Source organism: Zingiber officinale, chromosome 9A (genome assembly GCF_018446385.1).
Source record: "Zingiber officinale cultivar Zhangliang chromosome 9A, Zo_v1.1, whole genome shotgun sequence".
NCBI classification, from domain to species: Eukaryota; Viridiplantae; Streptophyta; class Magnoliopsida; order Zingiberales; family Zingiberaceae; genus Zingiber; species Zingiber officinale.
This window is the reverse complement of record NC_056002.1, coordinates 77,582,318-77,643,265: the sequence shown is the minus strand read 5'-3', so window position 1 is coordinate 77,643,265 and position 60,948 is coordinate 77,582,318. Positions and strand designations below refer to the sequence as shown.

Sequence of the window (60,948 nt, the reverse complement as noted above, 5' to 3'; positions counted from 1 at the left end):
AATATATAATTTTGAATTATATATTAATTTTGTGATAGTCATGGCCCAAAGACCCAATTTGATTGGACAATATGTGTTGTAATTCATAATACGGCCTGCGTGCCGTTATGTGATGTGCGTGCTTGTATTTTTATTTTTTTTTATTTTATTTTCGTGACCTGCGCGTCGTGCCTTTCTCATATATTCTGGTTGTAAATTAGATTTAGACTCGAATGTAACTCGATTTTCAAAATTGTAATGTACAAAATTGGAGTTGTGGAAGGTCCACTCGAGACGGAGTTACGAGGAGGGCGCGAGCAACACGAGGTGGTCAAAGGAAGGAGCTTGAGAAGCTGTTGACCTTAGGTTGACCATCCGATCTTCTCATTGGCTTGAGAAGATTGTAGTAGGGCCATGACATAATCACAAAATTATTTGATTAATTATTTAATTAATTGTTTTGTGTGTATGTGATGCATGCTAGTTAATTAAGTAATTAATTAGTGCTTTACGATTAGATTAGATCTAAGTCGTACACATGATGCACCCTTCGATTAGATTAGATCTATCGAGTATATGATACGCATCATCGTTTAGATTAGATCTAAATCACGCCAACTCGTAATGCCTACCATGCCGTGATACCTACCACTACCTCGATCGCATGTAGTTGTTGAATCTGCCAAAGCAGAGCACATACTATCTTGGTAGGGTACGGAGGGACAATCTTGGTCCCGCCTATCAACGCATGGGTGAGTACAACTCAATTAGATTGAGTATTCCTAGTTAACTCGGTTGGATCGAGTATAACTATAGGCATTCTTCCAACGGTTGGAAAGATAGGTCAAAATCACATTTATATTAACTCTCGGGTGTATTAGCCAAAGCTAACTCGAGTTTTAATATCAATGCGGATCTTGATCCTATAAACAAGAGTTGCATAGAGATGTAATTGGTAATCGTTACCTACCAATCATACTAAGTCTTGGGCGTATTAGCCAAAGCTAACTCAAGGGTTAGTATGATGTGGATCTTGTCCCACATGAATTATAGAATTCAGTTGGAGCATCATTTAGTTAAAGGCCTAATTAAATGATTAAGAATATGATACTTATTTCTGCATTTATTTCTGTGTAGAATTTCCATGACGTCGAATACGAACACCTTCTCTCTGCGATCTGTCCTTAAGAAGGACAAGCTCAACGGAGTAAATTTCCTGGACTGGTACAGGAACCTGAGAATAGTTCTCACCCAAGAACGTAAACTGTACGTTCTGGAGCAGCCCATTCCGGAGGCCGCGAGCAGACCGAGATGCTTACAAGAAGCATCAAGATGACGCATTAGATGTGTCCTGTCTTATGCTCGCGACCATGAACTCTGAGCTTCAGAAGCAACATGAGTTGATGAGTGCTTACGATATGGTTGAACATTTTTGTCACCTATATCAAGGACAAGCAAGGCACTGGAAGAGGAACTCCAAAGAATACCTGGAAGATCTTAAGAAGAAGAGAAATAAGATTTCTACTTCAGGTATACATGTTATAGAAGTCAACCTCTCTATTTCTTCATCGTGGGTATTAGATACCGGATGTGCTTCACACATTTGTACCAATGTACAAGCGCTGAGAAATAGCAAGGCATTGACGAAGGGTGAGGTAGACCTACGGGTAGGCAATGGAGCACGGGTTGCTGCTATTACTGTAGGAACTTACTATCTATCGGGCTAGTACTAGAATTAGATGATTGTTGATATGTCCGCCTTGACTAAGAACATAATTTCAGTTTCTTGTTTGGACAAGAAAGGATTTTTACAATAAAGAACAAATGTTGTTATATCTATTTAAACGATATGTTCTATTCAGTAGTGCACGATGAACGGACTCTATATTCTAGACCTTGAGAGCCCTATCTATAATATAAATACCAAGAGGTTCAAGTCAAATGACCAAACCAAACCTATCTTCTGCACTGCCGTTAGGTCATATAAATGACAAGCGCTATCCTCCATATAAGGATGGTTTCGCACTCATTTGATTTTGAATCATGAGATATATGAGTCATGCCTACGAGGCAAGATGACCAAGACTCCTTTTAGTGGGCATAGCGATCGAGTTAGGACTCATACATAGTGATGTATGTGGCCCTTTCAATGTCGCTGAGGTGGTTATAGGTACTTCATCACATTTAACTTTAGTAGATATAGTTATGTGTACTTGATGACACATAAGTCTGAATCCTTTGAAAAGTTCAAAGAATTCAAGAATGAAGTACAGAACCAGCTTGGCAAGAGTATTAAGATACTTTGATCCGATCGAGGTGGAGAATACCTTAGCCATGAGTTCCGTGACTATCTAGCTGAGTGTGGGATTCTATCCCAACTCACTCCTCCTGGAACACCACAGTGGAATGGTGTATCCGAACGGAGGAATCGTACCTTATTAGATATGGTACGATCTATGATGAGTCACACAGATCTTCCGACATATCTATGGGGATATGCTCTAGACACGGCAGTTTTCATTCTTAACCGAGTTCCATCCAAGGCCGTGATAAAGACACCATATAGGATATGGACTGGGAGAGACGCCCAGGTGTCTTTCATGAGGATATGGGGTTGTGAGGCTTACGTTCGACATAAAGTCTCTGACAAGTTAGGACCCAAATTTGACAAGTGCTATTTTTATGGATATCCCAAGGAAACTAAGGGATATTACTTCTACATTCCCAGTCAGCACAAAGTAGTTGTGGCAAACACTGAGATCTTTCTAGAAAGGGACTTTGTTTCTAGAAAGACTAGTGGGAGCGCGTTCGATCTTGAAGAAGTTCAAGATGAGAACAATAGCACTGATGCCTAGATGTAAATTGAACTGGAACCACAAAGTGTTGTAGATGATGTTGTTCCACAAGGAGTTGAGGAACAACAACCAGTTCAAGTAGACATACCTCTTCGCAGGTCTGATAGGGTACGTCGTCAGCCTGAGGGATACTCATTTCTCTTGTCTGACCATGATGACATTGTGCTCATAGAGGATGAGCCTACCACCTATCAGGAAGCTGTGATGAGACCAAATTCCGAGAAATGGCTAGAGGCCATGAGATCCGAAATGGAATCCATGTATACCAACCAAGTATGGACTTTGGTTGATCCACCTGAAGGGGTAAAACCCATTGGGTGCAAGTGGGTCTTTAAGAGAAAGACTGACATGGATGGACTTATCTATAAGGGTCGCTTGGTAGCTAAAGGTTTCAAGCAGATTCATGGTATTGACTATGATGAAACCTTTTCTCCAGTAGCGATGTTTAAGTCCATTCGGATCATGCTTGCTATTGTAGCCTACCATGACTATGAGATATGGCAGATGGATGTCAAAACCGCGTTTCTGAATGGAAACCTACTCGAGGATGTGTACATGACACAACCTGAGGGTTTTGTAGATCCACAACATACTAGCAGAGTATGCAAGCTGCATAGGTCCATTTATGGACTAAAGCAAGCTTCTCGGAGCTGGAATCTTCGATTTGATGATGCAATCAAATAGTTTGGTTTTATCATGAACGAAGATGAACCTTGTGTCTACGAGAAGGTTGTAGGGGACATAGTTGTCTTCCTCATATTGTATGTGGATGACATACTGCTCATTGGGAAGGACATCCCTATGCTTCAGTCTGTCAAGACCTGGCTAGGGAGTTGCTTCTCAATGAAGGAATTAGGTGAGACATCCCGTATTTTAGGGATACATATCTATAGAGATAGATCTAAGAGATTGCATGGCCTAAGTCAGAGTACATACATTGACAAGGTACTCCTTCGGTTTGCCATGCAGAACTCCAAGAAGGGATTTCTGCCGATGTCACATGGCGTGAGTCTTTCGAAGACTCAAGGTCCGTCTTCTAGAGAGGAGAGAGACCGCATGGATCAGATCCCTTATGCTTCAGCCATAGGATCGATCATGTACGCCATGCTATGTACTCGACCTGATGTCTCGTATGCTTTGAGCATGACGAGCAGATACCAGTCAGATCCAGGTGAAAGTCACTGGATAGCGGTCAAGAATATTCTTAAGTACTTAAAAAGGACTAAAGAATATTTCTTGATATATGGAGGCAATGATGAGCTAGCTGTAAAGGGTTACAGTGATGCTAGCTTCCAGACCGATCATGATGATTATAGATCGCAGTCGGGGTTCGTATTTTGCATTAATGGTGGTGCTGTGAGCTGGAAGAGTTCGAAACAGGACACAGTAGCTGATTCTACGACAGAGGCCGAGTATATTGCTGCATCAGAGGCAGCAAAGGAGGCAGTTTGGATTCGCAAGTTCATCACTGAACTTGGGGTGGTTCCTAGCATTGCTGACCCTATTGAGCTCTATTGTGACAACAATGGAGCTATAGCACAGGCGAAGGAACCTCGCTCACACCAGCGGACCAAACACATACTACGGCGCTTCTATCTCATTCGAGAGATCATCGAGAGAGGAGATGTGAAGATTTGCAGAGTACCTACAGAGGCTAACATCGCAGATCCCTTGACCAAGGCTTTGGCACAGAGGAAGCATGATGGTCACACTAGGTCATTTGGGCTTAGAGCCTACACTGATTGGCACTAGTGCTAGTGGGAGATTGTTAGCTAGAGCCCTAGAGCCAATCATTTGATGATTGTATTTTGGACTTATTGTATCATATTCTATATAAATTAAGACATTTGGATTTTGGATATTATACTTACTTGTATTGGTGCCAAATAAACTAAGTATAATAATGTTCTTGAGTAGACGGTTCTCACCTATATCAATCGGTTAGTTGAACCGATAGTGAGATGATATAGGGAACACTACTCTTAATCATTCCTAGTCGAGTATTAACATTCAGGGACAATGTTAATGCAATAAGACTAGCATGTAGGTCAACTCGATGACTTGATCTCCAAGTCATGGATATAGAGATATCAAGTTGACACATGGGTATACATTAGAGAATGTATACTGAATGACCCGCCATGAGAAAGTATCATGGATCGTTATATGAGTGTCATATACTTTCTCATGTGGCTATTAGTATGACTACTAGTCCTTAGACCTGAAGTCACCATAGATCCCTACATAAGGAGTTATGTACTTTAGTTTCGTCAAACGTCACCCGTAACTGGGTGGACTATAAAGGCGATTACTGGGATTATAACAAATTATGCAGAGGGGTGTGAGTGATGTAGATGAGATCTATCCCTCCTATATGACGGGAGAGACATCGGTATTCTTGATAGAGTGAGACCATAAAGTGTAAGGCCATGCCCAAATGAGTCAATATAGGATATTGAGCTCATTTGATTTAGTGAGTCTACTTGGAGTTCTAGATTTAGATTGGTCAGAGGATGACACGGTATATGTCTCACATTGATCAATCTAGATGTCTAGGATAGAAGGACACTTGTCATATTTTGTGAGGAGTCACAATTAGTAGTCACAAGGTGATGTCGGATCTCGACATTCTTGTAACTTGGGTAGTAATGATGTGTTGCTAGATACCACTCATTACTTATGCACCTAAATGGGTTTAGGGCATTGCCAACGTTACAAGAACCTCTAGGGTCACACACTAAGGACAATTAGATGGAGATTAGGTTCATATGATGAACCAAGAGGATTAGATTCATTTGATGAATCTAATTGGATTAAAAGTAATCCTAATTGGGCTAACTTGAGTTGGACTCAAGTTGATTCATGTGTTCAATGAGTCTAATTTAGATTATAACTCATTGAATCAATTTAATTTAATGAATTAGTTTCATTATATATTAAATTGGCTTGAAACAAATGGTTAGATTAGATCAACCATGGAAGAGATTTGGTCAAGTTTGACTTGACTTGAGAGGAAGATTAAAAGTCTAGTTTGACTTGACTTTATGCCACCTCATTGGTGAGTTGGCATTGATGTGGACTAATGATGTTACTCCACATCATCATGGTTGCCACCTCATGGGAGTTACTAGTGAGTGCCACCTCATGGAGGTTACATTCTCTCCTTGATGACAACTTAATGCATTAATGAGGGGAGTTACACATTAGAAAGGTGGCCAGCCACATTTTGAATGGGGTGTGAATTGATTTTCATTATTATTCATTCAAGTGTGGAATTTTGCATCTTCTTCCTCTCAAGCTCTCCCTCTCCTCCATCCTTGGCCGAACCACATAGGTGCTAGCACACCTTGGTTTTTGGTCACCTCCACCTAGTGTGTTCGTGTGGATACGTGTAGAGAGTTGTCTACATTGACAACTTCGAGATCCGGGGTACCGAGGACGAGCGAGATACGCAAAAGGGCACGCAACAAGGGTAAAGATCATCATCATGTAGATCTAGAAGTTTTTGTAACTCGTACTCGTATGTTTTCGAATTTTTCTTCGCACAAGATCCGTTGGCTAGGGTGATTCGGGGTTTCCGCGACGCGAAAAATCTATTTTCGTGGCCCGAAAAACCCAACAGGAGAAGAATAATCTGAGCCCTGATCGTCAAAGGGAGTGAAGCCCATAGCCATATAAGGGAGCATAGTCCGTAGCAATAGAAGCAGAGCACCGCGAGTGAAGGGAGCAGAGCCTGTAGACATAAAAAGCACACAAAATAGGTGGAGAATACAGAGCATATAGTAATAATAGAGTGAAATGCCTATAACAGTAAAAGAATGCAAACCCCATGGTGAAGGGTGCAGAGCCTGTAGCAGTAAGAGGATACAGACCCTTATGGGGAAGGGTGCAGAGCCTGTAACAATAAAAGGATGTAGACCCTCATGGTGAGTGCAGAGCCTGTAGTACACTTAATCGGGGAGCTAGGCCCTTGGTCCCTGATTGGAGAGTAAAGCCCCTAGCCTATAATCAAAGAGTGAGGCCCCTAGATCCTGATCAGGAAGTCGTACTACGAGTCAATGATCGGGGAGCTGTGTCCCTAGTGTAAGAGCGGGGAGCTGTGTCCCTAGTGTATGAGTGGGGAGCTGGGCCTTAGTGTTCGATCAAAAATTGAAGGCCCTAGTCTTTGATCAAGTACTAGGATCTTACTATCTTATTAGGGAGCTATAGTAGCTCCTATAACCGTAAAAAGGGAGCAAAGCTGGTAACGTACCTGATCGGGGAGTCGTGCCAACCGGCTAAGGGTTTTTCTCGGTCCCTTAACTCCCGAATACCCGTGGAGTCAGGGAAAAAACATAATGAAAAAACTAACCTGTCGACCAACTGAAGCTCCACTTGATCCCTCGACTCCCGAATACCGGAGGAGTGAGGGTAGAAAAGGTAATATGTTCGTCGGGATCCTCCAGAACTATGATAATTGCAGAGAACCTCCCGATGTCGTCCATCTTCACGTCCCAGAATAGGTGGATGTGTTCCCACAGAAGGTGCCAAATTGATCTCGTCTGGAAGCTAAGTCAGACGGACCGCCGGGTGAGGTAGATGGAATGTTGACCGAGTCGTGACGTCCCAGGTGAGGTAGATGGCTTCTGTGTTGACCAATTCTTCAAAAGTCTCTTGGTCAACGCTACCTACAAGCAGGGACCGGGTCCCCCCGATCCCTGGTACCTCGAGGCTCGAGGCGGATCCAACAAACATATAAGTAACAGGCTAATAATATAATCATGAAATAAATAAGGGGTGAGTACGGAGAACGTACCCTGGCCCAGGGGGCGCCCTCGGATGGGACGCTGCTCGAGTGGTCGGGACTTGGAAGAGTGGATGACTATGCCAGACGAGGAGCTGGATCTGACGACGCGGAGTTGGACGCGGCATGGAACTGGAAGACGAACTACAGGTCAGGCACGCAGGTCGGGAGGTACTAGTGGCACACAAACTGGGATACAAATATCGGCACGCAGGCCGGGATAAAAATATCATACAAGTAATGGCAGAATATAATGACAACACGGGCTCGAAGACCCGATCCACATCAGAATCATACGACAGTAGCAGATCAGAAACCAGATCAAGATTGGGCGTGCATGATAGTGTATATCGAATGCCTGCTCAATTTCGGATGCACACCATGAGGTGGATTAGGAACTGACCACCACGATGAAGGTTGACTGCAAACAATCGTAGGCAGACGACATTAGAGACAACGATGAACGGAGGAGACGCCCTCCACCTAGGCAGGAGAGGGTGACTCATACTGTGAAGTGTTGTAGGCGACCATGGGAGAGGAGAAGGGTGGCTTGGAGGCAGCTCCGGCGAGGAGAGGAGAAGTAGAAGAGCGGCATTGCAAGGAGGACGAGCAGTGACGAGCACTGATGGCGGCGTCGTGAGGTCTGTCCGGCTGTAGAGTCGCGAGGAGGAGGAAGAGGAAGGGGCCAGTCTCTCCGGCGGTGGCGTTGTGAGGAGAAGGAGGAAGAATATGTGGATGTCGTCGTCGCTGTGGCTGGCGTTGCGAGGAGGAGAAAGAAGAGGGAGGGCGGGCAACCGGCCCAGTGGTGGAGTCATGAGAAGAAGTTGAAGAGGAGAAGAGAGGAGGAAGAAGATGACCACCTTGGCTCCTGTTGGCGGCGGTGAAGCCAAAAACCACAAAGGAGACCAAAAAAACCTCCCCCTTGCTACAGTGTTCTTTCCCCCTTAAAGCCCTACCTCGTCACTTTCCCAAATTGCCCCTCCCTTTTTCCTTAATTCCTCCCCTACCCTAAACCATCTCCACATCAATGACTAAACTCATTGAAAACTACAAGCTCTTTATTTTGATCACGATCTATCTATAGCACCCTTATAAATATAGTTCATACTCAAGATGACCTAAAATCCCTAGGTGATCCTTACAGTCTTAAAGTCTAGGGAGGTTGTGGAGATTAGGATTTAGGGTGCGTTTAGTTCAAGTTATTATATATAACTTTGGTTATGTGATTAACAGGTAATCACATAATCAAAATTATGGTGAATGAAATATAACCAAATGTTGTTTGGTTCAACCTAGTTAATGTAACAAAAACTTGTTTGTTTGAAAGTTTTAATGAATAACTTAGTTTAATATTTTACTATATTACCCTTAATTACAAAATCAATCATACATTATTATTATTTAAACTATATATATATATATTAACATTTTCTTTATTTTTATGCGTTTTTTATTTTTTCCATTTTTTATTTTTTAAATATTTTTTAGGTTTTTTAATTTTTTTTAATGGTTTTAAATTTTTATTTTTTTTTTAATTTTTTTAAATTCTTTTTACATTTTTATTCTTTTTTATTTTTTCCCTTTTAAATTTTTTTACTTTTTTTTATTTTTTTATATTATTTATTTTTAATGATTTTTATTTTTTTACATTTTTTAATATTTTTATTTTTATTTTTTAATAGTTTTTACCTTTTTCCTCTATTTTTTTATTTTTTACATTTTTTATGTTTTTTTTATTTTTTTACTATCTTTTTCCTTTTTTTAAAAATTTTTTTAATTTAATTTTTTATGTTTTTTATTTTTTTCTTCTTTACATTTTTATTTTTTTTCCCAACATTTTTCTTATATCGGAGGATATTTTTAGTAAAAAAATTTCGTTAACCACAAAATCAAGAAAAATCTCAGTTTTTCGAGATTTTTTGATTTCTGGTTGCATGCTCTTTTTGTTGAGGTATCGGGCATGGAACATTACTTGGGAATCATCGATTACCTAAACCAAACAGGATTTTTATTGATAACTTTGGATGGATAACTAAGATTATCAAAGATAACCTCAAACCAAGCACATCCTTAGGGTTTAAGACCATATCTCCTATATATACTTAAGATGCTTTCCCATTTCTCTCATATATACTTAGGGGGCGCTTGGTACCTATTTGGTAATGAGAATCATAATAAGTTTTGATTGAGAGGTTAATCACAGTGAAAATCAATGATAAAATGGTTGGTGCTTGATATATATTCTGGAATGGTTGATGTGCTTGGTATGAATAACAAAGGAATGAGAATCAGGTAAAATTTTCATCTCGATATTTCCCAAATTTCTATCAACATAATCATTCATTCTTCCTCTTCTACCACCAATTCTAACATGACCAGATCTGCCACTAGAAACTCTATCATCAATGTCCTCAGATACACAACCATCATCATCATCATCATTGTTGTCATCATGGTTATATTGCCTTGAATTTCATGTAGGAACTCTACTCGCTTGGCTATTTTGCAATCCCGAAATTACAGCATCTTGTCTCTCTAATCTGTTGAGGATTTGATTGAATCTGATTTCCATGCGTTCCAAGTGTTGTCTCATGGCTCGTTGTTCAAGTGTTTCTCTCGGTCTTGCTTCCTCTCCACTTGTCGCCATTAATGCAATCTGTTGGCACTCAATCACTCAACTCACTAATGTTAGCTCTTTAAAGAACTTAGAATGGTGACAATTTTCCCTATAAGTGTTCGTTGACTAATTTAAACTCCCAAGGGTATTAGGATAAAAGATATGAATTGATATAAAAATACAAGTTGCAAAATTGTATATTAAGGGCTGAAAGGAAATTTGCCAAAATTAAATCTTGGCAGAACTTAAAAGGAAAATATGAAATTGGAAAATGCAAGTATACTAGGCAAGATTTTAAAGGAGATGCGGAATATACTAGGCAAGACTTTAAAGAAAATACGGAATTGGAAAATGCAAGTATACTAGGCAAGATTTTAAAGGAGATGCGGAGTATACTAGGCAAGACTTTAAAGAAAGATACGGAATTGGAAAACGCAAGTATACTAGGCAAGACTTTAAAATATATGCGAAGTATACTAAGAAAGACTTTAAAGAAAATACGAAATTGGAAAATGCAAGTATACTAGGCAAAACTTTAAAGGAGATGCGGAGTATACTAGGCAAGACTTTAAAGAAAGATACGGAATTGGAAAATGCAAGTATAGAAATAACAATTCTCTATACCCACCTTTTTTTTTCTTTTTTTATTTTTAAAAATTTTTGACCCATTTTTTGCTGAAAATATTTTTTCTTTTTTTTTAATTTCGACCTTTTTTTTGTTGAAATTTTTTTTTCTTTTTTTTTTTGGAATTTCGACCTTTTTTTTGCTGAATTTTTTTTCCTTTTTTTTTTATAGCAAGAAGACGACTAAAAACTCACGAAAATTGAGATGATAACGATAAGTAGATAATGTTGAACAAAATAAACAAAGATTCAAGCACAAAAGAAAAAGGATAATGAAATCGATTTAGAAAAACCAAAGCTCTGATACCAAATAATGTGAATCCAAAGAGAAAGATATCTCAAGAACCCACAACGAATGGAAGAAGAAAGAAAGAACTAAATCGATAAGATTGATGAAAAGAACCTCGATCCAATGCTTAGGAAAGCATGAACCTTGGTATAGAAGATGGTAGACGCCACAACCTTGGGATGGAGGTTGATAAGTCTTCGAACGCCACAAGGAAATGCCTTGATAAGTTCTAATTCAATGAAGAACCAACAAGTGAGAGTCTCACCATGCTTTAGATTGAAAAATATGTCAAAGATACATGTGTGATTGTCACGCCCTTTATTTATAGCTGTAAGGTGACCAAAAAATCCTAAAAGGCTAAAAGAAAGCCCATTTAACAAAGACCTATGTAGACTACTTAGCCATTTTAAGATTATGGCTTTATTACAACCCAAATAAAAGTAGAAATTGAGTCTAAATTAAGCCTACATATCCCTACTACATAGACATGAGACTTAAGTGCTAATTAAGTTCATGTAAGGCTTGAATTAGGTTGACTATGCCAAATGACTTGATCTTGGTCAAACCTTCTTCAATGGTAGCTTTAGCCTTCACATCTTCAATTAGTACATTAAGTGCTTTCTTCATCTTTCTAGCCTTAGCCCTTGTAATTGGATCATCATTAACATCTAGAGTCGGTTGACCATGATCCATATCGTTAGCTTATTGCTCTCTTTCTTTGACTCCATCAGTTGTAGGACTACCAAGGTCTAAACGAGGTATGGATTCCATTTTTGTCGTTGTGGAGAGATTTTATAAAATGATTCATTTTATTCCTTGTAAGAAAACAGATGATGCTAACCATATTACGGATCTATTTTTTAGGGAGATTGTCCAGCTTCATGGAGTACCGAGGTGTAACGCCCACCCTTGTTACCCAAGGGCGGCGCTACGATCTTATACTACTTACGTACATGCTTTAGTTATACTATAACAGCGGAAAATTTTAAATCATTCCTTTTATTTAAATAAGCATGATATCACATATTCTGATTAGTTCGAATGTGCATATATTGATCATATAACTAAAAATATTAATTTGTCCGAATCGTTCTTGCCGAGCCACCACCACACACATCACTATCTGCTCCTCCTGCTGCTCCGTCATTCCGAATATCCATCCCCCATATCTGCGGTACAAGGAAAGTAAGCTATGAGCACTCATGGCTCAGTAAGTTCCTTTCCTACTCACTAAAACCGAATTCATATCATTGCATATCAATATCATGCGAGGTATCATAAGCATACGACATACAAGGGTATCATATTCATATTCATATTCATATAATATCACATGACATTATATCTAATCATCAGATAATTCAAGCACATATGTAGGCAATGCATCATGAATTTGAAAACTTATACTTATAAGTACTTGAAATTAATATCATCATTAGAGGGGATCCCGGTTTGTACCACATACATAATGCGTAGGTCCAAGGTAGCAAGTCTTGAACCCTACCATGCATACATACTAGGCCCGAGTCTTACTCCATCGACCTAGGGCATTCAGAGGCCCATTACTGACGAGGCCCGAGTCTTACTCCATCGACCCCGGGGCGTTTACGGAGCCCACCCTTGGTACAAACCATACAAAAAAAAATAACTTATCATGCATAACTATCATATCATGTCCCTAACAATCTTTCATGCATTTCCTTTTTCATTTCTTTTCATTATGTATAGCATTTCCTATGCTATAACATATCATTACGTAACATAATTTCATTTCTTCTCATTATGTATAGCATTTCCTATGCTATAACATATCATGGCATATTACGTAACATAATTTCATTTCTTCTCATTATGTATAGCATTTCCTATGCTATAACATATCATGGCATATTACGTAACATAATTTCATTTCTTCTCATTATGTATAGCATTTCCTATGCTATAACATATCATGGCATATTACATAACATAATTTCATTTCTTCTCATTATGTATAGCATTTCCTATGCTATAACATATCATGGCATATTACGTAACATAATTTCATTTCTTTTCATTATGTATAGCATTTCCTATGCTATAACATATCATGGCATATTACGTAACATAATTTCATTTCTTCTCATTATGTATAGCATTTCCTATGCTATAACATATCATGGCATATTACATAACATAATTTCATTTCTTTTCATTATGTATAGCATTTCCTATGCTATAACATATCATGGCATATTACGTAACATAATTTCATTTCTTCTCATTATGTATAGCATTTCCTATGCTATAACATATCATGGCATATTACATAACATAATTTCATTTCTTCTCATTATGTATAGCATTTCCTATGCTATAACATATCATAGCATATTACATAACATAATTTCATTTCTTCTCATTATGTATAGCATTTCCTATGGTTTCTTTCCCTTTTTCTTTTATTTTCCTTCATGGCCGAAACCTACCAGTCCTTAAACTAGGTTTCTTAAGTGGCCTAAAGCATGGAAAGCCTAAGTAAATATCATGGCAAAAGTTACTAAGAACATCATACACAAAATTGGATCATAAACAAGCTAGGACTCTTGTGATCTTACATGTCTTATATCATGTAACTAATTTTCTACATTCCAATTAAACATGAGAGCATTAATCAACTTTCATATCATAATATCACAGAGGTCTTGAGCATATTAATATTTTTGTTTAGGCTAATCTAAGCTATCCCTTTTATCATGGCCGAAAAACCCTAAAAAGAGTTCATGAGTTTCTAGCAATGTGAACACCCTTTAAGAAACTTTATATCCTATCATAGGAGCATGTTTATTTAAATTTTTTGAAGGTCTTTCTAACCCTTAACCTTTCTGGTCCGAAGCATACAAGTGAGTTTTCTTTTGGTTCCAATTAATTTCCAAGCAAGAAAACCATAGAAAGGTCCTTAGCATTTCATAGAAGGAACCTTGCACTAGTTTGGTTAGACAATAATCTTCCTAGCCTCTTTAAAATATTTTTGGTTAAATCCTAGGGTTAGATACTCCTCTGATCATACATCATATCAGTATAAAATCATGGAAAAGAATCCTTCTACATAGCATAGAAAATCTTATCATGAAATGAGGTCTTGTTTAAATCATCTTAGATTTGAAAACCTTTTCTTTAGCCGAATTTTCTTAAATTCTTTCCTAGGTTTTCTAATCCTTATAAATCTGAAAATCACATAAAAGCCTTGTACCACAGGTGAGGGGAAGCTTACCTTCTTTGCTTAAGTTTCCTAGAGTTGAGAACTTGCTTGTGGACCTTTCTTCCTTGCTTGCTTTGCTCGACACCAATGGAGGAAGCTAGGTCTTTTGGTGGAGAGGAGGAGGAAGAAGAGGCTTCTTCCTCTTGTGTTGCTCGGCAACAAAAGAAAGAAAGAAAAGAGGGAGTGTCTCTGCACCTCTAGGAGAAGAGGAGGAGAGTGAGTTGAGGATGAAGCCACCCATCCATGCCTATTTATACTAAAATGAGGGGAGGAAAACTTGACTTGATTCATCCTCCTTATTTATTTCTCCTCTTTAATGATAAGAATATTCTAGAGAAATGCTTCTTGAATTCTCTCTTTTCTTTCCTTTAATTTCTCTCTTTTCTTTCCTTTAATTAAAATTCCTATCTCTCCTCTTACAATATCCTCTCCTATCACACTTGGTTAACATATGCATGCATCCACAAGAGAACCAAGGATCAAAACTTGGTTATGTATATTTTTACTTCTTTTTACTTCCTTTTCCTTTTAAGTAAAAAGAATCCTTTCTTATTCTTAACTACTTAGTCCTTTCTCTCCTTATCAATAATTCTCCTATCCCCTTTGATATCCTATACATGTTCCTTACAAGAGGTCCAAGGTTCAATCCTATTTCTCTTCTAACATATTATTGATATTCTTTTGTACATAATAATTCATATATCACCATATTATGCATTATGCATAAATATTTCATACACATATATATTATCTCATATTCCTTCCTTTTGTTTACATTAATTCCATGTATTATAAATATAGATGATTTATATTCTCAACTTTATTCCCATCTTAATATTCAACTTAGAATATTTACACCTTCTTTTCACTACCTTCAAACTCTCATTATCCTTACTTTCTTATCTAGGCTTTCTAGGGGTGTTACACGAGGAGCATAGTTTCAGATCGTGATGCAAAGTTCCAAAGCTACTTTTGGAAGACACTATGGGAAAAATTTGGAACAAAGCTTTTGTTTTCTACAACTTGTCATCCACAAACAGATGGACAAACTAAGGTAGTAAATCGAACTTTCTATACTTTATTGAGAGCTATCATTCAAAAGAATTTAAAAGGTTGGGAAGATTGTTTACCACATGTTGAATTTGTTTATAATAGATCTGTACATTCTACTACTAATTTTTCACCTTTTGAAGTGGTATATGGGTTCAACCTTTTAACTCCTTTAGATTTGTCACCTTTGCCTGTCTCTAAGCATGCCAGTTTAGATGGTACTAGAAAAGCTGAGTTTGTGAGGCAACTGCATGAAAAAATTCGCTTGCAAATTGAAAAGAGAACTGAACAATATGCTATGCAAGGCAACAGGGGACGAAACAAAGTGATCTTTGAACCCGGAGATTGGGTTTGGATTCATATGAGGAAGGAAAGATTCCTTACTAAACGTCGTACTAGGTTGCATCCACGAGGAGATGGTACATTTCAAGTCATTGCTAGAATCAATGATAATGCATACAATCTTGTGATGTAGTTGCCTTTGATGTATAATGTGAGTGCTACATTTAATGTTTCTGATCTTTCTCCCTTTGATGTAGGTGATCAAGATTCGAGGACGAATCCTTTTGGAGAAAGGGGGAATGATGGAGTCAAAGAAAGAGAGCAACAAGCTAATGATATGAATCATGGTCAACCCACTCTAGATGTTAATGATGATCCATTATGCATCAATGGAGGCCCAATTACAAGGGCTAAGGCTAGAAAGATGAAGGAAGCACTTAATGTACTAATTAAAGATGTGAAGGCCAAAGCTACCATTGAAGAAGGTTTGACCAAGAGCAAGTCATTCGGCATAATCAACCTAATTCAAGCCTTAGATGAGCTTAATTAGCACTTAAGTCTCATATCTATGTAGGCTTAATTTAGACTCAATTCTACTTTTATTTGGGTTGTAATAAAGTCATAAACTTAAAATGGCTAAGCAGTCTACATATATAGGCCTTTACTAAATGTACTTTCTTTTGGCCTTTTAAGGTTTTTTGGTCACCTTATAGCTATAAATAAAGGGGGTGACGGCCACACATGTATCTTTGACATATTTTTCAATCTAAAGCATGGTGAGGCTCTCACTTGTTGGTTTTTCATTGAATTAGAACTTATCAAGGCATTTCCTTGTGGTGTTCAAAGACTTATCAACCTCCATCCCAAGGTTGTGGGGTCTACCATCTTCTATACCAAGGTTCATGCTTGCCTAAGCATTGGGTCGAGGTACTTTTCATCAATCTTATCGATTTAGTTCTTTCTTTCTTTCTTTTTCCATTCGTTGTGGGTTCTTGAGATATCTTTCTCTTTGGATTCATATCAAAAATATTTGGTAAAACTGTAGAATTTAAAATAATATTGATTCCTCAAATAATATTATTTAAGTTCACTAACACCTCAAAACACCGTGAATTTTGTATGCCACAATAGTGTGGACGTATACAAATTCAAACATTTGTAAGAGGGGGTTTTACCCATTAATTTTATTATCTTGTCAACCTAACTTTATGACAAATAAAATTAATAGTTAATTTTTCTTCGGTCACACAAATAATAGCAGTGACTCCGATGGGGAGGATACTATTAAATGCGTCTAAGTGTAAACTATTAAATTTAAATAAATAGGGTTATTTGAGAAATAGCCTTATAAAATTTTTCAGAATTTTTAGAAGTTTTCTGAGAATTTTTCGGAGCTCGTACGACGAGTTTTGAGGGGATTAATTTCGGGCGCGGATAAAGCCTGTTTGGGATACCGTTTAATGGAGGAAATGTTTTATTTATAAAACATTTTCATTTTCTTTTTATTTCTCCCAAACGCCGAACCCGACCCTCCTCTTCATTGCGATTTCCTTTTCTTCCCTGACTCCCTCTCTCGGTTCCTCCTTGAGTCGAATCCTCTCTTCTTCCTCTCGCCCGATCTCTCTCGATTTCTCTCGCCTTCGCCGCCGATCCTGAGGAGCTCGTCGCCGGATCTTGACGGTGCCGAGGAAGACCAGGCTGCCTTCGGCCGAGGGGTCTCTGCTCCGGTGGTTCTTGCGGCCGAACGACGACCCTTGGTGGCTAGGGCACGGTGAGGAACAAGGTTCGTGTCATCTCCCAACCTACCGACTCCCTCGTTCATCTTCCTCTAGTTATTCATGGAGCGATCTGCGTCTTCTCTAGCCGAATCAGACAGTGATGCCATCGGGAGGTGATCTAGAGAGGTAAGGCTTCGTTAGATCTGTGTTGATTCATGGATTCTAGCTAGATTAGGGTTCTTATTTCGGTATTGACTCGTCTTGTGCTGGATTTTTCTCCCGATCAGATTGGTCCTCCTCTTCTTGCGGCTGAGTGGGGAATTCGGTTGAAGAGGTTGAGACCAGTGAGTGGTGCTTGGGCTGTAGGGTAGAGACTTCAGGTGTTGATGCTTGATCAGTAGTCTTCCTGCTTGATTCCACTGTGATCCGATTGATTTCCAGTGAGGTTGAGTGTCCTGTGGATCTGGAATTGTGGTTCCGGCAGCACCTCAACCAGTAGCTCCTTTGGTTTCAACAATCAACAGCGGTTGCTAATTGAGGATCTTGTCTGGTCCAGCAGATCACTTTGTTTTCCAACAGCTCAATTGAGGTATGTTGAGGAGTAATTGATACATGTTGTTGAATTAGGATTGATGTGTTGAATTGTTGATTCTTGATCCGATTGAATCCAATCCAGTGAGGTTCTGTTGCTGTGATGCTGGAGTTGTGATCTTTGAGGTGTATCCAGCAGCTTTCCCTAACCGGCAGCAACACCTTTGATTGTGATCTATTGGTGATCACCTTGGATTTGAGGTAAGGAATAGGATAATTGATCTTAGTTGTAGATCATCATGTAGTTTGGTTATTTTAGATGGTTATGCCTGTTGTGGATGAATTAGGGTTATGTTGATTGTGATTAGATTTAATTGCTTAGATTAAATTAATGAAATGATTAGGGTTAAGACAATTAACCCTAGTCAACTATTGGATTTAATCTAAGATTGGATTTCTAATCTAATTGGTGATTAGGGATTAGGTAACTAACCCTAATTAACCATTAGATTTAATTATGTAGATTGAGGTTGTGTGATTAGGGTTTTACCCTAATTTAGTTTTAGGGATTTTATTTAGCTATTCATTTGGATTTAGCTAAATAAAATATATATATTGTTTGTTGACACAGGACTCTGATTCGAGACGAGCATCTCGACATTGGATTAGGACTGGATTGTACCTTCTTTTGAGGCGGGTACCCTCTGACTTATCTTTTGATAATGTCTTATGATATGTGTAGCTTATATATATTTACTAGTGGCAGATAGTAGATTATTTTCTTCCCTGGTCTTAGCTATTTGATACCTATCACATGCTTCATCTGCTAGTTGCTTTACTTCAGGATTGGATATTTATCTCTTGCCATGTATATATATGTTCATAGAGATGCATATCTATAGTGCGCTACTCTACTGGATTAGTTGCTTTACATGTGTGACACATGCTCTTGGATTCATGATACTTACATCATTGTTATATGTGATGTCTTTGGATTTATGCTGTTTATATCATGGTTATATATATGCGTTTACCTTTTGGTCACACACATATATGGAGGAGGCTATGTTCAGGTATGACATACTGTAGCATCATGCACCATCCTGCATGATTGCATGCTAGGCGATTGACGACTCCATTATTGTTGAGCTCGTCGGCCGGCTACATAGGCCTGCACACAACGTGTTTCACTGCATGGGTAGTGGCACAGCACAGTAGGGTGTGTATGGAAGTAGCTCTGTAGTGCTCCGCTGGTCCGCTCATGGGTAGTGTGACTGCAGCGTGGTAGCAGACAGGGATCCCTCCCCGTCATCGCGTACCGGGAGTTGAGAGCCTCACTATGTTTGAGGTAGGAGGATAGGTGTACTCCGACATCCCGTCCACTCGGTCACTCTTCAGGAGCAGTGATGGTCAGCCCTACCCACTCGGTCTCATCATTGTGTGTGAGATGGCTGACAGGTGACAGGGGTGACCATGTCATATTGCATCATATGCACGGATTGCATTCGTTATGATTGATGCATTTTGGTGATTGCATATGATTGACATGCATACCGGATACATGCTTTTGCTCTAACTATTTTTATCTCTGTATGTTGACAGTTAGTTGCCCAAGCCTCGCAGGTGAGTACAGTTTATTTCAGTTATGCATCTTCTTATTATTCTTGCTATAGACTGTACTTTATGCCTATTGTTGGTTATTACAGCTTATTTCAGCTATGCATATCTGTTATACTGTTAGGAGACTGTGCCGTAGATTGTACTGTTAGGAAACTGTTCTATTGATCCTATGGTTTAGGAGACTGTACCTTAGGTTATTACTGGTGAATATATATTGATGTACATGTCTATTGGTTTACCTGCTGAGTTCTTTGAACTCACCCCGTTGTTACTATTTTTCAGGTTGAGGCCGTCAGGAGAGATTCCAGTCGCTAGCCCCTTGGTCGCGAGGATTTCTAGACATCGTTTTCTGTATTCGCTTTTATACGTATACTTGTGATGTGGATTTGTATTGTGGACTTTATGACGAACATTGGGTTTACTACTTTTGGTTTTCCGCTGCGGATATTTTCATTACTTCGTGGATTTCGTTTCTTCGTTGTAGTGGAGTAGGATGTGTACGTATATCTTTATTGATTTCTATATCATCTTTTCTTTATACAACTGTGTGGATTGTTCATATTATATCTGTGTAGAAATGTGAATATAACTGCGTGAATTGTTTACTATTTGTGTGTATTGTTCCGGCCGAGTGTGGCCAAGGTATAGATATATGTATACTGAGATTCATATTGTCACCCGTACAGGGGAGATGCTGCCGAAATTTCTTCGGACAGGGACTACCTGGGGCGTGACACTATTAAATGCGCCTAAGTGTAAACTATTACTTGATACTTAGTCCATTAAATAGGATTGTGCCCTTTCAGATGGAGAAGATCACACAAACCTAAATAATTTCCTATAATCATCCATAAAAGGAGTTTGATCTAGTGATCCACAAACAACTCATTCAATGTGGAGGAAGACACTCAAAGCCAACGCGTAAGTTTGAATGCATCACTTACAAACCAATAATGGAGACCGTGGAATTTAAATAATTCCTCTTCCACTTAGTTATTTAAAACGAGGAATTTTAACATGCACACACACAACACATATAAACAACATAAAAGGCAATAAATATGAAAAATAATTTTCCAACTATTATAGCCTCATCCATAGCTGTCCTCCGTGTGCCGCTAACCCTAGCTGACACCAATGGGTCATGTCGTCGCGTCTATCTTGCTTTCTTTTCCGCTGTGCCTCTGGTCCTTAAATAGCACCATGCCTCTCAAGGATATGATCCATGATAAAAATAAAATTTTATATTTATCGATCCTATATTTCACAAGGGAATGCACATATAATCTAGATCAAACAGAATGTAAAATCCTAAAACTAATACAACTCTTGCTATATTTAATAATTATAATTATGCACACACATAAAATGCCCTCGACATGCCCGAGGGTCCAAATCACACACAAACATAATAGGGCCATAATAGTTGGAACTAGGATGTTTGCAATCATAGAGTTTATCTATTTGCACATCCTACTATTATCCTGCCTAAATTTATGTATGAAAAGTGTATAATTTAACTGAAAACCAAACACACAGAGGCACAAAACTAGCTCTGATACCAATTGTTGGCGCTACTCGAAATTTCATTTTGTTTCCCCTGTACAAAAATTTGAACAAGCACAGAACTTTTCCTAGCAACCCATGTGCTTTTCAGAAGTTAACTTGGATAGCAAACAAAACTTAATATTATTAATCCAAGTTTAACCCATATGTTCATCAGAAGTTAAACCATATTAGAGAAGTTGATTATGTTGGGTGCTACTTGGAATACCGTTCTGTTTCCCCTGTATAAAAATTTGTACAAGCACAGAACCTTTCCTAGCAACCCATGTGTTCTTAAACTTGGATTGGAAATGAAACTTAACATTTTTACACTAAGTTCAAACCATGTGTTCTTCATAAGTTAAACTTGGATTGGAAACAAAACTTAACATTTTTACTCCAAGTTCAACTCATGTGTTCTTCAGAAGTTAAACCATATTACAGAAGTTGATTAAATATCTATTTCAAGGATTGGCTTCCAGGTCATTGGCAAGGCACTCGACCTTCTTGGTTATGAGATCATCCACCACTTCCTAGATAAAGCCTTTCAAAGAAATTAAATATTTAAATTCCTCACAGTAAACCCTAGGTTTAACTAAAGAGGCCTCAATCGAAGCACAAGATCGAAACACAAAATTGATACACAAAATTGAAACACAAAATCGCAAGCCTCTTGTGTTGGTATTTTAGGATCCATACAAAGAAAAACTAAACTAGTATGCAGCGGAATAAATAACTAGTTATACCTTTCTTTGTAACCTAAAGACCTCTTGATCTTCTACTATATTCCTCTTCTCTTCTTGGACGTCGTGTGAGTGACGATCTACCAAGACGAAGACACTCGACCTTCTCCTTCTTTTCCAAGCTTTCGGCCAAAGAATACAAAATGAAGAGCCCTCCTCCTTCTTCTTCTTCTCCTCCAAGCAACCGGCCACAAGGTGAAGGCCCTTCTCCAAGTGCCGCCGGCCCTTATGAAGAGGAAAGGGAAAAAAGGGAAGAGCCGACCACAAGAAATTAAAAGAGGAGCCTTAAGTTGTGTTAGTTTTTGGGAACCTCCCTCCTCCTCTTTTATAATCTTTGCTAGCGGCAAATAAGGAAATTTTTTTAATAAAATTTCCTTTTATTTGCTAGTGTAGATGGTTACAAAAAGGAAAGATTTTAACAAAATTAAAATCTCTCTTTTAAACCATTGTAAATAGCTATAAAGGGAAAGATTATAACAAAATTTTGTTTTAAACAAAACCTTCCTTTTATTCCTATAATGGTTGGTTACAAAAAAGGAAAGATTTTAACAAAATTAAAATATCTCTTTTAACCATTGTAGATAACTACAAAAAGGAAAGATTTTAACAAAATTAAAATCTCTCTTTTAACCATTGTAGATAATTACAAAAAAAGAAAGATTTTAACAAAATTAGAATCTCTCTTTTAATCCATTGTAGAAAGCTATAAAAGGAAAGATTTTAACAAAATTTTATTTTTAACAAAACTTCCTTTTCTCTTCTTGTATGGCCGGCCCCATGCTTCGGCACAAAGCATGGCTTGGCTGGCCCACATCTTGGGCACCAAGAGGGCTTGGCCAGCCCCTTGCTCGGGCACCAAGCAAGGATGTGGCCGGCCCCTCATTTGGGTAAGAAGGAAAATCAAAATGGGTGAACGCGAGGCTTTATAGAGGCTACAGCAGGGATTGAGAGGAGGAATTGGTTTTGGCCTCCCGATGAGCTTGAGCTTCCTATGTTCGACTCGAACACCCAACTCAAGTTCATCAATAATAACTCATACCACTAAAGAGTTATTATTGAACTACTGCACCAATCTCATATTACATTATGAGTTCCTTCTTATCATGAGTGCATTAATCTCCCTGTGTTTAAGATATCGAATGTCCATTAATTAAATGAGTTATTGACAACTCACTTAATTAATATCTTGCTCCAAGAGTAGTACCAGTCAACTTCATTGTAAGGTCGGAGTAAGTCCACCTTCAGGATTTACATGACAACTCTTATGAGCTCCTCAAGGGGACATCATCAACCTAGATAACTAGGACACAGTTTTCTTCTATAATCAATAACACACCATATAAATAATATTATTTCCAAACTTATCGGGTTTACTCAACTAAAATCTCTCCTTTAATCCATTGTAGAAAGCTATAAAAGGAAATATTTTAACAAAATTTTGTTTTTAACAATACTTCCTTTTCTCTTCTTGTATGGCCGACCCCATGCTTGGGCACCAAGCATGGCTTGGCCGACCCACATCTTGGGCACCAAGAGGGCTTGGTCGGCCCTTTGCTTGGGCACAAAGCAAGGATGTTGCCGACCCCTCATTTAGGTAAGAAGAAAAATCAAAATAGGTGAACGCGAGGCTTTATAGTGGCTATAGTATGGGCCGAGAGGAGGAATTGGTTTTGACCTCCCGATGAGCTTGAGCTTCCTGTGTCCGACCCGAACACCCAACTAAAGTTCATCAATAATAACTCATACCACTAAAGAGTTATTATTGAACTACTGCACCAATCTCATATTACATTATGGGTTCCTTCTTATCATGAGTGCATTAATCTCCCTATGTTTAAGATATCGAATGTCCATTAATTAAATGAGTTATTGACAACTCACTTAATTAATATCTTGCTCTAAGTGTAGTACCACTCAACTTCATTGTCAAGTCAGACTAAGTCCACCTGCAGGGTTTACATGACAATCCTTATGAGCTCCTCAAGGGGACATCATCAACCTAGATAACTAGGACACAATTTTCTTCTATAATCAACAACACACCATATAAATAATATTATTTCTTAACTTATCGGGCCTATTGATTTAACGAATAAATCTCACCCATTGATAAATTAAAGAAATAAATACTAAGTATATGTGCCTGTTATTATATCAGGATTAAGAGTACACACATCCATAATAATGGAGGTTATTTTATAGTGTGCAGTCAGTATAAAAAGAAACAACCTCAAATGGTCCTGCTCAATACACACATAGTATACTAGTGTAATTTTATGGTCAAGATAAACTAATACCAAATTACACTACAATCATTCTAATGGTTTGTCCCAATCCATCTTGGTTGTGAGCTACTATTTATAATTTATAAGGAACTAATAACATGATCTTATGTGTGACACCACACACCATGTTATATACAATATAAATTAAATGGACAACTGTATTTAACTAAATGCAGACATTTGAGCAATGTGATTCTCATTTCAAAATAAATGTTCATACAAAAAGCTAAGCTTTTAGTATACATCCTAACAATCTCCCACTTATACTAAAAGACTATGCTGCCATACATCTAATTCCCATCCCCTCAACATGCCCATCAAAAGCTCTCACTGGAAGGGCCTTAGTGAAAGGATATGCCAGGTTATCTTCTGATGCAATCTTGGCGACAACAATTTCTCCTTACTTTACGATGTCTCGTATAAGGTGGTACTTGCGCTCAATGTGTTTACTTGCCTTATGGGCTCGTGGTTCCTTTGAGTTTGCTACTGCACCACTATTATCACAATAAATTGTGATAATTTTAGGCAAACCAGGAATCACATCTAAGTCCATCAAGAAGTTTCTGAGCCATACAACTTCTTTGGCTGCCTCAGAGGTTGCCACATACTCAGCTTCCATGGTGGAGTCTGAAACACATTTCTTTTTAACACTCCTCCATATTATGACTCTACCTCCTAAAGTAAATACATACTCTAAGGTTGACTTACTATTGTCCTTATTTGATTGGAAGTTCGAATCCGTATAACCCATAGGGAGCAAATCATCTACCTGGTAAACTAGCATATAATCTTTAGTCCTTCTTAGGTATTTTAATATATGCTTTATGGTAGTCCAATGTCCCTGTCCTGGATTACTTTGATATCTACTAACCATGCTCACGGGAAAACAGATATCCGGTCTCGTATATAGCATTGCATATATTAGGGTTCCTACAACCGAAGCATAAGGAACCACCTTCATGTACTGTACCTCCTTTGATGTCTTAGGAGACATCTCTTTAGATAAAGGTACTCCATGCCGAAAAGGTAGAAAACCTTTCTTGGAGTTTTTCATGCTAAAATGAGCTAGGATAGTATCGATGTACAAAGCTTGGGATAAACACAACATCCTTTTCTTGCGATCCCTTATTACTTTGATCCCAAGAATATGTCCACATTCTCCCAAATCCTTCATATCAAACTACTTGGACAACCATACCCTTACGTCTGACAATATTTTGACATTGTTTACAATGAGCAAAATGTCATCTACATATAGTACAAGAAATACCACCATGTTTCCGTCACTCTTTTTGTATACACAAGACTCATCTAGACACTGAATAAATCCATAAGACTGGATCACTTCATTAAATCGGATGTTCTAAGATCTCGAAGCTTGCTTCAGTCCATAGATAGACCGATTGAGCTTACATACAAGATGCTCTTTGCCCTTCGCAATGAATCCCTCTGGTTGCTTTATATGAATATTTTTTTTTCAAGACTTCCATTAAGGAAATATGTCTTGACATCTATTTGCTAAATCTCATAATCCATATGAGTGGCAATAGATAGAAGAATCTGGATAGACTTAAGCATGGCTACCAACATAAAGGTTTCCTCATAATCGATTCCCTCTTTCTGAGTATACCCTTTTGCAACAAGCCTTGCTTTGAAGGTTTCCACCTTCCCGTCTGTCCCTCTTTTTCTTTTGTAGACCCATTTGCATCCAATGGCTTTTATACCATTTGGTGGTTCTACAAGCTCCCAGACCTGATTATAGTACACAGATTCTATTTTAGAGTTCATTGCACTTTGCCAAGATGTTGCATCTTTATCTTGGAGTGCTTCATCATATGTCCAGGGATCAGGTTCATGTTCACCAGGGATCAAGTCCGAAGATTCTCCCAAAAACATGAATCTATCAGGTTGCCTACAACCCTTCCACTACGACGAGCCACTACTTGTAATTGTGCATCATTTGTGACACGTGTTGCAGTTTCTTGTGGTATCTTATCTTGTACCGTTGGTACTAAAGTAGACGTGTTTTCCCTTATTTCCTCAAGAACAATTTTACTCATGGGATTGTGGTTCATTACATAGTCCTCTTCTGAAAATCGGGCATTGGTGCTAACAATGACCTTATGATCTTTAGGACTATAAAATAAACCACCTTTCGTTCCTTTAGGATAACCCACAAACAAGCGAACTTCTGTACGTGATTCCAACTTATCAGCGTCTCCCTTTAGTACATGTGCTGGACTGCCCCAAATACCAATATGCTTCAGACTAGGTTTACGCCCATTCCACAATTCTGTGGGAGTAGAGGGTACTGACTTAGAAGGTACCAAGTTCAGAATGTACACTACCATTTCTAGAGCATATCCCCAAAATGAATTTGGTAATTCTGAATAACTCATCATTAATCTAACCATTTCCATAAGAGTCCTATTCCTTCGTTCTGCCACACCATTCTGTTGGGGTGTACCAGGTGCAGACAGTTGGGATTGAATCCCAACCTCTGATAAGTAACTCCTAAACTCTCCTAAGAGATACTCGCCACCACGATCATACCGTAGTGTCTTGATACTTTTACCATGACATTTCTCCACATCAGCCTTGTATTCTTTGCACTCATCAAAGCACTCAGACTTGCGGCGCATCAAGTAAATGTAACCGTATCTTGAATAGTCATCTATAAAAGAGACAAAATATTCAAAATCACCTCTTGCCTACATAGTCATAGGTCTACACAAATCAGAATGAACCAATTCCAACACATCTTTGGCTCTATACCCCTTAGCCTTAAAAGGTCTTTTAGTCATTTTTCCTTCCAAGCAAGATTTGCAGGTTGAAAAGTTTTCCACCACTAATGAACCCAAAAGTCCATCGGCTATTAACCTTTGAATCCTACTCAAGTTAATATGACCTAGCCTTAGATGCCAAAGATATGTTTGGTTCATTTCCGAAGGCTGCTTTCTCTTATTTGAATTAAAAGATGTGTTATTAATTTTCATTTGTTGCATCGTGGGAGTTATTGGATTTAGAGTATACAAATTGCCAACCAATGTACTAGAACAGATAGCTATCCTATTTTTCTTGACAACTACTTGGTCATTAAAAGAAACAGAATATTCATCCATAAATAGTTTGGAAACTGAAATCAAGTTCTTTATAAAACTTGGTACATAAAGACAATTTCTCAAAATCAATGTTTTATTCCTATCAAAGGATAAATAAACATCTCCCACTACAACAGCTGCCACTTTTGTAGCATTGCCCATGTAGACGGTGATTTCCCCTTCATATAGTTGTCGGGTTTTCTGAAACCCCTACAATGAATTGCAGACATGATCTGTGGCTCCCGTATCTACACACCAGGCACTGGTAGATAACACCGCTAAACATGTTTCAACAACTAATGAATAAGATACACCTTTATTGTTCTCACTTTTGTGAGGACAACCCAAATTTTATTTCAATCAATGTAATTGGGACCAGTAAGTTTGTTCTCATTCAATATATTAGCAAGAGGATTGAAAGCCATTTGAAATCCTAAGAATCACAAAATATTTAGTCAAAACATTAGAATTTAAAATAATATTGATTCCTCAAACAATATCATTTAAATTCACCAACACCTCAAAACACCGTGAATTTTGTATGTCACGATAGTGTGGACGTATACAAATTCAAACATTTGTAAGAGGGGGTTTTGCCCATTAATTTTATTATCTTGTCAACCTAACTTTATGACAAATAAAATTAATAGTTGGTTTTTTTTCGATCACACAAATAATAGTAGTGACTCCGATGGGGAGGATACTATTAAATGTGCCTAAGTGTATACCATTACTTGATACTTAGTCCATTAAATAGGATTGTGCCCCTTCAGATGGAGAAGATCACACAAATCTAAATAATTTCCTATAATCATCTATAAAGGAAGTTTGATCTAGTGATCCGTAAACAAACTAACTCATCCGATGTGGAGGAAGACACTCAAAGCCAACGCGCAAGTTTGAATGCATCACTTACAAACCAGTAATGGAGACCATGAAATTTAAATAATTCCTCTCCCACTTAGTTATTTAAAGCGAGGAATTTTAACATGCACACACACATAACACATATAAACAGCATAAAAGGCAATAAATATGAAAACTAATTTTTCAACTATTATGGCCTCATCCATAGCTGCCCTCCGTGGCTACTAACCCTAGCTGCCGCCAACGAGTCATGCCATTGCGTCCATCTTGCTTCCTTTTATGCTGCGCCTTTGGTCCTCAAATAGTAACACGCCTCACAAGGATACGATCTGTGACAAAAATAAAATTTTGCATTTATCGATCCTATATTCCACAAGGGAATGTACATGTAATCTAGATCAAACAGAATGTAAAATCATAAAAAAACTAATATAGCTCCTGCTATATTTAATAATCACAATCATGCACACACATAAAATACCCTCGACATGCCTGAGGGTCCAATCCCACACAAACTTAATAAGGCCATAATAGTTGGAATTAGGATGCCTGCAACCACAGAGTTAATTTATTTGCACATCCTACTATTATCCTGCCTAAATTTATGTATGAAAAGTGCATAATTTAACTGAAAACAAAACACACAGAGGCAGAATACTAGCTCTGATACCAAATGTTGGGCGCTACTTAGAATACCGTTCTATTTCCCCTGTATAAAAATTTGTACAAGCACAGAACTTTTCCTTGCAACCCATGTGTTCTTAAACTTGGATTGGAAATGAAACTTAACATTTTTACTCCAAGTTCAAACCATGTGTTCTTCATAAGTTAAACTTGGATTGGAAACGTAACTTCACATTTTTACTTCAAGTTCAACTCATGTGTTATTTAGAAGTTAAACCATATTATAGAAGTTGATTAAATATCTATTTCAAGGATTGGCTTCCAGGTCATTGGCGAGGCACTCAACCTTCTTGGTTATAGGACCATCTACCACTTCCTAGACAAAACCTTTCAAAGAAATTGAATATTTAAACTCTCACAGTAAACCCTAGGTTTAACTAAAGAGACCTCAATCAAAGCATAAGATCGAAACACAAAATCAATACACAAAATTGAAACACAAAATCGCTAGCCTCTTGGGTTGGTATTTCAGGATCCATACAAAGAAAAACTAAACTAGTATGCAGCGGAATAAATAACTAGTTATACCTTTCTTTGTAACCTAAAGACCTCTTGATCTTTTGCTGTATTCCTCTCCTCTTCTTGGACATCGTGTGGGCAACGATCTACCAAGATGAAGACATCCGACCTTCTCCTTCTTTTCCAAGCTTTCGGCCACCAAAGATAGAAACACATGTACTAGTCAAATTCTATGAATCATGACTATTTTTAGAGTAATCTACTATCAAAATTAGACAAAGTGTAAAGAGATCCTAAAATAATGGCAATACTTAAACTCTTATAGTAAAAACATTGTTGGATCGAGATGCGCTAGAGGGGGGATGAATAGTGCTCGTGGCTATTTCGTTCGATTCGTAAAACTATCGGAGTTAAAACACGCAGCGGAATAAAGAAACAAACACAGAGACACAGGAGAATTTACTTCGTTCGGAGCCTAGATCGACTCCTACTCGAAGGCCCGTGATCCTTGATCTCTTTCCGTGGGCAACAACTATATTTCAGAAATGTGTTACAAACTAATTACAATAAAAGCTGTTAAATTTACCAACAACAAGAGAAATAGTAGATGCAGAGCTCCGAGTTGTTGGTGTCAATTCGCAGCACTTCGGTATCATCTCGTAGGCAGCTTGTATCAAAAGGATTGCTTGGAACGAGTTGGATTAAGCTGCTGTTCGAAGTGCCCTTTTATAGTGTGTTGGAGGCGCCTCCAAGGCTGTCCGAGGCACCTCTAGGCACCGAGTCTGTCATGGTTATAAGTGCAGAACAAGTCGCGCTTTATCCTGCTTGAGGCGCCTCCAGGCTACTCCAAGGCGCCTCAACCGTCTGGTCCAAGGCGCCTCCAACCACGTCTGAGGCGCCTCCAGGTCTTCTGCGCAGATATGTGCTGGCTTGCACCCGAGGCGCCTCCAAGCCCCATGGAGGCACCTCGGACACTGTTCATCCGAGGCTAAACTCTGAATTTTGGCCTTGCAAAACATGTTAGTCCACAACTACAAAACACATCCTACAAAACCAAGTTAGCACAGAGATAATATTAGATATGATAATAGAATATTATGACAGTCTCCGGATTGTCCGGGTTTGACTTCGGATTTCCAACCGGAAACCCTAGGTCAACCCAACACCTTCTGTTCCCTCTACGGGGAACGCGCCCTCACCTACTCCACTCAGGAGATTTACCTGATGCCAGTGCAATCCTCCAGATCGACTGGACTTTTGCTCGGTGCTCGATGCTTCCGGACTTTCTGCTAGACTTCCACTTCCCGGCTGGTCCAGTCTTTCACCTGGTTCGCGACACCAGGACTTTTCACCTAGGGTTACCCCCTAGGACTTTTGCCTGAAGCACTCGACCCACTAAGACTTTCAGTATAGGGTTACCACCCCCTTTGACCTAGGGTTACCACCCCCTAGGGTTTTCACCTGCCTAACCACAGTTAGGACTTTCCTGAAACACTTAGTCAAGCACATTAGATCACAACACACCTTAACTTTGAATCCTTTGCCATTATCAAAACTTAGGTTCGATCGTCGGATGCTTCCCGCACCAACAATCTCCCCCTTTTTGATTATGGCAACCCAAATTCTAAGTTAAGTAAAACAAATGCATGAATATATTAAAAGATTTTAAGTGAGCAAGCTTAAGTATATAAATTCAAATAAAAGCATAACTTAAGCTAACACTTAAACTTTGTGAAGCTCTCCCTTAATACAGGACTTCCTTTTACTTTTGAATTAGATAGATTTTTACTTTTTGAATTTCCTACTCTCCCCCTTTGCCATTTATCAAAAACTAAGCCAGTTTTAAGCAATTTTAGCCACTTTTGAAACTTAGTTGTTTTTGAAATATACTTAGCTAAATTTTGAAAATCTTAAAGAAATTTGAAGTCTCTTTTTAAAAAATATTTTGAAAGCAATGAGTTTTAATACTTTTAGGTAAGTAAAAATAGCTTAGCAAGAATTTATAAAAAGTTAGATTTGAAGGTTTGCTAAGTTTGAAAAAGTTTGAAGGTTTCTATATGAACTTAGTCTTTTGCAAACATTGAATTTTGAAAATAGAGCTTAAGTTGAAAAGACACTTAGCTTAATTTGAATAAAACAATTGTTGAAAACATGGGAGTAAGAGTTTTTAATTTTTAGGAAGAAGAGGGAGAAACTAAATATTTAATTTAGTTTATTTAATTAAATTGGTTGGTCCTTAAGTCCAAGCATAAGTCAAGTTATATAGTTGATAACTTATTCAAATTGTTTTGATCAGTTATCAGAGCCCTAAAGTACAAGCATGCTTAAGCTTAATATTTCCATTTCCTTCACCAACTGTCTAACCTTTAGCTACTTGCTGATTGCCTAGAGGGCAGCAGCTTTCACCTGGTTAGTCAAGTCAAGTCATTTGGTCCACTTAGATTTGACTAAGGCTGGAAGACTTGACTTGATTACTGTTCATAAAGTATTTAACGCCCAGACTCATATTGATGCACAAAAATAAGCATTCTTGAGTCCAGGCTGTACCCTATACATCTCATGCCATTCTATGTTTTTCAAACACAAGCAAGGTATACCTAGGTGTTTGTGAGATGCTCTGGCTTAAATCTAGGGAAACAGGATTTCTAGGGTAGAGCCTAAACTAAGTCCAATTTTTTAAAAATTCTAAGAAAATGGGATTTTAAAATCATTATTTTTCCTAGAATTTTTAAAACAAATTTTTGAAAAGAACAGGATAATTAAGTAAGACAATAAGTTTGAAAATCAACATCTATTCTATCCAGCACATTCCTATTTGTCTTCTAAGTGTACTGAACTCAAGTTCAGGTAAGGGTTTTGTGAAAATGTCATCTAGGTTTGATTTGGACTCAACATAGTTGAGTGCAAGTTCACCTTTAGCAACATGATCCCTTACAAAGTGGTGCTTTACCTCTATGTGTTTAGTCCTAGAGTGGTGAATTGGATTTTTAGTTAGATTAATTGAGCTTATATTATCAATTAAGATTTTTATATTTTTGTATTCTAATTGATAGTCTTTTAAGGTATACATCATCCACAAAAGTTGAGAGGCACACTCTCCTAGGGCTATGTATTCAGCTTCAGTAGTGGATAGAGCAACACAATGTTGCTTTCTACTTGACCAACTTACTAGGCACTGACCTAGGATTTGGCAGCTACCACTTGTACTTTTTCTTTCTAATTTGCACTCGACATAGTCTGAGTCAGAATAGCCAAACAGGTTAAAGGTGCTAGTTCTAGGGTACCAAAGTCCTATATTGAGGGTGCCTTTTATATATCTAAGTATTCTTTTAACATATGTTAAATGTGATTCTTTTGCACAAGACTGGTATCTTGCGCACATACCAACTGCAAAAATTATATATGGTCGACTTGCAGTTAGGTAGAGTAGACTTCCTATTATACTTCTATAGTACTTTGGGTCTACTGATTTTCCTTTTGGGTCCGAGTCAATGTTGATGTTAGTGGCCATTGGGGTATTTATGATTTTTGAGTTTTCCATGCCAAATTTTTTAATTAGTTCTTTAGCATATTTAGTTTGGTAAATGTAGATTCCATCTTTTGTTTGTTTAATTTGTAAACCTAAGAAGAAATTTAGTTCTCCAACCATACTCATTTCAAACTCATTTTCCATTAATTTAACAAATTCTTTTAGAAATTTAGAATTGGTTGAGCCAAAAATTATATCATCAACATAGATTTGGGCTATGAAGATGTCTTTTTCAATCGTTTTTACAAATAGGGTTGGATCTATGTGACCTTGGTTAAAACCTTTGGATGATAAGTAATTGGATAATCGTTCATACCATGCTCTAGGAGCTTGTTTAAGTCCATATAAGGCCTTTTTCAATTTAAATACATGATTAGGGTAGTCTAAGTCCTCAAATCCTGGGGGTTGGTTTACATAGACCTCTTCTTTAATGAACCCATTTAGGAACGCAGATTTTACATCTATTTGGTACAACTTAAACCCTTTATGTGCTGCATAGGCTAACAGCATCCTAATGGATTCGAGTCTAGCTACTGGTGCATATGTTTCATCATAATCTAAACCTTCAACCTGACTAAAACCTTTGGCTACTAGTCTGGCCTTGTTTCTAACTATTTCACCCTGATCATCCAATTTGTTCCTAAATACCCATTTGGTGTCAATTATGGACTTATCTATAGGTTTAGCTACAAGTTCCCAGACTTGGTTTCTTTCGAATTGTGCTAGCTCTTCCTGCATAGCAATGATCCAGTCTGGGTCGGGTAGGGCCTCTTCTATAGTCTTAGGCTCAATTTTTGAAATAAGGGTAATCTGACTTAGTTCCTTTATGAGGATCTGGTTTTGACTCCTAGGTTTGGATGACCAAAAATTTGGTCAGGTGGGTGAGAGGTACTTGCTCTAGTTAGTCTTATATTTGGGTCAAAAATTGGTTTCTCTAGTTTATTAGTTTTGGGATGAATTTCATCATCTTCATCAGTTTTTGGATTAATGTCAATACTTTCATCTATATTTGGTAGATTATTTTCTTCATCAAATATTACATTAGTTGTTTCTTCAACTTTTAGGGTATTTTGATTATAGACTCTATATGCCCTACTTGTTGTAGAGTACTCTAAAAAGATTCCTTGGTTTGATTTGGGTGTAAATTTTCCTAAGTAATCTTTAGTGTTTAAAATGTGAACTTTACACCCGAAAACTTTTAAATAGTTTAAGTTAGGAATTTTATTATAATATATTTCATAAGAGGTTTATTGTGAAGTTTGTTAATTAGAATTCAGTTTTGGATATAGTTTGCAGTATTTACTGCTTCAGCCCAAAATTGATGATTTAAATTATATTCATTTAACATAGTCCTAGCGGCTTCTTGTAGGGTTCGATTTTTACGTTCTACTAGGCCGTTTTGTTAGGGGGTCCTAGGGCAAGAATATTCATGTTTATACCCATTGATTCTACAGAATTGGGTAAACCTATGATTTTCAAATCCCCCCCTCGTGATCACTTCTTATTCTGTTAATTTTAGTATCTTTTTCATTTTATATTAAATTGCAAAAATTACTAAATGCTTCAAAGGTTTCATCTTTCATTTTTAGAAATTTTATCCAAGTGAACCTAGAATAGTCATCAATTATAACTAAGAAATACTGGTTCTTGCTTAGTGACTTGGCTCCATGTGAATCAAATAGGTCTAGATGTAGGAGCTCAAGTAAGGAGTTGGTTCTATCTAGATTAGTTGACTTGTGGGTTGACTTGGTTTGTTTTCCTTGTTGACAAGCATTACAAATTGAGTTTTCAATAAATTTTAGTTTGGGTAAACCTCTAACTAGACCATTTTGACTCATTTTTGAAATGAGTCTAGTGTGAGTGTGACCCAATGTTCTATGCCACAGATCAGTTTCCTCTTGTTGTGTTAGGAAACACTTTGTAGAGGGTAGGTCAATTGTGTAGATGTTATTTTTCTTAAGCCCCTTAAGAATGATTTCAGGGTTTTCAATATTTTTAACTACACACCTAGATTTGTCAAAGGTAACTAAGTATCCACTATCACATAATTGACTTATACTTAGAAGATTAAAATTGAAATTTTCAACTAGTAGAACTTTTTGAATAATAAAATCGGAACTAAGTTCGATATTACCTTTTCCGATTACCTTAAGTTTACCGTTGTTGCCGAATGCAACTGATCCTAGGTTCTTTAGTTTGAGTTTAGTAAACTTCAATCTATCTCCAGTCATATGTCTGGAGCATCCACTATCCAACATCCATTGATCCAATTCCTACACATAAAGTAGTTGAATTGGTTTTTTTTTAATGGATTGATAGATAGCTAAATTGAAGAAGGCTCCCTAGTTTTCCACCTCACCCAATCTAAGTTGACAATCAGTTAATCCTTTGGGTGATTGTGAGATGGTTGAATAAAAGTTCTTTAGGTTAATTCATCGTGAAAATAATTTTAAGTTAATTAAGTTTAAAAAGAATTTTAAGTTAATTTAAAAATAATTTAATTTTGAAAGTAATTTTAATTTAATTATTTTTTTAAAAAAAGATTTTTAAAGTAATTTTGAAATTGATTTTAAAATATTTTGAAATTGATTCTTGAAAGATTTTAAAAGATTTTGAAATTGATTTTTAAAGGAGTTTTGAAATTAAGTTTTAAAAGATTTTTAAATAATTTTTGAAATATTTTGAAAAGTTTTTTAAAGGAGTTTTGAAATTAAGTTTTAAAAGATTTTAAAAATAATTTTGAAATATTTTGAAAAGTTTTTAAAGGAGTTTTGAAATTAAGTTTTAAAATATTTTAAAAATGATTTTGAAATATTTTGAAAAGTTTTTAAAGGAGTTTTGAAATTAAGTTTTAAAAGATTTTTAAAATGATTTTGAAATATTTTGAAAAGTTTTTTAAAGGAGTTTTGAAATTAAGTTTTAAAAGATTTTTAAAATGATTTTTAAAAGATTTTACAAATAATTTTGAAATTAAATTTTAAAAGAATTTTAAAAGATTTTTTAAAAGATTTTACAAATAATTTTTTAAAATTGATTAATTGATTATAGAATTTAAATTAATTATAGTTATGAGTTTAATTTTGAATTTGAATTTTAAATTCCTTAGTCATCTCACCCGATCTAAATATTCAATTAGGGAATCCTAAAATTTTTTTGAGATGAATTGAGGTTGAATTTAAGGGTTTGGTTTAACTTTGTGTTAGATTCAGGTTTAGCTTTGGGTTCAACAAGTAAGCATTCTTTGGATAAACTTCTAGGCTATGGTGAGTCATAAGGAACTCATTAAAGTAACCATGTCTTCAAGGTTTTCCAAATAGTCCTACCCATTGAACTTAATACTAAACCTTGGTCTAACTGGTTAGGATCCATTTAAGGGTAGCTTCGGTCAATTCCACTTGGCCAAATGCACCAGGTCGAAGCCATATCTTCCTAGATATGTGATGCCCAAGCTTCCCTAACGTACTATCATCCAAAAACTTCACCAGTACCGTGGGTCAAGTTAAACCTAGCCTATTTTATCTAACCTTAATTACCCTACCGGGTAGTCTACTCTTGTTTACCCATTTCAGGTAGATTAAGTTCGGTTACCCAGTCGGGTAGTTTAGTTGGGGGTGCCAGTTATTCTGGATCCTCCTTTTAATTTTTATTTGACTGAAATTGAATTTTGAATTTTGATTTAAGTTCTAATTTTTAATTTAATTTTGAAAATTTTAATTTAATTTTAAAATTTTGAATTTTAATTTAATTTTGAATTTTTAATTTAATTTTGAATTTTAAGTTCGTTTAATTAATATCATTTTTTTTTGCTCCCCCTGGATCATAGCCTCGATATGGTCTATCGAGGTAGTGTATTTGATCATTCGGGATCCAATATTGACCAAGTCTAACTTGATTAATCAATTTGGACTTGGGGGCGCATGCTTGGACTGTTTTTCTATCTGTTCTTTCTACAAGAGATAAGTAAGATTTATATTTTCTTTTTGGTTTAAATCCTAGACCAGTTCTATTGTAAACGGCTCTTTGTGCCCTAAGAATTAGGTCAAGATTATTGGAACCTAAAGAAAACTGTTCTAGAGTTTTCTCCAGATCCTTAACTTCAGTTTTCAGACTGGAGTTCTCTTCTTCAAGTTTTTGAATTTGAATTGAGTTTCCAGTCTGAACTGGTTCAGTCAAGGATTTGGAGTCAGTTACTTCTTTAAGGACATCTACTTCCTTTAGAAGTGACTTAATTCTAAATTCGACTTAGCTAATTTTCGCAATAAGTAATTAACTAGATTATTAAGGCGAGGGATACTTACAGAGGGATCGTGTCCTTCGGAAACGGATACAGATCCGTGGCTTCGCTCGAACTCGGCCTCCGACTCGGTCTTGCTCTCGGATTCGTCGATCAGGTCCCGGGCCATCAGCGCAAGTAAACTCGTCTGATCGAGTTCGTCGTCATCGTCTTTGTTAGAGTGTATACTAAAAGCCTAGCTTTTGGTATAAACATTTATCTAGAAATAAGAATCACATTGGTCAAATATCTACATTTGTGATAAATGTAGTTGTTCAATTAATTTATATTGTAGATAACATGGTGTGTGGTGTCACACACAGAAGATCATGTTATCAGTACCTTATAAATTATAAACAGTAGCTCACGACCATGATGGAAAGGAACAAACCATTGGAAGGTCGTAGTGTAATTAGGTGTTAGTTTATCTTAACTATATAATTACACTAGTACACTAAGAGTGTATTGAGTAGGACCATTAGAGGTCGTTTCTTTTATACTGACTTTATAAAGGGACAAAGACCTCAGTTATTATGGAAGTGTGTGCTCTTAATCCTAATATAATAACAAGCACATATATTTGATATTTATTTCTTTAATTTATCAATGGGTGAGATTTAGTTCGATGAATCAATAAGCCCGATAAGTTGGGAAATGATATCACTTATAGTGTGTGTTGTTGATTATAGAAGGAAACTGTGTCCTAGTAATCTAGGTTGAGAATGTCCCCAAGAGGAGCTCATAAGGATTGTCATGTTAAACCCTGCAGGTGGACTTAGTCCGACATGACGATGAAGTTGAGTGGTACTACTCTTGGAGCTAGATATTAATTAAGTGAGTTGTCAGTAACTTACTTAATTAGTGGACATTTGTTATCTTAAACACAGGGAGACTAACACACTCATAATAAGAAGGAGCCCAAAATGTAATTTGGGATTGGTGCGGTAGTTCAATAATAGTTCTTTAGTGGAATGAATTATTATTGATGAAATTAAGTTGTGTGTTAACACGGGATGCTTAATTTCATCGGGAGACCAAAACCAATTCCTCCTCTCGGTCCCTATCGTAGCCTCTAGTATATAGAGATTTATACCCACCGCATACCCACCTTCTTACCCATCCAATGGGGCCGGCCAAGCTAGCTTGGAACCCAAGCTAGGGTCGGCCAAGACCAAGTGGATGAGTTAAGTTGGTGGCCGGCCAAAGCTTGGGTCCCAAGCTTAGGTGGCCGGCCACTAGAATATTTTTTATTAAAATTATTTCTTATGTGGATATCATGATTTTAAAAGAGAGTTTAAAAATTAAAAATTTCCTTTTATAACTTTCTACAAAAGATTAAGAGAAGAGATTAATCTCTTTCCTTATTTGTAGTTTAAAAGGATGATTTTAATTTTTGGTAAAAACTTTCCTTATTTGTAAATCATCTACATGTTTAAAAGAGAGTTTAAAATTTGAAATCTTTCCTTATTTGTTGTTTAAAGGAGGATTTTAAATTTTAAGAAAACTTTCCTTTTTAACCATGTTCATGATTTAAAAGAGAGTTTAAAATTAAATATTCTCTTTTATAAGTTTCTACAAAAGATTAAGAAAAGATTTGATATCTTTCCTTATTTGTAGATTAAAAGAGATTTTAATTTTTAGAGATAACTTTCTTTTTATCCACATGTTAAAAGAAAGATTTTAATTTATTAAATTTCCTTTTTATAAACCAATCATGAAGGGATAAAATTATTGGAGAAATTTTATAAATTTCCGGAAGCAAATAAGGAAGTTTTAATTGGTGTTTAAAATTTTATTTGCTTGGAAGTTTATTGTTGTGGCCGGCCATTGAAATTTGAAAAGAAAAAATTGTTTTATTTAAATAAATTTTCCTTTTCATTGACAAAAGAATTAAGGAAGTTTTTTATTAAATTTTCCTTATTTTCCAAGACCAAGGATTATAAAAGAGGGGGTAGAGGAGGTTTCAAGGCTAACGACTCTATTCTATTTTTCTCCCTCTTTTCTTCCTTGGGTGTGGCCGGCCCTTTGTTTTCTCTCCTCTCCTTTGTGTGGCCGAAACTTTCTCATGGTGGAGATAGCTTTGGTGGCCGGATCTAAGAAGGAGAAGAAGGAGAGAAAAGAAGCCTCTTTTCTAGCATCCCTTGGAGCATGGTGGTGGTGGCCGAACCTCTTCATCCTAGAAGAAGTTTTGATGGCCGAAATTTGCAAGGAAGAAGAAGGTGCTTGGTGGTTCTCATCTCGGAAGATCGTTGCCCACACAACGTCCGAGGTTAGAAGAGGAATACGGTAGAAGATCAAGAGGTCTTTCTAAAAGGTATAACTAGTAATTTTTCTTTCCGCATCATACTAGTTATTTTTGGAAATAATACCAAATACAAGAGGCATGCGATTCTAGTATTTCGAATATGTTTTTTGATGTTGTGTTCTTTTGTTTTTTTTCCCTTGTGATTTGATTGTTCTTTTCGGTTAACCTAAAGTTATTTTAGGAAATTAAATATTAGCTTTCCATAAAAGGTTTTGTCTAGTCGGTGGTGGTTGCTCCTATATCCAAGAAGGTCATGTACCTCGCCACGTCAGTACTGGGAACCAATTATGGAAATTAATATTTAATGGAATTAATAACTTAAGGTGATTTGGGTCGAACGTGTTAAGTTCCGCAGGAGACCCAAGTCAAAACCTAAAAGAACGAATAGATTAAGTTTTGGATCAAACGTGTTAAGTTCCGCAGGCGATACAAAATTTAATTTAAAAGAACACATGGTAGCTAGGAAAAGGTTCAGACCTTTGTACAAAATTTTTGTACAGTGGAACCTCTAGGTTTTCCGAGTAGCAACCAACAATTGGTATCAGAGCCAGGGTTTTACCTCTGTGTATTTGGTATTAGTTTAATTATGCACATGTCATACATAATTTAGGCAGGTTAATAGTAGGATGTGCTAACTTTGTGGATGCAGGATCCAACTATTATGGCTTATAGTTATTATGTGTGTGATTGGACCCTTGGACATGCCAAGGGCATTTTATTGTGTGTGCATGATTGTATTATAAAATACAATAGGAGTTGTATTTAGTTTTATTAGGATTTTATTTTTGATCTAGTTACATGTACATTCCTTTTATGGAATATAGGATCGATGGATGTAAATTTTATTTTATGTTCGATCTAGTTTACATGTACATTCCTTCGAGGAATATAGGATCAAAATGTAAAATTCTATTTATGTCGCGGATCGAATCTTGCAAAGCGTGGAACATTCTAAGGAGCGGAACTAGGAGCAAGATTGATGCGACAGCTAGACCCGGTGGCAGTGGCCAAATATGGCAGCAACTTGGGATGACAACACACGGAGGACAACAAGAGATAAAAGCCATAATAGTTGAAAATTAGATTTTCTATTTATTGCTTTTATATTGTGCTGTGTGTGCATGTTAGTTTACATATTTAGTAGGCTAGCATAGTTAAAATTCCTCATTTATAAATAACTAAGTGGGAGAGGGATTTTTAAGTAAATCCCATGGTCTCCATTACTGGTTTGTAAGTGATGCAAACAAGCTTGCGCGTTGGCTCTGAGTGCCTTCCTCCATAACGGATGAGCTTGTTTGTGGATCACTAGAACAGACTTCCATTTTTGGATGACTATAGGAAGTTAATTAAGAGCGTGTGATCTTCCCCAACGGAAGGGGCATAATCTTATTAATGGACTTAGTGTCAAGTAATGGTATACACTTAGATACATCTAATAGTATCCTCCCCATCGGAGTCACTGCTATTATTTGTGTGACCAAATGATACCAACTATTAATTTTATTTGTCAAAAAGTTAGGTTGACAAGATAATAAAATTAATGGGTTAAAATCCTCCTTTTACAAATGTTGAATTTGTATACGTCCACACTAACATGGCATGCAAAATTCACGGTGTTTGAGGTGTTGGTGAATTTAAATAATATTGTTTGAGGAATCAATATTTTTTAAATTCAAAAGTTTTTGACCAAATATTTGATCAAAGACAGATCAACTATTAATTTTATTCGTCAAAAAGTAAAGTTGACGAGATAATAAAATTAATGAATAAAATCTCTTCGATTTTGTATACGTCCACACGATCGTGGCATACAAAATTCATGGGGATTTTTAAGGAGTTGATCTTGACCAAGTATTTTAGTGATTCTTAGGATTTAAAATGTTTGTCAATCCCTAATAGTCATACTATAAGAAAGACTTAGTAATCCCAATTGTAATGATTGGAAATAGGACTTGGACATTAAGGTAGATCTTAGAACTAAGAACAATATAGGTGTATTTAATTCATTAGTTGAAACATGTTTAGTGGTGTTATCTACGAGTGTAGATACAGATGCCATTAATCATGTCCACAATTTATTGCAAGGTTCCAGGAAACCCGGCAACTAAATTACATGGGCACTACTGTAAAAATGGTAGCTGTTGCAGTGGGAGATGTTTATCTTTTGATAAGAATAAAACATGGATTTTTGAGTAATTGTCTTTACGCACCAAGTTTAGAAAGAACTAGTTTTCAGTTTCTAAACTATTCAAAGAACTTGATATTCTGCCTCTTTTAAATAACAAAGTTGTTATTAAGAAAAAAAGGGAAGTTATCTATTCTGGTACGTTGGTTGGCAATTTATAAATCCAATAACTCTCACGATGCAACAAATGGAAATTAGTAACACATCTTCTAATTTTAAGAGAAAGTAACCTTCGAAAATGAACCAATTATATCTTTGGCTTCTAAGGCTAGGTTATATTAACTTGAGTAGGATTCATTGGTAGTTGATGAACTTTTGGGTTCATTAGTAGTGGAAATCTTTCCAACCTACGAGTCTTACTTGGAAGGAAAAATAACCAAGAAGCTTTTAAGTCTAAGGGGTATGAAGTCAAAGATATATTAGAATTGGTTCATTCTGATTTGTGTGATCCTATGAGCATCCAAGCAAGAGGTTGTTTCAAATATTTCATCTATTTTATAGACAACTATTTGAGATACGGATATATTTACTTGATGTGTCACAAGTCTAAGTGCTTTGATTAGTTCAAAGAGTACGAGGCTGATGTGGAGAAACGACAAAGTAAAAATATCAAGACACTACGGTAAGATCGTAGTGGCAAGTACCTCTTGGAAGATTTTAGGAGTCATTTATCAGAAGTAGGGATTCAATCCCAACTAACTGCACCTGGTACACCCCAAACAGAATGGTGTAGGAAAAGGAAGGTATAGGACTCTTATGGAAATAAGTAGATTGATGAGTTATTAAGAATATTATCAAAATCATTTTAAGGATATACTCTGGAAACGGGAGTGAATATAGTACCTTCTAAAGTCAGAACTCTCTACTCATATAAAATTGCTGAATAGGCGTAAGCCTATATCGAAGCATATTCGGATTCGGGTAGTCCAGCACATATGCAGAAGAGAGACAATGATAAGTTGGACAGGAATTCACTTGTTTGTGGGTTATCCTAGTGAAATGAAAGTAGCTTTATAGTCTTAAAAATCAGAAGGTCATTGTTAGCATCAATGAACGATTTTTAGAAAAGGACTATGTAATAAACCATGTGCCCATAAGAAAATTTTTTCTTAAGGAAGTAATAAAAGACATGTCTAATCTAGTACCAACTGTACAAGATGAGATACCACAAGGAAACTGCAACACGTATCACAAATGATACATAATTGCAGAAAGTGCCTTGTCGTAGTGGGAGGGTTGTTAGGCAACCTAAAAAGATTCATGTTTTGGGAGAGTTTTTGGACTCGATCCCTGGAGAACATGAACCTGATCTCCGGACATATGACGAAACACTCCAAGATAAAGATGCAACATCTTGGCAAAGAGTAATGATAGCTTAAATGTCTAGATAAATCTGTGTACCACCAAATGGATGTAAAACTCGATGGATGGGTCTATTGAAGGAGATAGTTTAAAAGGATGTAACTTTGAAAAAGAAAACTTTTTCACTGGTAGCCATGCTTAAGTCTATCCGGATTCTTTTATCTATTTGGCAAGTGGATGTCAAGACAGTATTCCTTAATGGAAGTCTTGATGAAAGCATCCATATAAAGCAACCAGAAGGGTTCATTGCAAAGGGCTAAGAGCATCTTGTGTGCAAGCTCAATCAGTCTATGGACTGAGGAAAAGCTTCAAGGTCTTGGAACATCCGGTTTATTAAAGTAATCCAGACCTATGGATTATTGAGTAAACGGATAAGTCTTGTGTATACAAAAGGTGTGATGGAAACGTGGTGGTATTTCTTTTACTATACATAGATAACATTTTTGGTAGTTGGAAACAATATCAAAATGTTGTCAGAAGTAAGGGTATGGTTGTCCAAATAATTCGATATAAAGGACTTGGGAGAATGTATATATTTTTGAGATCAAAATAATAAGGGATCGAAAGAAAAAATATATTTTACTTATCCCAAGCTTGATACATTGGAAAATCCTTGCTCGTTTTAAGCATCCTAAACTCCTCGAAAGGTTTCTTACCTTTTAAGCATGGAATGTCTTTATCTAAAGAGATGTCTCCGATGACATCAAAGGAGATTGAGGACATGTAGGCAGTTCTTTATGCTTCGGCAGTTAGACAACCTAATGTATGCTATGCACGAGATCATAAATCTGTTTTGCCAAGGGCATAGTTAGCAGATATCAAAGTAACCCTAGACAAGGACATTGGACTGCAGTAAAGCATATATTAAAGTACCTTAGAGGCGCTAGAGATTATATGCTAGCTTACAAGGCAGTTAATTTGGTCCCTGTGGGTTATACGGATTTTGACTTCCAATTGGATAGGGACAATAATAAGTCGACCTCAAGATTTTGTAACGCCCACCCTCCCTGCTACCCTAAGGGATGGGGTTACGATACTCTACGTATAAATTTTTCTTTTTAAAACAGCGGAAGACTTAAAATAATTTTCATAGTTTTAATAAAAACTTTTCTTTTAAATTTCTTTTGAACTATACTATCACATGGCATCAAAATCATAACATCAAATCCAGTGAAACCATAATGTCAAGCCACACATGTTTAGGTATCACAAGTCATAAAATACCAATGCATAGTTCTTTAAAGAAACTTTAAGCAGGTTCTTATTTATTTGGTTGCCTTGCCACTGCCACACACATCTTCGTTGCCCCTCCTGCTGCTCCTCTAACTCATCCAGCTTTTTCCTTTATCTGTGGTACAAGGAAAGTAAGCTATGAGCACTCATGGCTCAGTAAGTTCCTTTCCTACTCACTAAAACTAACAATCAGCACATAATCAAGAATGCATCAACAAGTCATAATCTCAACTAATCATGGCATAACATAGCATTCTATTCAAGCATATCATGCATCATAATATAATCACAACTAGTCATAGCATATCAAGCATCACCATGGCCGAAACATATACATAGTGCATTGCATAACACATAGCTAGACATGGCATAACAAACAAGTATCATGGTATATCAAAGCATGGCCGAAACATGTATATCAAAGCATCATACTATGGCCGAAACATGTACATCAAGGCATCATCATATCCATGACCGAAATCTATATATCAACCATTAACAAATCCATGGCCGAAACATGTCTATAAGGTATAGCATGAACATAACATAATCATACCTCTTCATGGCATATCATAATCAAGAGCATAACATGAAACATAGCATAATCATAAGGTGTATGCAATATGATTTTGGAAAACATGTATCCGAAAAAACATGTGTATGTCTCATGATCTTTAAAACCATTTTCTTTTACATATATACTTGAAAATAATCTCAACATAAGGGGGGATCCCGGCTATGTACCACTTACATATTGCGCGCAACCTTGTAGGTCCAAGGTAGCAAGTCTTGAACCCTACGAGGCAAACATACTAGGCCCTTAGTCCTAGGGGCACTTAGGAGCCCATCCCTAACGAGGTCCTTAGTCCCCGGGGCGCTTATGGAGCCCACCCTTGGTACAAGCCACTCACATATAAAGTAAAATACATGTCATACATATCATGTATCATAAAAGCATGCATCACTTAGGCACACATCATATCATAAAAGTATGCATCACTTAGGCATACATCATATCATAAAGGTATGCATCACTTAGGCATACATCATGTCATAAAGGTATGCATCACTTAGGCATACATCATATCATAAAGGTATGCATCACTTAGGCATACATCATGTCATAAAGGTATGCATCACTTAGGCATACATCATATCATAAAGGTATGCATCACTTAGGCATACATCATGTCATAACAATATGCATCACTTAGGCATAGATCATAAAAACATGCATATCTTAAGCATAAAGCATATCATCAAGCATGCATGATTTAACCACATATCATATTATGAAAGCATGCATATTTTAAGCACTAAACATAGCATCAAGCATGCATAATTTAACCACATATCATAACATAAGCATGCATAATTTAAGCACAAAGCATATCATATCATAAAAGCATGCATATCATATCATAAGTCATAAATCACAAGCATACATATTAAGCATAAGGGTGTATCTTGTGATTATCCTATCATAGGAAACATGGTATCATGTTTATCTTGGTTTTAAGCTTCCTAAACCCTTGTGGCCGAAACCCTTTAGAGCTCAATTTAGGTTAAACACAACATCCAAGCATGTGGCACCTAAATTATCATCATAACATTTTCATAGGAAGCATTATAAACATGATTAACTTAGTTTCTAAGTTCCTCAAGTCCCTAATTTCATATGGCCAAAACCTTAAGGTGTAAAACAAGGTTCCATATGACATAAAAGCATGGACAACTTTAAATCATATTTATAACATTTTTACCAAGGAACAAGGTAAACACATTTGACACATTTGAATTAGTTCCTAAGTTCTTTAAGCCCTTAACATATGTCATGGCCGAAATTTAACAAGTTCTCATTAGGGCTACAAACAAGCATACAAGCATGTGAACTTGGACTAACATTATGTATAAATTCATACAAGGCATCATCCAATAGTTATGGCCGAAACAAACCCTAGCATCATTTTAGGTCATAAAACAACATATAGCAATTGAACCTTGGCTTTCTACTTATCATATTTCATGTAGAGTGACATGAGCATATTTAATTTAAGTCCTAGGGTTTCTAGGGCATCTAAACCTTCATGGCCGAGACTTACAATGGTCCATTTAGGTCATGGAAAAATCATACAAGCATGTGACACAATCAATAGGTTATCATATTTTCATAAGAAGCATTTTAACACCTTTGGTTTAAATTCTAGGGCCTCTAGGTCATTTAAATCCTACTTGGCAGAAACTCATCAGTATTTAAACTTGCTTCAAGTAACATAAAAACATATGAAGTCATACAAGTTTCATAGCATGTGTAAAGACAAGCATAATGAGCATACATATGAATTGTGTCTTAGGCTTTCTAGGTTTCTTTTTCTCTTTTTCTTTTATTTTTTTCTCATGGCCGAAACCTACCATTCTTTAGCTAGGTTTTTAAGTGGCCTAAATCATGAAAAAACTAAGTAAATTTCATGGTAAAATTTACTAAGAAACATATATATAAATTTGGTTCATGAACAAACTTGGACTCTTGTGATCATACATGTCATATGTCATATAACCAATTTTTCTACACCCTAATTAAGCATGAGGGCATTAGACAACTTTCATATCTAAACATCACAGAGGTCTTGAGCATATTAAAGTTTTTTTTAAGCTTTTCTAAGCTATCCATCTCATCATGGCCGAAAACCCTAAGAAAGAGTTCATGAAGTTCTAGCAATATTCAAACATACCACTCTTTTAAGATATTTGTATTCTATCACATGAGCATGTTTATTTAAAATTTAAGGGTCTTCCTAAACCTAAACCCTTTCTTGGCCGAAACATATGAGTGGGTTTTCTTTTAGTTCAAATATCTTCTAAGCAAGAAAACTAATACATGATCCTTAATATTTCATAGGAAGAACCTTGTACTAGTTGGGTAAAACAATAAATTTCCCTAGCCTCTTAAAAATATTTTTGGCCGAAATTCTAGGGTTAAGTACTTCTCTGATCAAGCATCATATAGGTATAAAAACATGAAGAAGAACCCTTTTCCATGGCATAGAAAATCTATCATGTAGTGAAGACTAGTTAAACATCACTAGATTTTTTTTTGAAAGCTCTTCTTAGCCGAATTTTCTCAAACTTGTTTCTAGGTTTTAAGATCTTCATAAAATCTGAAAAACACATAAAAGCCTTGTACCACAGGTGAGGGGAAGCTTACATCCTTTTTCGCTTGTGGATCTAAGGTATGGTGAAGAAGAAGTAGCCTCTTCTTCTAGTTCCTTTCCCTTGATTCCTTTGCTAAGTCCTCCTTGTATCTTAGGCTTTTCTTAGGGAAAAATTTGGCTTTGGGGCTGAAGGTGGAGGAGAGGGGACTGTGGTTTCGGTGAGGGAGAGGATGAGTGAGAGAAATGAGAGAAAATAGAATTTTCCTTTACATATTCTCTTTTATGTTAAGGGGAAAGAGGTAGCAAACTTAGTTTTGCTTTCCTTCTCCCTTAGCCTTTTTTCTATTTTATTTTATTTTTTTATTTATTTATCCTCATCATTCATGGTGAAATAAGGGAATGAATCCTTAACTCCTCTTTAAAATTTCGGCAAGATCTAAGAGGAAGAGGGAGAGGAAGGGAGGAAGGCAAGTTGCCTTTCTCTTGCTCTTTACTTGTTTCCTTTTGGTTAGCTTTTACTCTTACCTTTATCATGAGTTTCCCTTCTTTGCTATCAACATATTATTCCTATCCCAACTGGTTATTACCCATTAATTCTATGAAATATAATATAAGAGGTTCAAGGTTCAATCCTTGACCTCTCCCTATTTTATTTTATTTCTTTTTGGTTCAACTCACTTCCTATTATTTTTATAAGGCAAAATCCCACATTCATATATTTATCTTACAAGCTTAGTGGGTATTACATAAAAAGTTCATCCTCGAACTTTAAAATAGCTCCGGTACTTTTGTTTCATAGTCTCCTCCAGTGGCTTCTTCAAATCGTTGATTCCGACTTTTACTAAGGGTATTTCTTTGTTCCTTAACCTCTTTATTTCTCGATCCGAATCTTGATGGGTTTACTTTGTAACTCGGGTCTTCCACTGTTGTATCGAGGCTCAATCACTTGATCTATGCTGGGAGTACATTTCTTGAGCATCGATACATGGAACACATTGTGAATGGCTGCCATGTCTGGAGGTAGTTCTAGTCTGTATGCGACTTGGCCCACTCTTTCTAAAATCCGGTACGGTCCTACGTATCGGGGGCTTAACTTGCTCTTCTTTCCGAACCTCATTATCCCTTTCATGGGGGATACTTTAAGGAATACTAAGTCTCCGATGTTGAATTCTAGCGGCCTGCGCCGTTTATCGGCATAATTCTTCTGCCGACTCTGAGCAGTTTCTATTCGTTGACGGATCTTTTGTATAGCTCGGGTGGTGTCATCAATAAGTTCCGTTCGGAACCCCATTTCCTTCTTTTCACCACTTTCATACCAGCATATAGGAGATCTACACTTCCTCCCATATAGAGCTTTGTAAGGTGCCATTCCAATAGTAGCTTGGTAGCTATTATTGTAGGCGAATTCTGCCAGGTATAAATATCGGCACCAACTCCCTTTGAAGTCCAGGGCACAAGCTCTTAACATATCTTCCAATATCTGATTTACTCTTTCAGTCTGCCCATCAGTCTGTGGGTGGAAGGCTGTGCTAAACAACAACTTCGTGCCGAGGGCCTTCTGAATGCACTCCCAAAAGTGCGAGACAAAACGTTCGTCTCTATCAGAAATAATGGTCTTAGGGATACCATGTAATCTGACAATTTCCTTAACATATAGTTGAGCTAGTTGTTCAGTTGAATAAGTCATCTTGATCGCCAAAAAGTGTGCAGACTTCGTCAGTCTGTCCACGATCACCCATATCGCATCATACCCGTTTGTCGTCTTGGGTAAACCTGAAATGAAATCCATGGAGATTTCTTCCCATTTCCATTCTGGAATTTGGACAGGTTGTAATAATCCGCCGGGTCTCTGGTGTTCAGCTTTTACCCTTTGGCACGTCAGACAAGTACTGAGCCACTTCTCTTTTCATACCGGACCACCAAAATTTCTTTTTCAGGTCCTGGTATATCTTAGTGGAACCCGGGTGCATGGCATAAGGCGTTGTATGGGCTTCTTCCAGTATCTTCTTTTGCAACTCTGGATCCTCTGGAATACATAATCGATCCCTGAGGTATAATATTCCATCGTCTGCGATACGGAACCCGTCGTTCTTTCCTTCTGCAGTCTCTTGTTTAATTCTTTGAAGGCTCGGGTCCCTGGTTTGCTTCTCTAACATGTTCTCGAATAACGTCGGTGTTATGGTGAGGGTAGAGAGTCGTCCGGACATGGTTTCAACTAATGGATATGAAACATGTTTCAGTTTCTCGATGGATTCCCTTATTAGTTCGCTTTCAGCACTGAATAAAATTCTAGCATACTGACTGAAATTAGATATCTGACCTGTGACGATAGTAGAGGCGTTTGCCACGTCATCCTGAGCGAGGGAATAGACTCTGGCATTGGTCATAGTGGGAGGGGCCTCCAATCTTCCTTGTCCAAAAATTATTACAATTTATTGTAATAATAATGGTGCTGTAACAAACTCGAAGAAACCATGAGTCTATAAGGCAAGTAAACACAATAGAGCGCAAGTACTACCCAATACGAGAAATTGTATAACGGGGAGAAGTTGTTGCCGCCTAGATTGCATCAGATGATAACCTAAGGTCCTTAAGGCAAGAGCTTTTTGAAAGGCATGGGAATCAGATGTATGGCAGCAGATATGACAGCTTAATCTTTTAGTATAAGTGGGAGATTGTTAGAGTGTATACTAAAAGCCTAACTTTTGGTATAAACATTTATCTAGAAATAAGAATCACATTGGTCAAATATCTACATTTGTGATAAATGTAGTTGTTCAATTAATTTATATTGTAGATAACATGGTGTGTGGTGTCACACACAGAAGATCATGTTATCAGTACCTTATAAATTATAAACAGTAGCTCACGACCATGATGGAAAGGAACAAACCATTGGAAGGTCGTAGTGTAATTAGGTGTTAGTTTATCTTAACTATATAATTACACTAGTACACTAAGAGTGTATTGAGTAGGACCATTAGAGGTCGTTTCTTTTATACTGACTTTATAAAGGGACAAAGACCTCAGTTATTATGGAAGTGTGTGCTCTTAATCCTAATATAATAACAAGCACATATATTTGATATTTATTTCTTTAATTTATCAATGGGTGAGATTTAGTTCGATGAATCAATAAGCCCGATAAGTTGGGAAATGATATCACTTATAGTGTGTGTTGTTGATTATAGAAGGAAACTGTGTCCTAGTAATCTAGGTTGAGAATGTCCCCAAGAGGAGCTCATAAGGATTGTCATGTTAAACCCTGCAGGTGGACTTAGTCCGACATGATGATGAAGTTGAGTGGTACTACTCTTGGAGCTAGATATTAATTAAGTGAGTTGTCAGTAACTTACTTAATTAGTGGACATTTGTTATCTTAAACACAGGGAGACTAACACACTCATAATAAGAAGGAGCCCAAAATGTAATTTGGGATTGGTGCGGTAGTTCAATAATAGTTCTTTAGTGGAATGAATTATTATTGATGAAATTAAGTTGTGTGTTCGGGGCGAACACGGGATGCTTAATTTCATCGGAGACCAAAACCAATTCCTCCTCTCGGCCCCTATCGTAGCCTCTTGTATATAGAGATTTATACCCACCACATACCCACCTTCTTACCCATCCAATGGGGTCGGCCAAGCTAGCTTGGAACCCAAGCTAGGGTCGGCCAAGACCAAGTGGATGAGCTAAGTTGGTGGCCGGCCAAAGCTTGGGTCCCAAGCTTAGGTGGTCGACCACTAGAATATTAAAAGGATTTTATTAAAATTATTTCTTATGTGGATATCATGATTTTAAAAGAGAGTTTAAAAATTAAAAATTTCCTTTTATAACTTTCTACAAAAGATTAAGAGAAGAGATTAATCTCTTTCCTTATTTGTAGTTTAAAAGGATGATTTTAATTTTTGGTAAAAACTTTCCTTATTTGTAAATCATCTACAAGTTTAAAAGAGAGTTTAAAATTTGAAATCTTTCCTTATTTATTGTTTAAAGGAGGATTTTAAATTTTAAGAAAACTTTCCTTTTTAACCATGTTCATGATTTAAAAGAGAGTTTAAAATTAAATATTCTCTTTTATAAGTTTCTACAAAAGATTAAGAAAAGATTTGATATCTTTCCTTATTTGTAGATTAAAAGAGATTTTAATTTTTAGAGATAACTTTCTTTTTATCCACATGTTAAAAGAAAGATTTTAATTTATTAAATTTCCTTTTTATAAACCAATCATGAAGGGATAAAATTATTGGAGAAATTTTATAAATTTCCGGAAGCAAATAAGGAAGTTTTAATTGGTGTTTAAAATTTTATTTGCTTGGAAGTTTATTGTTGTGGCCGGCCATTGAAATTTGAAAAGAAAAAATTGTTTTAATTAAATAAATTTTCCTTTTCATTGACAAAAGAATTAAGGAAGTTTTTTATTAAATTTTCCTTATTTGCCAAGACCAAGGATTATAAAAGAGGGGGTAGAGGAGGCTTCAAGGCTAACGACTCTATTCTATTTTTCTCCCTCTTTTCTTCCTTGGGTGTGGCCGGCCCTTTGTTTTCTCTCCTCTCCTTTGTGTGGCCGAAACTTTCTCATGGTGGAGCTAGCTTTGGTGGCCGGATCTAAGAAGGAGAAGAAGGAGAGAAAAGAAGCCTCTTTTCTAGCATCCCTTGGAGCATGGTGGTGGTAGCCGAACCTCTTCATCCTAGAAGAAGTTTTGATGGCCGAAATTTGCAAGGAAGAAGAAGGTGCTTGGTGGTTCTCATCTCGGAAGATCGTTGCCCACACAACGTCCGAGGTTAGAAGAGGAATACAGTAGAAGATCAAGAGGTCTTTCTAAAAGGTATAACTAGTAATTTTTCTTTCCGCATCATACTAGTTATTTTTGGAAATAATACCAAATACAAGAGGCATGCGATTCTAGTATTTCGAATATGTTTTTCGATGTTGTGTTCTTTTGTTTTTTTTTCCCTTGTGATTTGATTGTTCTTTTCGGTTAACCTAAAGTTATTTTAGGAAATTAAATATTAGCTTTCCATAAAAGGTTTTGTCTAGTCGGTGGTGGTTGCTCCCATATCCAAGAAGGCCATGTGCCTCGCCACGTCAGTACTGGGAACCAATTATGGAAATTAATATTTAATGGAATTAATAACTTAAGGTAATTTGGGTCGAACGTGTTAAGTTCCGCAGGAGACCCAAGCCAAAACCTAAAAGAACGAATAGATTAAGTTTTGGATCAAACGTGTTAAGTTCCGCAGGCGGTCCAAAATTTAATTTAAAAGAACACATGGTATCTAGGAAAAGGTTCAGACCTTTGTACAAAATTTTTGTACAGTGGAACCTCTAGATTTTCCGAGTAGCAACCAACAGTCTTCTGAGGAAGATTCGTCCCATGTAGCCTTAAGGCTTTCTTCCTTCTCTGCTTCTTTGCATCCTTTTGATTCGGGCAGTTGGCCTTGATGTGCCCCTTCTGGTTGCACCCGTAGCAGATCACTTCGAACTTTACCTTAGAACTATAACACCCATGAAATTAAAAGATAAGTATATGGGTATTATTTTCTTTAGAGCATAGAAATAAAAAGGATAAGAGAAAAGGGAAAATAGAAACAAAAAAATAGGATAAGAAGAGGTGAGGTCAAGGATTGAACGTTGAACCTCCCACAATTAATGGAGATAAATTGATGTATGATAACCACTAGAATAATGAATAATATTTGGTTAGAAAGGAATGAAAATTTAGTTAAAGATGAGAAGAAAATAAAAGAAAACTAAGCAAAAGAGCAAGAGAAAACCAAGTGACTTACCTTCTCTTCCTCTTGGTTAAGAGAAGAAGCAAGCAAAAGGTAAATTGCCTACTTCCCTCCCTCTCTCTAGTTTTCGTGGGAATTAAAGGAGTGGGGGAAAAGAGGAGTTGAGGGAATGAATGAAGACATGTTTCATTGGCAAAGGAAAAAATAGATTGGGAGAAGAAAAACAAGAGATTAAATTCCTTTTTCTTCCTCCTTCTTTCTCCTTCCTCATTCTTCACCGAGACCAAGAGCCTTTCCCTCTCCTTATTCCAAAAGCTAAGCTAAGTTCCTCTCCAAGAAAACTAAATTTTGAGAAGAAGCCTTCAAGTTCTATCCCTTCCAAGCAAAAGAAGCAAAAGGAGGTACAAGAAGAAGAAGCTTTCTCCTTCCTTGGCACTTAGGATATCTTTTTACTTAAGAAAAACCACAAGCGAAAGGATGTAAGTTTCCCTCACTTGTGGTACAATAGCTTGTGTATTTTTCTATGAGATTTGGTTGCCTAAAAACCTAGGATACCTTCATGAAAATTTCGGCCAAGACAAGACCAAAAAGAAAGATCTAGGAAATGTAAAGACCTAAATTTTGACATGCTCAATATGCTTCTTGTAACATGTATTTTATGGTAGGGATTTATCTAATGTTCATATGCTAGAATGTTGGTTAGAACTTAGAGTCATACCCCTAGACTCTCGGCCAAACATGAACAAAGGAAATAGGTAAGTTACGACTCAAACCAAGCATGTTTCTTATTTTTGTTTATGATATGTGCCTCATGATGAGGAAGTTGTTAACCTAATATGCTCATGCCCATATGATGATTAAACTTCATTCCATGCTCATATGTATTCGGCCATGATATGACTAGGGGCCTAGAAAAATTGTTAAACCTAAACTAATTATGCCATGATCCTCCTTAAGACAAGTTATGAAATTAATATGACATGCTCATGTTGTTCCTTGAAATAATTGCTATGAAATTTGTTTAGGGTTCTCATGCTTTTTATGACACTTGAACCCTAGTTTTAAGTCTTACAAGTTTCGGCCACAACATGTTTAAAGGCCTAGGAAACTTAGCACCTAACCTAATTATGCTCATGTTGTTCCTTGAAATAATTGCTATGAAAGTTGTTTAGGGTTCTCATTCTTTTATGACACTTGAACCCTAGATTCAAGTCTCACAAGTTTCGGCCACAACATGTTTAAAGGCCTAGGAAACTTAGCACCTAACCTAATTATGCTCATGTTGTTCCTTGAAATAATTGCTATGAAATTTGTTTAGGGTTCTCATGCTCTCATGACACTTGAACCCTAGATTCAAGCCTTACAAGTCTCGGCCACAACATGTTTAAGGGCCAAGGAAACTTAGAACCTAACCTAATTATGCTCATGTTGTTCCTTGTAATAATTGCTATGAAATTGGTTTAGGGTTTCCATGCTTTTAGGACACTTGAAACCTAGTTCCAAGCCTTAAGGGTTTCAGCCACAACAAGTTTAAGGGCCTAGGAAACTTGTAACCTAACCTAATTATGCTCATGATGTTCCTTGTAATAATTGCTATGAAACTTGTTTAGGGTTTCCATGTTTTTATGACACTTGAAACCTAGCTCCAGGCCTTAAAGGTTTCGGCCACAACAAGTTTAAGGGCTTAGGAAACTTGGAACCTAACCTAACTATGCTCATGATGTTCCTTGTAACATTTGCTTAGGTTTCACATGCTTGAATGTTGTTTTTAACCCAATGTAATGATTGATAAAATTCGGCCATGATAAGATTTATAAGCTTAGGAAACCTAGAACCTAACCTAAAGCATGCTCATGATGTTTCCTTATGGTATATGATATGATATTGGTTTTAGGGTTCACATGCTTGTATGTTGATTTCTAACCTAAGTCACATCTATATGTTTCGGCCATTACATGACATTAGGGTTAGAAATCTAAATATGATTTCCCATGTATCTCACATGAAATGTTTATAATGTGGTAAGAGCTTGATATGCTTCTATGTTTAATTATGTACACTTATGATCTATGTATGATGGTAACCCTTATGCTATGCTGTGTGTTATGATGGTGAGCTGTGTGCCCAGATTATGCATGCTATTTATGATGAGCTGTGTGCCCAAATTATGCATGTAATTATGATGTGCTGTGTGCCCAAATTTTACATACCATTATGATGAGTTGTGTGCCCAAATTCTGTATGGTAATATGATAAGAAATATGATGTGCATGAAATATTAAGAACCATGATATATATGACATGATACTTTACTTTATATGGCTTGTACCAAGGGTGGGCTCCATAAGCGCCCCGGGGTCGATGGACTAAGAAACGGGTCTCGTTAGAGATGTGCTCCTAAGTGCCCCTAGGTCGATGGACTAAGAAACGGGCCTAGTATGTATGCCTTGTAGGGTTCAAGACTTGCTACCTTGGACCTACATAGGACGTGCACATTTATGTATGTGGTACAAGCCAGGGCCCTAATCATGTTATTATTATGTTTAAGTATGTATGTAATAAGTTTTCAAACGACATGTTGCATATATTATTGCATGAATCATGTTTTTGAAAGTCATCTCGCATAACACTTTATGATTATGTTACGATATACCATGATGCTTATGATTAGGACATGTTATGTTAGGATGAACTTTATGATTATGTTATGATATGCCATGATCATGATTATGATATGCTAGGATGTACTTTATGATTATATCATGATATGCTATAATGCTTATGATTATGTTATGTTATGCTAGGATGAACTTTATGATCATGTTACGATATGCTATGATTATGATTATGTTATGCTAGGATGCATGTTATGATATGCCATGATACCTTACGATTATGTTATGATATGATGCTTCTATACATGATATGATGAGTTGTCTTTATGCTTTATGCCTTGGAGATTTAATTATGCTATATGGTTTTTGTGAGTAGGAAAGGATCTTACTGAGCCTTGTGTGCTCACAGCTTACTTTCCTTGTACCACAGATAAGGCTAAAGAATGGATATACTAAGGGAGCAGCAGGAGGGGGCAAGAAGGGCGTGTGTAGTAGTGACTCGGCTAAAGAGAAAGACCTGCTTCTAGTTAATAAGAATTATATTTATGTCACTCTTTTATGACTCCATGACATTTCATCATGCTCTTTGATATTATGGTTTAAATTTATGTTAAGCATGTTATGTGACTCATATGATAGGTAGTTAGTGATGATGATTTGAAAAGTAAAGAAAAAGTTTTAAAGAAAAAAAAATTATACTATAGATAAGACTTCCTCTGTTTTAAGAAGAAAAGATAAGTAACCCCCGTCAGCTTGAGCAGGAAGGGGCGGCGCGTTACAAGAACTTGGTTGGGCCTCCTTGGATTGGACTGCCTTCTTTAGGTCCTTCTTGTTGTAAAATACCGGAAATAGGCGAATATTAATAAAGAAATTTTTCGGAATTTTTGGAAATTTTCCGGGAATTTTTCGGAGCTCGTATGGACGAGTTAACGGGGATGAAAACGGGGCCGGGAAAAAACCTGTTAAGGCTACCCATTTATGTGAGGAAAAGTCTATTTTCTTTTCTTTTTCTAATTCTTTTTCTTTTTATTCTTTTTCTGAATTCTCTTTCGTTTCCATCTCCTCGCGCGCGCCGAGCCTTCTTCCTCACGCGCGATCTCTGTGCCCTAACCGCCGGCCCGGCGGTTTCTTCCTCGCCGAAGCCTTAAACCCCTCGGCCACTTCCTCTTCTTGTTCTTCCTTTCCCCGAGCCGAACTTCTCTCCTCTTTGCCCTAGCGTCGGCCCGCCGTCGAGCCGCTCTCTGCCGATTTCTCTACTTTGCCCTAGACGCATCTTGCTGCTGTCGAACGGAGCAGCGCCGACCGCGATTTCCTTTCTTCTTCAGCCTCCTATACACGGCAGAGCACCCAGCAGAACGCCCCCTCTTCTGATCAGGAAATCGTGCCCTACTCTTCCTTCTCACTGCGAGCCCCCGCTCGCTACCGGATCTGATTTAGTGCCGCCGCCGCTCGTGCCTTAGCATCACCAGCATCTGATCACCAGGTTCTGCCAAGTACTCAGTCTCACCTCCCGTGCCCTAGACTCATCACCGGGACGACCTTTTTGTCCACTGGTTGCCGGCAAAAGGGTACGAGAGGCACCAATTCAGTGCCGACAATAGATTTGTGGCAACAAAATCTTCCGGTTAGCATTGTCTCACATCTGTATCTCCTGGCAGTGTGTCTACAGGGACGACATTGTACTAGGTAAGGGTTGGAAATTGTATTCTGATTTAGCAAAAACAAATTAATGTTGTATGGTATGGGATAATTGACTTAGATTGAGGTAATTAAGGTTAAAATGTGGGATCTAACTTAAGTTCAAGTTAGATCCGACTTATGATGTTAACAAGAGGGATTAGCTAATCAATTAATTATTATTTTAGAAATAGGATTTCAGTTTAGCTATTTAGTTATAATAGAACTTAGCTAAAAACTGTATGGTTTATTTCAGGACTGTGACTCGAGACGAGCATCTCGACGTTCGAGTTGGACCGGACTGATCTTATTTTTCTATTGGAGGCGGGTACTTTGACTTATGTCTTTTGATATGCATGATAATATGTTTAACATATAACAATAATTGTGTTATCTGTTTGTTTCGGTTGGTCGCTACATGATTAGTTACATGTTTGTTTGTTTATTTATGCTGCACTGCATGATATCTACCTGATCACATATGCTTTAGGTAGTGAACCAACCACATGCTATGATATGTTCTGGATCTAGGGTTTATTTGATACCCTATTTGATTGGTGTACCTTCTATTTGATACTTCTTCCAGTGGTACACACTTGTATCTAGTTATATGGACTATGCCATGTTTTTAGTGTCATGCATCATGATTGCATGTTGTGCGATTGTCGGCTCCACTATGGTTGAGCCCATCGCCAGTTACATGTACTGCACACACCACCACCACCCATGGATTAGTGGTATATCAGGCGGTGTGTGGCGGTGTGTTTGGCTCCGCGACGAGGACTCAGCGTTGGTAGCCGCCCGCCTCTGTTGGCTCCGTTGGCATTTAGTGTGCATGGTAGGTGGAGATGGTGGACTCTTGGCTCTGGTCGGAGACTCGTGTAGCCAGAGATTTTCCTCCCGTCATTATGTATGCGGAGATGAGAGCATTGAGCTCCCCATTTATGATTTGGGGCCGAGGACGAGTACTTCGACGGACGATATCCCGTCCACTCGGCACTTTGAGCGCGAGATGTAAGTGCTGTCACCATATGCATTTATTGCATTTTATTGTTGTGATTCTGCATTTATGTTGCATTTGTATGGATGCATTTGATTGACATGCATACAGATTATGATTTCTTCGGTCTGACGACCTGTTACCTTTGTACCTTGATTCCGGTTAGTACAGTTATCTCCTGATTTCGTTTCAGTTACATTTATTCCTTCTCGTATTCAGGAGACTGTACGCATGATTAGTGTTGTCTGTTATTTGTTTTATTATGCATATCAGTTGTATTCAGGTTGAAGCTGTCCGGAGCAGTTCCAGTCGCTGGCCCCCCATATGCACGTAGAGCTAGTTCTCTACTAGTTCGTTATTGGTTTTATTTTGGCCTTCTTTCTATATCAGACTTTGTCTTAGTATTGTCTTTGGATTTTTTTCCTATGGATATTGTATGGAGTGACACCTTTTGATGGATTTTTGATATGATATTGGATTTCATTTTACTACGTGCCTGCCTGGACGGCAGAAGAGGTGAGTTCGTTGGATTTGAGCTTTACGAGTGTAGTGGAGTAGGGTGGATTTCGAGTCAGAGTCCTATTTGTTACTGAATATCTTTATAAACTGCGTGGTGTTTGTTTTTATTTTTGTTATCATTCCAGCCGCCTGTGGCTGATGTATATGTGATATGTAGAAAGTTTCATATTGTCCGCCGTACAGGGGAGATGCTGTCGAAATTTCATCGGACAGAGACTCCTCTGGGGCGTGACACTTGTTGAAGCCTTTCTTCTTCTTGTAAAGTCTCTTCACAAGATTCATGAGCTCTGTTGTTAGTTCTTCATCTTCATCATCTGAGTCGGGTTCTTCTTCTGACTCTGGTTCAGTTCTTCTTCGTGATCTCGGTTCGCACGTTCGACTGGTACCTGCAACCAAAGCAACCCCCTTCTCGGTTGGTTGTGTATTAGTCTGCTCATGTAATTCAAACTCACAGAATAATTCATCTAAATTTATTGAAGATAAATCCTTGGAGACTTTGTAGGCATCTACCATTGATGCCCACAATGTGCTCCTCGGAAACGAATTTAGTGCGTACCTTATGACGTCCCGATTCTCTACCTTTTGCCCGATTCCGTGGAGAGAGTTGAGGATGTCTTGAATTCTTGCGTGTAGAGAACTCGCCGTCTCACCTTCCTGCATTTTCAGATTATATAATTTATTAAGTAAAAGATCTCTTTTACTTACCTTGGTGTCGGAGGTGCCCTTGTGGAGTTCTATCAGTTTCTTCCACAGCTCCTTTGCGGTTGAAAATGGACCGACTCTGTTGAGCTCCTCCTTGGTAAGACCACACTGGAGGGTGCAGGTAGCTTTTGCGTCGGCTTCCACCTTCTTGATTAGGGATGGCTCCTAGTCCTCGCAGGGTGTAGGCTTGCCGTCTTTATCCGTTGGCAGATCCAAACCAGTCTTGATTATCATCCAGGTTTCGAATTGGATTTTCAGGTAGGTTTCCATTCGTCCCTTCTAGTACCCGAAATCTTCTCCGGAGAAGAGGGGGGGACGAACGGTGCTGAAACCCTCTTGTTGGGCTATTGAGAGAATATGCAAAAGAAAAATAAAAAATATGTCCCAAGACTAAGTCTTGGATTAGTAGTGCGGGAGTAAAGAATTGAAAAAGAACCAACTCGAGTGGTGTTGCACCAACCTCGAGCGAGATCGATACGAACGAAAAAAAACTGGAATATAGTAATATAATTTCAGTTGACTCCGAAAAATTTAAAACACCGCGAAAAAATTGCGTGATTGGTGGTTGCACCAAATCAACGCGACCCCGCTCTGATACCAATTGTTGGATCGAGATGCGCTAGAGAGGGGGGGTGAATAGCGCTCACGGCTATTTCGTTCGATTCATAAAACTATCGGAGTTAAAACACGCAGCGGAATAAAGAAACAAACACAGAGACACAGGAGAATTTACTTCGTTCGGAGCCTAGATCGACTCCTACTCGAAGGCCCGCGATCCTTGATTGCTTTCCGTGGGCAACAACTATATTTCGGAAATGTGTTACAAACTAATTACAATAAAAGCTGTTAAATTTACCAACAACAAGAGAAATAGTAGATGCAGAGCTCCGGGTTGTCGGTGTCAAGTCGCAGCACTTCGGAATCGTCTCGTAGGCAGTTTGTATCAAAAGGATTGCTTGGAATGAGTTGGATTAAGCTGTTGTTCGAAGTGCCCTTTTATAGTGTGCTGGAGGTGCCTCCAAGGCTGTCCGAGGTGCCTCCAGGCACCGAGTCTGTCGTGGTGATAAGTGCAGAACAAGTCACACTTTATCCTGCTTGAGGCGCCTCCAGGCTGCTCCAAGGCGCCTCCACCGTCTGGTCCAAGGCGCCTCTCGCCATATCTGAGGCGCCTCCAGGTCTTCTACGCAGACATGTTCTGACTTGCACCTGAGGTGCCTCCAAGCCCCATGGAGGCGCCTCGGACACTGTTCATCCGAGGCTAAACTCTGAATTTTGGCCCTGCAAAACATGTTAGTCCACAACTACAAAACACGTCCTAAAAAACCAAGTTAGCACAGAGATAATATTAGATATGATAATAGAATATTATGACAGTCTCCGGACTGTC

At 37.4% G+C, this 60,948-nt stretch overlaps 1 protein-coding gene across 1 annotated transcript; it reads right to left on the bottom strand.

The window, feature by feature from the left end:
* Positions 1–7,865: 7,865 nt before the first annotated feature.
* Positions 7,866–9,704, bottom strand: LOC122019282. Its single transcript, XM_042576766.1, has 3 exons — positions 9,670–9,704; positions 8,126–8,485; positions 7,866–8,038 (listed from the first exon to the last, which is right to left on the bottom strand). Exons 1-3 carry the CDS (start codon positions 9,702–9,704, stop codon positions 7,939–7,941), a joined length of 495 nt encoding a protein of 164 aa, XP_042432700.1. The 3' UTR covers positions 7,866–7,938.
* Positions 9,705–60,948: the final 51,244 nt, after the last annotated feature.

Bases quoted from the DNA above. Each gene is read 5' to 3' on its own strand.
- LOC122019282 (XM_042576766.1), bottom strand. From the start codon at position 9,704: ATGGTCTTAAACCCTAAGGATGTGCTTGGTTTGAG. The intron at 8,486-9,669 runs GTTATCTTTGAT...CGCCGCCAACAG, and splicing joins AAGGATGTGCTTGGTTTGAG to GAGCCAAGGTGGTCATCTTC. The intron at 8,039-8,125 runs GTATGAGTCACC...GATTGTTTGCAG, and splicing joins GTCGCCTACAACACTTCACA to TCAACCTTCATCGTGGTGGT.